The sequence below is a fragment of the Amblyraja radiata genome, chromosome 8 (genome assembly GCF_010909765.2).
Source record: "Amblyraja radiata isolate CabotCenter1 chromosome 8, sAmbRad1.1.pri, whole genome shotgun sequence".
Taxonomy (NCBI): Eukaryota; Metazoa; Chordata; class Chondrichthyes; order Rajiformes; family Rajidae; genus Amblyraja; species Amblyraja radiata.
The window spans coordinates 24927186-24999274 of record NC_045963.1 but is presented as its reverse complement, the minus strand read 5'-3'; the positions used below and the strand labels follow the sequence as shown (position 1 = coordinate 24999274).

The 72089-nt window shown below is 46.9% G+C and overlaps 2 protein-coding genes across 3 annotated transcripts in view; one reads left to right on the top strand and one right to left on the bottom strand.

Moving 5' to 3' along the window:
* sytl3 (synaptotagmin like 3) overlaps window positions 1-9375 on the top strand; it is a 22442-nt gene extending 13067 nt beyond the window's left edge. The window contains exons 9-11 of the mRNA XM_033026369.1: window positions 2588-2760; window positions 7172-7274; window positions 9069-9375. Of these exons, the coding sequence (XP_032882260.1) occupies window positions 2588-2760; window positions 7172-7274; window positions 9069-9272 (480 nt within the window). The 3' untranslated portion in view covers window positions 9273-9375. The remainder of the gene's footprint in view (window positions 1-2587; window positions 2761-7171; window positions 7275-9068) is intronic.
* Window positions 9376-13973: 4598 nt separating this feature from the next.
* On the bottom strand, window positions 13974-66299 carry ezr (ezrin). Of its 2 annotated transcripts, XM_033025396.1 has the most exons (13): window positions 66141-66299; window positions 37805-37888; window positions 35954-36049; window positions 34651-34925; window positions 29138-29221; window positions 27513-27659; window positions 23935-24031; window positions 20441-20604; window positions 19486-19616; window positions 18569-18729; window positions 16408-16500; window positions 15753-16004; window positions 13974-15289 (listed from the first exon to the last, which is right to left on the bottom strand). In XM_033025396.1, exons 1-13 carry the CDS (start codon window positions 66150-66152, stop codon window positions 15125-15127), a joined length of 1761 nt encoding a protein of 586 aa, XP_032881287.1. In that variant the 5' UTR covers window positions 66153-66299; the 3' UTR covers window positions 13974-15124. The 2 variants fall into 2 exon arrangements, with proteins under 2 accessions (XP_032881287.1, XP_032881288.1); XM_033025397.1 differs by lacking the exons at window positions 34651-34925; window positions 35954-36049; window positions 66141-66299 and having other exon boundaries at window positions 37805-37863.
* Window positions 66300-72089: the final 5790 nt, after the last annotated feature.

Sequence of the window (72089 nt, the reverse complement as noted above, 5' to 3'; positions counted from 1 at the left end):
ATTCCTTGATTCCGTTAGCCCTAAGAGCTAAATGTAACTCTCACTTGAAAACATCTAGCGAATTGGCCTCCACTGCCTTCAGTGGCAGAGAATTCCACAGATTCACAACTCTATGGATGAAAAGGTTTTTCCTCATCTCAGTCCTAAATGGCCTACCCCTTATTCTTACACTGTGACCTATGGTTCTGGACTCCCCCAACATCGGGAACTTTTTTCCTGCATCTAGCCTGTCCAATCCCTTCAGAATTTAATATGTTTCTAAAGATCTTCTCTCATCCTTCTAAATTCCAGTGAATATAAGCCCAGTCACTCCATTCTTTCATCATATGTCAGTCCCGCCATCCCAGGAATTAACCTGGTGAACCTACGTTGCACTCCTTCAATAGCAAGAATGTCCTTCCTCAAATTGCGTCTTCTTTTTTTAATGTAAATACTGGATCTGTTCTGTTCTGTTGTTTTGCACAATCCCGCGAGCATTGCCACTTTCATTTCACTGTACATCTTGTATGTGTATGTGACAAATAAAGTTGACTTGACTTGACAAAACTGCACACAATACACCAGGTATGGTCTCACCTGTACAACTGCAGCAGGACCTCCTTGCTCCTAAACTCAAATACTCGCTATGAAAGCCAACATGCCATTTGCTTTCTTCACTGCCTGCTGTACCTGCATGTTAACTTCCAGTGACTGATGTACAAGGACACCCAAGTCTCGTTGCATTTCCTCTTTTCCTAATCTGACACCATTCAGATAATAATCTGCCTTCTTGTTCTTGCCACCAAAGTGGATAACCTCACATTTATCCACATTATACTGCATCAGCCATGCATCTGCCCACTCATCCAAACTATCCAGGTCACCCTGCAACCTCATAGTATCTTTATCGCAGCTCACACTGACACCCAACTTTGTGTCATCCGCAAACTTGGAGATGTTACATTTAATTTCTTCGTCTAAATCGTTAATATATATTGTAAATAACTGGGGTCCCAGCACCGAGCCTTGTGGCACCCCACTAGTCACTGCCTGCCATTCTGAAAAGGACCCGTTCATTCCTACTCTTTGTTTCCTGTCTGCCAACCAGCTCGCTGTCCATGTCAATACCCTACCCCCAATGCCATGTGCTCTAATTTTGCACACTAATCTCTTTTAATGTAGATGTGCGGGGCAGGTTTTTTATACAGAGGGTGATGGGTGCCTGGAACGTGCTGCCGGGGGAAGTGGTTAAGGCAGATAGAATTGTGGATTTAAGAGACTTTTGGATAGACGTGGATATATGCAGGGAATGGAGGGATATGGATGATGTGCAGGTAGATAGAGTTGGTCTTGGCATCATGTTCAGCACAAACAATGTGGGCTGAAGAACCTGTTCTATGTAGTACCTGGACCAAGCCCCCCTTTCACGAATAATGAAGCAACTCTTAACCAGAGTATGAGATCCTCAAGTATTTCTCTACACATTTGGACAGATGCACAATGTGCAGAGAAGCACGTGAGGTTCTCACCCTCTGGTGAAGGGTTGCTTCATTATAGAAAAGGTTCTGAGGGATTTAGAAACTAGGAACTGTAGATGCTGATTTACAAAAAGATACACAAATTGCTGAAGTAACTCAGCGGGTCAGGGCACCATCTTTGAAGAAAAGGTATAGATGACTTTCGAGTCAGAAATCTTCAGACTGAAAGATAGAGGAAGATAGGGCCAGCCACAGATGACCTCAGGAAGGGTGGAGTCCATCATGGCCCATTGTTGGCTGGGGAAGTGCTACAGGGATACAAGGATGTGTACAGTGGAACTAGGAGGATGACTGGGGGGGGGGGGGGGTAAGAAAAGGGTAAAATAGTGAGGCCACACGCAAATTGGAGGAACAGCACCTCATATTTTGCTTCGACAGCTAACAACCCAGCGGTACGAATGTTGATTTCTCTAATTTCAAGTAACTCCTGCATTCCTTTCCCCCTCACCCCCTCTCCTCCCTTCCCCTATCCTAGTCATCCTACTAGTTCCACCGTTCACATCCTTGTATCCCTGTCGTTCGCATATCTTTACCAGCCAACAATGTTTATTGTCACAATGAAAAGCTTTTGTTGTGTGCTAACCAGTCAGCCGAAAAACAATATATGATTACAATCGAGCCATCCACAGTGTGCAGATACACGATAAAGGAACGTTTAGTCCTGGATAAAGTCCAGTAAAGTCTGGACAAAGATAGTCTGGGGGTCTCCAATGAGGTAGATCGTAGTTCAGGACCGCTCCCTAGTTGTTGATAGGATGGTTCAGTTGCCTGATAACAGTTGGGAAGAAACTGTCCCTGAGGGAGTGGCCGGGGTGCGCCTTGTATGTGATTATGCTGCTGGCCTTGCCGAGGATGCTTGAGGTATAAATGGAGTCAATGGAAGGAAGGTTGATTTGTGTAATGCTCTGGGCTGCGTCCACAATTCTGCGAACTTCCAATGGGCTTGGGCTGAAGCGATCAGGCAGCTCGCTGGCCCCTCGGGTTGGGATCAAAGCCACATTAAGGCAAGGGTGGCCACCGAGTTGTAAGGCACCAGTCGTGATGTCCTGTCTCCCATCATGTCTCCGTAGGAAAGTAGCGGCAACATCAGCAGCATCTGCACAGTGTCAGAGACGGTGGACAAGGCTAATGTTACTGGTGAAATCGAGTTGTCCATCCGGTACAACTTTAAGGCCCTGGCGCTGGAGATATTCATCAAAGCATGCAAAAACCTAGCCCCCGGAGACGGGAAGAAGAGAAACCCGTAGGTGTTTTCTAGAGCAAGCTCTGTTAAAAAGGGAAGTCGTGTTTGTACAGCATGTGTAGGAAGGAACTGTAGATGCTGGTTTACACTGAAGATAGACACAAAATGCTGGAGTAACTCAGCGGGTCAGGCAGCATCTCTGGAGAAAAGGAATACAGTAGGTGATGTTTCTGGTTGATGCCCTTCTTCAGACAAGGGATTCTTCTAAGAGGCCAAAGGGCACAGGTGATGAAGGGCTTTTGATATTTGGGTATTGTTCGAGTGGTGGCACCATCGAGTGTGGCTGCCTCGCCTGCAGCTGTCTGTCCTTTCATTCTTTTGGTTATTTTTAGTTTGTTTTAAAGTTTGTTTTCGTGGGTCTTTCAGTCTTTTTATGTGGGGGGAGGGGGGGAGGGGGAAACAGTTTTCTTAGTCACTTCCTGGTCGAGGATGCGACTATTCTCCGAGCCGCATCTTCGCCCCCTCCTCGCGGTGTACCATCTGGATTGGGGCGGCCTTTCTTGCCGGAGACCGGCCAGAGCTTCAGCTTCAGCAGCGGTGGCGCAGCACTGGATTCCACCGCGGAGCGAGCGATGCCTTACCAGGGTCGCCGTGTGTTAGAGCTGCGGAGTGCTGGGACTGCCGACTTTGAACACCGTGGAGCTGTGGTCTGTGGAGCTTCCAGCCGCTGGCGGCGCTGACTTTGACATCGCGGAGCCTGGGATCTCTTCCCGAGGTCGCCAGCATTGTATTTCCGCCCAGCTCGGCCTGTGGACTTCGGAAGCCGCGGTCTCCGGTAGGAAACGGCCGATTCGGAGGCTCTGGGCCGCTGAGAGTGTTCTTTCGTTCCGAGGGCCTGAAACATTGGGCCCGTAACAGCGACTGCGGAGGCCTCAATAGGCCCCGACCACTGGTGAACAGAGGAAGAGGACTGAACTTTGGTGTCTTCCCTCACAGTGGGAAACGTTGATTCCACTTTGGGGGGAAGTGTTTATATGTTTTATGTTAAATTCTAAAGTGTTATGTTTATCTTATTTGTGTGCTGCATGATAACTCAAATTTCACTGCGCCAATTAGTGTATGTGACAATAAATGTCCTTTGTCCTTGGGGATGTGCAAAGATTGGGGAGAGGGGGAGGGGTGTCAGTCTACCCCACGACAGTCTGTGGAATTCTCTGCCTCAGAGGCCGGTGGAGGCTGGTTCTCTGGATGCTTCCAAGAGAGAGCTAGATAGGGCTCTTAAAAATAGCGGAGTCAGGGGATATGGGGAGAAGGCAGGAACGGGGTACTGATTGGGGATGATCAGCCATGATCACATTGAATGGCGGTGCTGGCTCGGAGGGCCGAATTGCCTACTCCTGCACCTATTATCTATTGTCTATTGTCCTATTATGTAGGGAACGTAAAACTATGACTTAACAGCAGAATTAGGCCATTCAGCCCATCGTCTGCTCCGCCATTCAATCATGGCTGCTCTATTTTTCCCTCTCACCCGCAATTCTCCTGCCTTCTCCTTGTAACCTTTGACACCTTTCCTAATCAAGAAGCTATCAATCTCTGCCTTAAACCTACCCAATGTCTTTATAGGTTCATAAGTTATAGGAGCAGAATTAGGCCATCCGGCCCATTAAGTCTAGTCAGCCATTTAATAATCGCTGAACTATTTTTCCCTCTCACCCTTATTCTGCTGCCTTCACCCCATTGCCTTTGACGCCCTTCCTAAACAGGAGCCTATCAATTCCTTTCTTAGCGGTGCTGGCTCGAAGGGCCGAATGGCCTCCTCCTGCACCTATTTTCTATGTTAAATATACCCAATGACAGCCTCCACCGTCATCTGTGGCAATGAATTCCACAGTTTCACCAGCCTCTGGCTAAAGAAATTCCTCCTCACCTCCATTTTGAAGGTATGTTCTTTTATTCTGAGGCTGTGCCCTCTGGTCCTACACTCTCCCACTAGTGGAAACATCCATCCCACATCCACCCTATCCAGGCCTTTTGTTGATCCAATTCAGAGCAAAGAGCAAGGAGAGGCTCAGAATCAGTAAAATCTCTGCTCATACATTTCAGGATCTGCTCTATAAAAGATAAACCATTGTTCGATCCACACCTTTAGGGGCGGCACGATGCCACAATGGTGGAGTTGCTGCCTTACAGCACCGGAGACCCCGGATTCGATCCTGACCACGGGTGCTGTCTGTATAGAGTTTATACGTTTTCCTTGTAACCGCGTGTGTTTTCTCTGGGTGCTCCGGCTTCCTCCCACATTCGAAAGATGTACAGGTTTGCAGATTAATTGACCCCAGCAAAAATTGTAAATTCTCCCTAGTGTATAGGATAATGTTAGTGTATGCTCAAGATTCCAGCATCTGCAGTTTTGTTTGTGTTATAGAAACATAGAAACATGGAAACATAGAAAATAAGTGCAGGAGGAGGCCATTCGGCCCTTCGAGCCAGCACCGCCATTCATTGGGATCATGGCTGATCATCCCCTATCAATAACCCGTGCCTGCCTTCTCTCCATATCCCTTGACTCCACCAGCCCCTAGAGCTCTATCTAACTCTCTCTTAAACCCATCCAGTGACTTGGCCTCCACTGCCCTCTGTGGCAGGGAATTCCATAAATTCACAACTCTCTGGGTGAAAAAGTTTTTTCTCACCTCAGTCTTAAATGACCTCCCCTTTATTCCAAGACTGTGGCCCCTGGTTTTGGACTCGCCCAACATTGGGAACATTTTTCCTGCATCTAGCTTGTCCAGTCCTTTTATAATTTTATATGTTTCTATAAGATAGCCCCTCATCCTTCTAAACTCCAGTGAATACAAGCCTTTTCAATCTTTCCTCATATGACAGTCCCGCCATCCCAGGGATCAATCTCGTGAACCTACGCTGCACTGCCTCAATCACAAGGATGTCTTGCTCATTTCTACAGCACTCCTGATCAACAGGTTTGCTGATTTCTGCTGATAGTATTGTTAACTTTGCTGCAGCTGGATATGGCAGTATCACTTTGTCCCTGTAATTATACTCCTCAAAGGAATGTGTTTGTTGAGATTTATGAATCGTTGCTTTAAACGTTGGTTAAGGCAGCACACTGGTAGAGCTGTAGGTTGGAGTAACTCAGCAGATCAGGCAGCATCTCTGGAAAAAAGCTATAGGTGACGTTTCGGCTTGGAACCCTTCTTCAGACTGGAAGGTAGAGGTGGGGGGGGGGGGGGGTGGACTGACTGCATGACTGGATACTACGCTACAAAAGGCTTTTCACTGTACCTTGGTACACATGACAATAAACAAAACTAAATTAAACTGAACTAAACCAAACTTCATGGGCTTCCTCTGGACACTCCAATTAGAACAGAGAACAGTAGAACACAGGAGCAGGCCCTTTGGCCCTTGACCTTGCTGAATATGATGCCATTAAACTCATTCCCTCCATATGGTCAGTTAGTGTATGCACATGACCCGTATAAAAAATGGGCTTAATGTTTGATTAGTGTAAATGGGTGGTTGATAGTCGGCATGGACTTAGTGAGCCGAAGGGCCGGTTTCTGTGCCGTATGTCTCCATGACTCGGTGACGTGGTTTTAATCCAATTTGTCAATCTGCCTCAGCAAACCTGCCTTCCAAGCCCATAGCATTGTATTGCTTTGAACATAAGTCGGCTTGTCAGTAAGATTGTGCCACTAAATGTTGGTTTGCAGTGCTATATGGTCATACAGCACGGAAACTGGCCATTCGGCCCAACTCATCCATGCCAACCAAGCTAGTTCCATTTACCCACATGTGGCCCGTATCTCTAAACTTTTCTTAAATGTGCACCTGACCAAATGTCTTTGAGATTCATTTATTGGAGCGTAAGTCCAAGTTACACAACAGAGAGATAAGAACATTGTCAATTGCTGAATAAAAACACACCCTGTTGTCATTTATTTCCAATCTTGGCCATCTACAGATTCCTGGCAGAGGCTTGTGTGATGCCAGTGGGCACCTGCATTGTTTCTCTCCACAGACCTGCTGTTCAGCATTCTTTCAATGCCAGCAAAACTATGCTCAGACACAATTCCTAAGATTTAATCAGATGTGATGAAACAAGACAATGATCTTATATACACAACATTTTATATCATACACTCTGTGTAGATTAGTTTGGTTTAGAGATGCGGTGGAGGAAACCCACGCAGTCACAGGAAGAACAATCAAACTCCACACAGACAGCATCAAACCCGGGTCATGATTGAACCCGAATCACTGGTGCTGTGAGGCAGCAGCTCCACCTGCTGCACCACTCTACTAATCAGTTAGGGCAGAATGTGAGGTGTGCTACAGAGATGATGTTTCATTTTCATATTTCTACCACTGTAAATTAAACATCCAGTATTTTCACTGGATATTCTCCTGAAACTGAAAGTTTTTTGATTTTTAAAATCTTTTTCAGGTATGTGAAGACCTACTTGCTTCCTGACAAATCTTCTCACAGTAAGTTGAAGAGCTCGGTGAAGAGGAACACAGTGGATCCAGTTTTTAATGAAACATTACAGGTAATTTATTGCTTTTTGTCTGACTGCTTCTACAAAATTGTACACATTCAGGCTTCTCCCAGCACTTGAATTACTTGCATTGCTTGACAATACCACACATTGAAGCACATCCAACTATGAGTTTTAAAATACATTTGGACAGATATGTGGATAAGAAGGGCTTAGTGGGCTGTGGGAAGAATGCAGGCAAATGGGACCATCCCTAATGCTAACTCGGTCAGCAAAGGCACGGTGGCCTGTTTCTGTGCTGTACATCTCTGACTCTTCCCATTGGGGGCTTTCTGTTTCACTAAGGCCCAACCAGCTGTGTGAATGGAGATCACAGTGTCATCCCAGGCCTCTAGGGCTGCAGGAATGGTGCAGGAATCAACCACCACCTCCTACAGAAGATAAATGCCCTGACCCAGTCCTGCCGGGGTTTCCGTACCTAACCCCCGGTCAAGACAGGCAACGTGCATCCGACATTGGAAAGGCCCTGTTCTTGGCCAATGTCCAAAAGCACCCTCTGCCTCTTCTGCCCCAGGGCAAGCAGTCACACCCATTACAAGAAGGATGTGCAGGCTTTGGAGTGGGAGCAGAAGAGGTTTACCAGAATGATGCCTGGATTAGAGCATATTAGCTTTAACTAGAGGTTGGACAAACTTGGTTTGTTTTCTCTGTAGTGTTGGCGGCTGAGGGGTGTTTATAAAATGATGAGAAGCATAGATAGGTTAGACAGTCAGAATCTTTCTCCTTTAGGGTGGAACTAGAAGCCACAGCTTTAAGGTGTGAGGGGAAAAGTTTAAAGGAGATGCACAGAGCTTTTTGTTTACAGAGAGTGATGGGTGCCTGGAATGTCCTGCACAGGGTGATGGTGAAGGCAGATACGACAGTGGCGTTTAAGAGACCTTTAGATACACACATAGATATGTGGGGAATGGAGGGATATGGATCACGTGCAGGCAGAGGAGATTAGTTTAGTTTAGTTTATTGTTACATGTTACACTGAGGCACAGTGTTGCATGCTAACCAGTCAGCAGAAAGATTAGACATGATTACAATCGAGCCGTCCACAGTGTATAGATACAGTTTATCATGGTATCAATGTTCAGCAAAGACATTGTTGGAAGGTTGGCCTGCTCCTGTCCTGTACTTAGTTTAATTTAGTTTATTGTCACATGTACTGAGGTATGGTGAAAAGCTTGGAAACAGGCCCTTTGGCCCACCGAGTCCACACCGACCAACGATCACTCGTACTCTAGTTCTATCCTATACACTGGGGACAATTTACAGAACCCAAGTAACCTACAAACCTGCACCCGTCTTTGGAATGTGGGAGGAAACTAGAACACCCAGGGAAAACCTACGTGGTCACAGAGAGAACGTACAAACTCCATACAGACAGCACCCGTAGTCAGAATCGAACCCAGTTGTCTGGCGCTATAAAGCAGCAACTCTACCACTGCGCCACCGTGCCGCTCCAAACAAGGCTGTGGATGTCAAGTCAATGGACATTTTTAAAGTGGAGTTTGATAGATTCTTGATTAGTACGGGTGTCAGGGGTTATGGGGAGAAGACGGGAGAATGGGCTTGAGAGGAATAGATAGATCAGCCATGATTGAATGGCAGAGTAGACTTGATGGGCCGAATGGCCTAATTCTGCTCCTGTAACTTATGAACAAACTTGTTGCACATTCGATGGGCTGTCAAGGTGAATCAGTGCTGAACGCACACACTCAGGCCATCGTGAGACGCGGATTCCAGATGGGGCCTGATGGCTCTGTATATTTACCCGTTGTACTTTGCATTCCCCAGTACACCATTGGCCGTCGGCAGGTAGAGACGAGGACACTCCACGTCTCCGTGTGGTACAGCACGACATTCAAACGGCAGCTGTGTGTGGGCCAGGTGCACGTCCCCTTCGACAGCTGGAGGTTCGAAGACAGTTCCACGCAGTCGTTCCAGTGGTACCAGCTCCAAGGGAAGGTGACGACAGCCCCCGGCCCTGGGTCCATCTGAGAGGCCGGCAATGCTTCATGCACCAAACAACCTACACATCACAATGGTGTTGGTAATGTTTGATAATGGAACATCATAGAGTGAAACAGCATGGAAACAGCCCCTTCAGCCCAACTTGCCCACACCGACCAATGTGTCCCATCTACACTCGTCCTACATACCTGCGTTTGGTCCATATTCCTCTAAACCTGTCCTATCCATGTACCTGTCTAAATGTTTCTTAAACATTGTGATAGTCCCTGCCTCAACTACCTCCTCTGGCAGCTTGTTCCATACACCCAAACACCCTTTGTGTGAAAAAGTTACTCCTATTAAATCTTTTTCCCTTCATCTTAAACCTATGTCCTCTGGTTCTCGATTCCCCTACTCTGGGCAAGAGACTCTGTGCATCTACCCATTCTATTCCTCTCATGATTTGAAACACCTCTATAAGATCACCCCTCATCCTCCTGCGCTCCAAGGAACACAGACCCAGCCTGCTGAACCTCTCTCTGCACTTCAGACCCCCGAGTCCTGGCAGCATCCTCATAAATCTTCTCTGTACCCTTTCCAACTTGACAACATTGATGATGAATGGCTTCAGGTTCAAGGACTGGAAATCAAAACCTCTCTACTAATCAATGCCCTTCACTTCAAAGCTCAGAAACTCGGAAGAAAACTCCACCGAGAATAAATGGGTTGGGGGCCTGTGACTAGTGGGGTGCCCAAGTTTAGAGGGACAAAATTTAAAGGAGATGTGCGGGGTGTTTTTATTTACTCAGAGAGTGGTGGGTGCCTGGAAAGGGCCAATGGGAATGGTGGTGGAGGCTGGCACGATAGCAGCGTTTAAGAGACTTTTAGATGGGTACGTGAATATGCAAGGAATGGAGGGATATGGATCACGAGGAGATTAGTTTCTCTTCGTATCATGTTTAGCTTGTGCGCTGTACAGTAAAGTGACTCACTCCACCCCTCACCCCCGGGCCTGGATCCCACTGAAGGACAGACAATGCTCGTCCCCCCTGCGGCCGAACGCCAGACCCGGCGGGCCATGGCCTGTGGGGGGAGCCACTGAGCCGCCCCTGCTCGTCTCCCGGAGACCAGATAGGGTGGAGCCGGCGACGACGATGGACCCGAGAGTAGAGGAGAGGAGAGGACTTGAAATTAGCGCCAAAATCTGACTGGACTTTGAAATTGACGCCAAAACCTGACTGGACTTTGAAATTGGCGCCAAAACCTGGTGCCTTTTGCATGCGGGATCAGTGGACTATTTCTATACATGTGGCTAAACAGTGATTGTGCTTAGGTTTGGCAATACTGGACTGGACTGAATGTGAGAACAGAATCTCACTGTGCATTTACACGTGCAATAAAATCATCATTGCATGAAGACCCCATCGACCTGCAGTTCGCAATGGTGCTGGTAACAATTGATGATGTATGACTTCGGATTCCAGGACTGGAAATCAAAACCTCTCTGCTAATACGTTCATTTGGGGTTAAGTTTTACCAAACCAAATTGCGCAATAGATTTTGTCAAAACCTTATGCTGCTGATTTTCATCCACTTTCTAAAATCATGGAGAGATTATCAACTCCTCCCCCAAAGAATCCAAAGCTCAGTGCGTATATACTGGATTTTGGTTATTACGGACGGGTCTACCGACCTTCACCACCAGGCCAGGCTGCCGACGCCACCCCTAGCCTGCACCGCCACCCTGGCTGCTGCCAGCCCACACCCGCCACCGCCGACCCTCACCCGCGGGTTGGGCTGTGACCAATGACTCCGCCGATCCTCGTCAACTCACCTGGATTCCAAGCCTGATTCCCGACCGATAGTCTGAAGAAGGGCCTTGATGCGAAACGTCACCTATCCATGTTCTCCAGAGATGCTGCCTGATCCGCTGAGTTACTCCAGCACTTTGTGTCCTTTTGTATATTAACCAGCATCTGCAGTTCTTTGTTTAAACTAACAATACAATGAAACTGTAATGCCGTACTTGGTTATAGCGGACAATCGGCAACAACAAACACCATTTCCTCCCCTATGGTCAATTACAAAGAGGGTTTACAGTATGTATGAATCAACGTGAAGAAGGGTCCCAACCCAAAATGTCGCCTGTGCAGAGTGTATTGGTGCACTGTCATCTCTGATAATATCTAATGCAGCACTGACTATTATTCAGTTCAGGGTGCGTTGTATACGTTTTCTTTTCACGGCTTTTGTTGATTACTCTTACTACTTAATAAATTTTACACTTGTGCCATTTTGTAAACCTTGCCTCCAGGTCTCATAATTTTGTTATAGTTGCAGAATTAGGCCATTCAGCTCATCATGTCCACCCCGCCATTCAATCACGGCTGATCTATCTTTCCCTCTCAACCCCATTCTCCTGCCTTCTCCCCATAACCCCTGATACCCTTACTAATCAATAATTTGTCAATCTCCATCTTAAAAATATCCATTGACTTGGTTAAGATGCCTAGTTGAGGAAGACTTGTCAATTGCAAAAAAAAAGTAAAATGCACAAAAACATAATATGGTGACAGACACGGTTGTGAGTTATTGACTATAACATGTGGGAGTCTGGACCAGCACAGTAAACATCTCCTCATGAAATCTCTGGCTCAGTCATTGAGGCGAGGTGGCACAGTGGTGCAGTTGGTAGAATCACGGCCTCATAACACCACACACTCGGATTCAATCCAGATTTCGGGTGCTGTCTGTGTGGGGAGTTTGCATGTTCTTCCTGTGACCAAGTGGGTTTTCACCGAGTGCTCCGGTTTCCTCCCAAAGACGTGCGGGTTTGTAAGTGAATTGGCCTCTGTAAATTGCCACTAGTTTGTCGGGAGTGGATGAGAAGGTGGGATAAGATCTGAATAGCGTGAACAGGGGATTGATGGTCAACGTGGACTTTGTAGACTGAAGGACCTATTTCCATGCTGTATCTTTCAATCAACCTTTAAGTTGGAGACACTTAACACACAGAACATGGAAGAGTACAGCACAGAAAAATGAAGAGCAAGGGTTAGAGGGCCAATGGAATATTCTGTATTGTTGAAAATTCTTCATGGTTGTCTGTACGCCAACATTACTTGGCTAACAAATTCTAGATGGAATAATAAGCACGGAAACAGACCCTTCGGCCCACACAGTCTGTGCCGACCAGCAAACACCCCATACAATAGCACTATCCTACATACTAGGGACAACTTATAATATTACAGAAGCCAATTAACCTACAAAATGTACGTCTTTGGAGAGTGCGCCACTGTGCTGCCTTGCACTGTACTTGTTGATAACATGCAAAATGCAGCCTTCTGGGGCATGAAGAGGTACACTGTGACCTTTACATTTCCAGAACATACTGATTGATTTAAGATGTATTTTTGACACAATAATCTGCAGATGCTGATGTCCTGAGCAAAAACAAAACCTGCCGGAGGAACTCAATGGTCAGGCAGCATCTGTGGAGGGAATGAACAGACACCGTTTGTGGTCAGGACTCTTTGACACGGATCTCACGGGCTGAAGGGCCTGTTCCTGTGGTGTACTGTTCTAGATATTTGGTTGAAGGAGGTTCTGCTATTCACTGTGGAGTTTTAACATTACATTGAGACATTATAGTGTAATACAGATCAGAAACTGTCTCTTTGGCCCACTAGGACCATCTTTAATGGGACTTTACCTTGCATTACACATTTATCCTTTATCCTATATCTGTACACTGTGGGTAGCTCAATTGTAATCATGTAGTATTCCAATAACAAGCTTTCTGCAACAAAGCGCTTTTCACTGTCCCTCAGTACATGTGTTAATAAACTAAACTCATCCATGCCGACCAAGGACCTGAGCTAGTGACACATTCCTGCATCTGGCCCATACCACCAAACCTTTCCCATTCATGTACCTGTCTAAAGTTCCTCTACCACATCTTCTGGCAGTTCATCCCATGTACCCATTACCCTTTGTGTGAAAACATTGCAATGAAATACAGTCCAGTGCAGGCTGGGGCAAGGGAGCTCTCATCAAGGCCATCAGGACCATTCGGTGTGGTGCAGTGACAATGTGGGTCAGCTCACACAATCAGGAATCAATGTCCTTCTCTTCCATCTCAGACACTCGGGAGAAAGCTCCAGCGAGAATAAATGGGTTGGGGGCCTGTGACCAATGGGTACAGCTAGTTTTTGCCAAGGTTTAGTAGAGAGGCAAAGTTTAAAAGAGATGAGCAAGGCTATTGTTTTTTACACACAGAAAGTGGTGAGGGCCTGGGACTCGCCACTGGGATTGGATGGTGGTGGAAGCACAATATGATAGTGGCATTGAAGAGACTTGGATAGACATGTAGATATGCAGGGGATGGAGGGATATGGATTATGTGCAGGCAGATAAGAATTAGTCTTGGCATCATGTTCGGTACAGACACTGTGGGCCAAAGGGCCTGTTCTTGTGTTGCACTGTTCAGTAGGAGATTTAGCTCAGCTCGAGATAGACACAAAGTGCTGGTATAACTCAGCGGGTCAGGCAGCATTCTGGAGAAAATGGATAGGTGATGCTTAGAGTCAGGACCCTTCTTCAGACTTTGAAGTTGAGCACTACTTGATTTCAATGCACAATGAAGTGCAATGTGCCAAAGGTGCAACTTTTATGATACATATACCTCTCCAGGGAAAACAATAAGCAGGTACAAGCTGAAGTGTGGAAAGAAACCAAAGACCAAAAATCTTGCCAACATTTTTATTAGAGGCAATTCAATGTTTCAAAGACCATATCAGTACAAGACTTGCAAGTACAAAGTGCAGAGCAACAAAGGTACACGATTCGAGGAGCAAAGCTGGCCAGAAATGAGCACATTAAAGGAGTGTAGACACAAATAATGCTCAAATTACAAACCTACACATGTATAAGTGTTTACATCTAAATCTAAGCCTGGCATACTTAGCTGTAATAGTTGTCTTTTTAGTTGATTAGATTAAATAGAATGTGACACTTTACTCTTGCCACTGGATTTCTTTTTTTTTTACTTTACAAATAAGCTTTACTATTTCTTTGATCTGAAGTAAAAAACTTTACAAATAGATTCTGTGCTACAAAATTGCCAGGTTATGTAAAGTACCACACAGAACTAGCCTTTTATTTCGAAGATAATATTGCGTTGACATCCTAAGTGATGGAGTGGAAATCTTGTAATAGCAAAAATATACAAAATAGGAACCATTCCCCGTTATTTTTTTTTACTGACTGTAGCAAGCAATCATTGCTGAATTCTGATCTCCCGTTAAATCTATGGCAATGAATGACTGGAGGTAACAAGGAAAAGTAAGTGTCTTAATCTTTCAGAAGTGCATTGATCACGTGTATGTGTATCTGCAGCAGCACAGGAGTGATTGATACAAAATACATCAGTGTAGTGGCAAGTAGTATTCATGTTTTAAACACGGGTAACTATGACTTGTGGCACAAAGCGGGTACAAAAGGACAAGTTCTGTTTCCCACGAGAATCCAATACATTAGGCCGGAGACTAAATTTCCCTCTTTTACCAAAAACACTTTTCACTAATCTATTTTTGGCACTGATTAATCAATTGTGCACCTCAGCACATTGTTTCAGATTTAAAGGAGGCTTTGTGTTTCTCTGTTGAAGCACTGAAAAAGCTATAAAACAATTACATGACTAAAAATCTGGTTCATTGCTCAAGAATGCAGAGGATCAAAGAGATTTTTCCAAAATTTGGACATTCATATAAAATTTAGTTGAGAAAGAGATATGCAGGCTGTGGACTAGTTGCTCCAGAGATCACCAAGAGAAAGGTACTTCCAATGGTTTGTAATCCTGCCCAGAGCAGCGGACTTGGACTGTTGTCAGTGAATCCTTACATTGACTCAAACTCATCCACCCTCTGCTTGGTGTTCCCCCGCCGGATCTGCCGCAGTGTCTTGTACTTGTCCTGGCCTTTCCGAACGTTTTCCAGGTGGATGATATCGTTGGAGGTCTTCTTGCTATCGTCCCGGGCCTGGGCAAGCTCCGAGCTCAGCAACTGAGAGGAGAAAACAAATCAACTCAGGACAACCAAGATCAACACTCCCAGGGCAAGTTTTTAACCTTGACTAATTTCTGTCCATTTTCATGCTACTCGACTTCTTGCAGTGGTTATTATTCTCTTCCATCAATATTCCATCTTCAATAGATCATTAACTTACATTGTTTACAACCCAAAGGTATGAACATTGAATCAGACTCAGGGCCAGTTTCTTCCAAGGTGTAATCCTGACTAACCATCTACCTCACTGGAGAACCTCGGACAATCTTTAATTGGACTTCACTGCACTTTACTTTGCACTAAACGTTAGTACCTTTATCCTGTGTCTGCCACTGTGGACGTCTCAATTGTGATCATGTATAATCTTTCCACTAGTAAGCACCGAACCTATGGGCCGAAGGGCCTGATTCCACCCTGTATCTCTAAAGTCTAACTTCTACAGTGGTAGACTCTCTCTCACCATCAGCTGCTGCTGCACCCTCTCGTTCTTCTCCACCTCGGTCACTCGGTCCTCCTCTATCCTGTGGTCCAGGAAGCTATCGTACGCCAGCTCCGCGCTGTCGGAGTTGTGATTCTCCTCAACGTCATGCTCGTTCTCTTCCAGCACCTCGTAGACGATGGGTGGGGGAGGGGGAGGGGGTGGGGGAGGGGTGGACAGCACCATGTGCAGCTCCTCCTTGGTCTTCTCCAGGTCATCCTGCACCACCTGGGCCTGAGGAGAGGGCAGAGATCAGAGGTCACTCGTGGGTGGGGGTCAAGCACATGCTCCAACACCCTCCCACCAACTGCAGAGACCCACTCTGTGGTCCACACAGGATAGGTCAGGGACTGGGGGGTGGAAAACGAGAGAGAGGGTGGGGAATGGGGATGGGCGAGAGAAAGAGGGCGCCAGGGTGGGGGGAGGGGAGATGGGTGCTGAGGGAGGGCAAAGAGCCTGGGTGAGAGGTCGTGGATGGGCAGCAAAGTGTAGGGTGGGGGGTGGAGGGAGAAATGGTGGTGTAAAGAGGGAGAAAACGGACGCCATCTTGGAGTACAAGTGGGAGTGAGTGTACGCGTGTGCGGGCGTCGCTCAGAATGCATGCGTGTCTGTATACGACCTCCCCCTGCGGCCTCACCCGGTGCTGCCATTCGAAGGCCTCCTCCTCCTTCATCCTCCGAGCGTCCTCCAGCTCCTCGATCTTGGCCGTGTACTCGGACAGCTCCGCCGCCTGCCACAGGGGGGCATCGTGAGACCAGCATTGTCCCTGACCCCACCTAGACACTAACCCCGGATCTCCTCACCCACCCTCCCTACTGGGACCCTCCTCCCACACCCTTCTCTGGCCCACTCCACCCACCACCCTGCTTGCCACAGGGTTGGGGGGAAGAGGACTGTCTGATACCAGCAATGCCCCTCTCCCATACCCCAACAGGACCCCACTCCCAAATCTCCTCCCCACTGCCCCAGGGACCCCTCCCCCCAATGGGGCCCACCCACCCACTCAGCTTCGCCAAGCCCCTTCCCTGCAACCTGCCTCCTCCAACCTCCCCAGGTCTCCTTCCCCCCCCACCCCCCCCCACCACTCCCATCATCTCGAGACCTTGCCCAATATCCCCTCCCCACCTTCCACAATGCCTGGGTATGAACCGCGCGGGTATTCACCGGGTGCTCCAGTTTCCTCCCACACTGCAAAGATGTACAGGTTTGTAATCCACCTCGATAAAAAATTGTAAATTGTCTCTAGTGTGTAGGATAGAACTAATGTATGGGTGATCGCTGGTCAGTCCGGACTCGATGGGGTGGAGGGGGCGCTGCACTGCAGCAGCCTCTACCTACAGCCAGTCTGTATTTCAATCTTTTTTTTATTTTTAGTTAGTCTAAAGTTTTGTGTTGGGGGAAACTTTAACTTTTCTATGTGGGGGAGGGGGGCAGGGTAAGGGGGAAACCGTTTCCCAGTCTCTTCCTGGCGGGGACGCGACTATTTCTCCGAGTCGCGTCCTCGCCCCCCACCTCGCGGCCTACCAGCTGGATCGGAGCGGCCTTTCCTGCCGGGGACCGGGAACCGGACCAGGGCTGGAGTCACCGCGGAGCGGGCGATGCCTACCTGGGTCGCCGTTTTGAGCTCCGGAGCGTTGGGCCGCTGCTCCAACATCGTGGAGCTCTGGTGCAGAGAGCTTCCAACGCGGGCGGCGCTGAACAACATCGTGGAGTCCTGGGGTGCCTTGCAGAGGGCCTACAGCAGCGGATCTCCACCCGGCGCGGCCTGCGGACTTTGGAAGCCGCCGACTCCGGTAGGAGGGGGCCGACTCTGGAGTCCACGCCGCTGAGGACGTCCCGCAGCCCCGACGTCGGACTTGTATCACCCCGGCGAACGGTCCTGGACATCAGGCCGCCCGTAGTTGCAACTGTGGAGGGCTTGGGGAGGCCCTGACCACGGGGAACAGTGGAGGAAGAGACTGACTTTGGTGCCTTCCCACACAGTGGGAAACTTTAATTCTGCTGTGTGGGGATGTTTTATGTTAAATTCTATAGTGTGTGTTCTTTATACCCTTTCTGGCTTAATCCCTCCCTTCACCACCTCCAGTTTAGATTCCAGTTGGAATATTTTGGAGGACCCAAGAACCAAGAACCAAGAACCAAGATGGGCCAAAGGGCCCGTTTTCCGCACTGTATCTCTAAAGTCTAAAAGTTCAGGTAGATGGACAGGAATGGTTCAGAGGGAAAAGGAAACAAAGTGCTGGAGTATCTCAGCAGGTCAGGCAGCATGTCTGGAGGACATGGATAGCTGATGTTTTGTGTCGGAACCATTAGAGGGAATATGGGCCAAACGTGGGCAAATGGGACTAGCATAGATAGGGAATCTTGGTCGGCATGGACGTGTTGGGTTGAAGTTCCTGCCTACACTGTATGCCGCAAAGAACAGTATAGATTAGTTTTAGTTATGAGATACAGCATGGAAACAGACCCTTCGGCCCACCCAGTCCGCTCCAACCAGCGATCCCTGCACCCTAACACTACCCTACACACTAGGGACAATTTACAATTTTACCAAAACCAATTAACCTACAAACCTGCACATCTTTGGAATGTGAAAGGAAACTGGAGCACCCGGGGAAAATCCACACGGTTACAGGGAGAAAATACAAACTCTGTACAGACAGCACCCGTAATCAGGATTGAACCCAGGTCTCTGGCGCTGTAAAGCAGCAACTCTACTGCTGTCCACCGGCAGTGTGGGCCGATGGAGGCGAGGACAAGCCGGTGCAGGGTCACTGCCCCTCCAGCGCCCCATTTACCAGCTGTTCCTGGTTCTTCATCTGGTCCATAGCCTGTCTCTGCAGCTCATCCTTGGCTTGCAAGGCCTCCAGGCGTTCGATCTCCAGCCTCTCAGCCTCCTCCTGGGCCCTCCGCCGCTCCTCATCCAGCTGTGTGGCTCTCTGCGTCTGTTCAGCCAGGTCTAGGATACAAAACCCAGACACCGTGAATAACCATCAGCTGCCACCAGCAGACGAGAGACAGTGGGGAAACAGGTCCTCTGGCCCACCGAGCCCACGCTGACCATCGATTTGTAGGAAGTCACTGCAGATGCTGGTTTATACTGTAGACACAGTGCTGGAGTAACTCAGCAGGTATGGCAGCATCGATGGAGGAAAAGGATGGGTGACGTTTCGGGTCGGGACCCTTCTTCAGACTGGAAGTAGGTGGGGGGAGGGGGGGTGAACACTAGAGGAAGGAAAAGGCCAGAACCCTTTCACACTAGTTTTATGTTATCCCACTTTCCCATCCACTCCCTGCACTCAAGGGGCAATTTACAGAAGCCAATTAACCCACAAAGACACACGTCTTTGGGAAGTGGGAGGAAACTCTCGCGATCACAGGGAGAATGTGAACTCTGCACAGACAGCAACCGGTCAGGTTCAAACCCATGTCTCTGGCGCCATAAGGCAGCAACTCTACCAGCTGCGCCACTCTAAACTCTCCTCCCTCCAGAGATAGACACAAAATGCTGGAGTAACTCAGCGAGTCAAGCAGCATCTCTGGAGAACATGGATAGGTGACGTTTAGGGTCGAGACCCTTCTTCAGACATTTGGAGATGTACATGGACAAGAAAGGTTTAGAGGGATGTGGGCCAAACGCAGGCAGGTGGGACTAGTGCAGAGGTCAGGATGGGCGAGTCGGGCCGAAGGGCCTATTTCCGTGATGTAGACCTACCCTGCTCGGCCTTCTTCGTCTGGACCTCGTAATGTTTCAGCTTCAGCATCAGGTCCCGGGTTTCCCACTCTATCTGTTCCTTCTCCTTCTCCACCGTCTCCCTCTTCTGCTTCTCCTGCTCCAACTGGGCCCTGCACCAGAAGCTTGCCGTTACTAATGCTTCACGGGTGGTGGTTGAAGCAGATGCAGTGGCGTTTTAGAGATTTTCAGATAGGCACACGGATATGCAGGGAATGGAGGGATATGGGTTATATGCAGGCAGATACGAGTTGGTCTTGGCATCATGTTCAGCACAGACATTGTGGGCTGTACTGCATTCTATCGCACCATGTCTGCACCCTGCCACAGACAGAATGACTGCTGGATTTGGTGCCAGTGTGGAGGATGATACTGATGGGTGGGTGAAATGAGCCGAGAAATGGCCGATTTAGTTTAATCCTCGACATGCAAGTTAATGTATGTCAGGAGAATTGATGACACTAGAACACGCACCATGAACGGCAGGGAGAGCGGAACCTCGGATTACAGTTCAAATAGGTTTGAGGAGCGAGGGGAAAGATTTAAATAGGAATCTGAGGGGCAACATTTTCACTCAGAGGGTGGAGGGTTATATAGAACGAGGAGCCGGAGGTGTTGAGGCAGGTATTATAATGCAAGTTCATAAGTCATGGGAGCAGAAGGAGGCAATTCGGCCCATCAAGTCTACTCCGCCATTCAATCATGGCTGATCTATCTCTCCCTCTCAACCCCATTCTCCTGCCTTGTCCCCATAATCCTTTGCATAGTTGCTAATCAACAACATTTAAAAGACACTTGGAGCGGTACATGGATAGGACAGGTTTAGAGGGATATGGGCCAGATGTGGGCAGGGGGCGACGAGTGTAGATGGGAAATGTTGGTCGGCAAGGGCAAGATGGGCCGAAGGACCTGTATGACTCCGTGACTCGGTCCCTACCTCTCCAGCTGCCGCTTGTGCTTCTCCTCCCGAGCCTGTGCCTTCATCTGCTGCACCTCAATGGTGTCAGGCTTCCGTCTCCTCATGTACAGCTCATGGTTGCCCATGCACAGCTGCAAGATGCGCTTGTTTACCCGCAGTCGCGGTGCATAGAAGACAAAGTCCTGAGGGGGAGAGGGGGGGTGGAAAGAAATAAAGAAAAAAGAGAGAGAGAGAGAGAGAGAGAGAGAGAGAGAGAGAGAGAGAGAGACGTCAGGCTTGGGCTGTTCACGGCGCTCAGTGCAAGGACCAGCTTAGACATGGGGTCTCTTCACCCCAGAGCGGCAGATCACTCTCGACACGGACCCCAACCCCTCAAACTCCCACACAACATTCCAGCCCCTCCACAGAAAGGGTCCCTGTACCTGGAAGAGACCAGGGGGAGAGAAAGGTGGAAGAGAGAGGGCAGCGCTGGAAGAGAGAGGGCAGCGCTGGAAGAGAGATGGCGGTTGTTGAAGAGAAAGGGCGGTGGTGGGAGAGAAAGGGAAGGTGAAGTGGGAGGGAAGAGTTTGGGAAGGTGGACGAGGGAGAGAGAGAACGAGAGAGAGAGAGAGAGAGAGAGATAGAGATAGAGCGAGTATGGAAGAGGGCAGGAGAGAGGCATGAAGGAGAAGGTTTTCCATCACCAGTACCACTCGGAAGCAGTGGGAAGGGAGCTAAAATTTGGACATGGACGAGAAAGAAACGTGAGTGAACTTTGAAGTTTATTCACGCAGCCTTTGCGCTGTCTGGAAGGGACACTTCTGCGCTGATGCTGCATCAACTGCAGTGTGCTGACACACAGGCCCATAGTGAGTGCCCAGTGTAGCAGCCCTGGGGATGGTGGTTACTGCAGACTGGACACAGCGACAGGAAGCAACGTCACTGACTCACTTTAGCTGTCACAACCCGCCGCACACGGATGTGAAGTGGTTACCATCCCAGTTTTCAGCTGGAGCCACTGTAAAGGGAGCTGGCATTGTGCGGGGGGGGGGGGGGGGGGGGGGGGAAGAGAGATACATGTTCCAGAGCTGCTCCTTAATGTTCAACACTTACTTTAATATAAATAATTATTGAAAGTTGTCTACTTCCTGTCAACAGATTTAAAGGGAATCCTACTAATTTCATTTACATTTTCTGCAAATATAACTATATACTTTTTCGATTTTTTGCAAACTTGTTTTCAAAATTGAAGGTGTTTCCAGCACAGTTCCTCAGAGAGAGGTTGGAAAGGCTGCGACATTTTTCTTTGAGCGCAGGAGGCTGAAGGGTGACCTGATTGAGATGTCCAAAATCTGGAGCAGCATGGATAAAGTGAACCCGTTATCCCCAGGGTGGAGGCTTTCAGGACGTAGGGCCGGTAAGCAGACCAGCAGCGGGAGGGAGCGCACTGCCTCGATGGTGGAGTGGGCCGCTGGAGGCCTTGAAACAGCGCAGGGCCCGGTTCACCTGGGGCACAAAGACGTGGACCGGATGCAGCCTACAGCGGTGGAGCAGTGATGGAGGACACCATGGCTACGTTTGGCCAGGCCGAACCTGCAACGTTGCCAGGACAACAAGCTTTCATGGTCAGGTGAAGTACAAACTGGGACATGAAAATGGCACCAAAACTGGCGACTCTAAATACTTTCTCAGTGTACTACTGCTATACACTCGTACTGTATCTGAGACACTTAACTAAGATGTATCCAAGTGCTCATGTATAGTGATACTTGTTCTGATCTATATACAGAATGGATCTCACTGTACCTCAGTACATGTGACAAAGTATCACTGGCATAGGCTCAAGGCAGGGAGGGAGAGATTTAAGATGGACCTCACAGGCAACACATTCACTCAGAGGGGAGTCCGTACCTGGAATGAGCTGCCAGAGGAAGCTGTAGAAGTGGATGCGATCAAGACTTTCAAGACAGAAAATACATAAAATGCTGGAGTAACTCAGCAGGTCAGGCAGCATCTCTAGAGAAAAGGAATGGCTGACATTTTGGGTCAAGACCCTTCTTCAGACTGAGAGCCAGGGGAGAGGGAAACTGGAGGTATGTAAAGGTTCCGAACCAGCACCGATGATCAAGAAGAGGGTGGAACCAACATATCACCCATCTGTTTTCTCCAGAGATGCTGCCCGACCCACGGGATTACGCCAGCATTTTGTGGCTATCTTTGGTGTAAACCAGCATCTGCAGTTCCTTCCTACACAATTTCAAGACAAGATATGTGGATTTGAAGGAATTAGAGGGTTACAGACCAAATGCAGGCAAAAGGGACTAGCCTAGTTGGCTAGCTTGGTCGGCATGGACAAGGTGGGCCAGAAGGCCTGTTTCTGTGCCTTACGACACTGGGATGAGGAGAGGAAGAGAGACTGAACACACTTTAGTTATAAACTGACCTGTTAAAAGTGAAAGGAAATGAACAGAAGAAGAGAAGGTTTAGTGGGGAAGGGAGTGTGAGGCTCTGCCCTACAATATGAAAACAAGGAACTGCAGATGCCGGATTGCACAAAAGGAGCGGCACGGTTGTGCAGCGGTAGAGTTGCTGCCTACAGTGCCAGAGATCCAGGTTCGATTCCGACTACAGATGCTGTCTGTATGGAGTTTACACGTTCTCCCTATGGCCAGAGGAGGGAGCTGAGGCAGGTACTATCACAGTATTTAAAAAACACTAAGAGTCATAGAGTGTGGAAATAGGCTCTTCAGCCCAACTTGCCCACGCCAACCACCCTGCCCCATCTACACTAGTCCCACCTGCCTGCGTTTGGCCCATATCCTTCTAAACCTTTACTATCCATGTAACTGTCTAAATGTTTCTTAATCGTTGCAATAGTGCCTGCCTCAACCACCTCCTCTGGCAGCTCGTTCCATACATCCACCACTATGTGTAACAAAGTTACCCCTCATGTTCTTATTAAATCTTCTCCCCCCCCGCCTCCCCCCCCCACCCCACAAATCTATGTCCTCTGGTTCTCGATTCCCTACAGTGGGCAACTTGGCCAGGTACATTGATAGGAAGGGTTTAGAGCGATTCGCGTCCAACGCAGGCAAATGGAACTTGCTTAGACGGGTCATCTTGGTCGGCAGGGACGGGTTGGGCTGAAGGGCCTGTTTCCGTGTTGTATGACTATGACACTATGAGAGGCATCAACAAGGGTTGCAATACCGAGCTAGTCATAGTCCCACAGCACGGAACCCCCCCCTTAGGCCCAACTCGTCCAAGCCGACCAAGATGTCCCATCTAGGCGAGAACCATTCGGCCATATTTGGCCCACATCCCACTAAACCTTTCCTACCATTGTCATGCCCAAGGGCAAAGAGAAAACAAAAGAACAACGCTCAGTTAACACTAAAATGCCAATACTATTAAATGATACTTTTTGAAATGTAAATTAAATAATCGATTTGAGGATCCATGTAAACATGTTTTTTTATTCTCTCTGAAATGTAACACTCTCCGTAAGCCAACCCCAGGGAGAACAGACTTACAGGAGCCTTCTTGTCGATGGGTTTGATGACAAACTTCTTGTCGTTGAAAGAAATGTTACGGATTTCGCTCCAAGGGAAACCAATCTTGGGAGTGAGTCTACGATTGAAAGAGAGAATACGGTAACTGTCACCAATGCAAAAAACCACAGTGCAGGTGTTGAAATTGGCAACAAAAAAAAGGCACAAGAATGCTGGAAACACTCAGTGTCAGACAGCACCTGTGGAGCGAGAATTAGTCAGCATTTCAGGACAAGAGTCAAGAGAGTTTAAGAGTCAACTGTACCAACAACGGAAGAATGAAATTCTTACGTGCAGCAGCATAACAGACCTGGAATCACAGTACAGGCATCTCGCATTTTACACAGGGGTTACGTACTGGAGAAACAGCCCGTAAATCTAAAAGCACGAAAAGTAAACATATGCCAGGGTGGCAAGTCTGTGGAACTCATTGCCACAGACGGCTGTGAAGGCCAGGACTGCCACAGATGCGCTGTGAAGGATGTTTGTGTAAATTGTGTTGGGTCTTGGGTCTTTTTTGTTTTGTATGTATGGCTGCAGAAACGGCATTTCGTTTGGACCTCAACGGGGTCCAAATGACAAATAAATGTATTGTATTGTATTGTATTGTAAGGCCAGGACTGAGTTTTTGTTTTTTTAAAGTGGAGATTGACAGGTTCTTGATTAGTTAAGGGCGTCAAAGGTTACGGGGAGAAGGCAGGAGAATGGGGGTGAGTGGGAAAGATAGATCAGCCATGACTGAATGGCGGAGTAGACTCGATGGGCCATATGGCCTAATGCTACTCCTATTTCTTATTATCTGCACACAACTACACTGCTACATGGTGCCAGGCATAAATTTGAGCACTTTATTCCGAAAATAGGAGCGTGTAAATGGTACTTCGGTAGTAATTAAATGAGCGTGTTATTCTAAAAAAACGCATTAATCAAGCAAGGTGCCTATGCACACACAATATAAAATAATCAAATTCAGTAAATTCAAAACAATACTTGTGCAAAAAACAGCTTAGTACAACCAAAGACAGTCCATAGAAGTTTATAGTTGATGTTAGTGATGTGCAGTTGTCAAGAGCCCAATGGTTGATGGGAAGAAGCTGTTCTCGAACAATTACTTTTTCATCGGAAATGGCCGAATGAGTTGTGGTGCAAGTAGATATGGTGAAGGCAGCATTCGGGTTGCCAGCTTTCATCAGCAAGAGCAGAAAGAAGAAGAGAGGGGAGGTCAGGGTACAAATTTATAAAATGTGTGTTATACCGATCCCAAACACTGGATTTCCCAATTTTGCATTGCCTTTGTAATCCATTATTGTTTGTTATTGTTTAGTTTATTATTTTAAGAAACATTAAGGATAGGTACATGGATAAGACAGGTTTAGAGGGGTATGGGCCAAACACTGGGAAGTGGGACTAGCGTTAATGGGGCATGTTGGTCGGTGTTAGCAAGTTGGGTCGATTGGCCTGTTTCCACACCGCATATAACTCTAAAGCTTTCATCGTGACTCGATCCAGCAGCAGCAACAAAGTAAAAGGGTTAAACCACTCAGCTTGCAGCTTGAAAAACCAGTCCATAAGGCTATGGTTACTTCAGGAGATACTTATTCAGTCAAAGTACAATCTCTGCATTCATTCACAGCTGCCACACCCTTCGCCAGAAGCCTAAAATGTTACGAAAACCAGCTATAGCTGCTCCATGTATAATGTTATCCGGTCAATACCATTTCGGCAACTCAAACGCCCAGGAACAAAGGAAGCTACAGAGAGTGTTGGACATTGCCCGGTCCATCATAAGTACTGACCTCCCCAACCATCAAAGGAATCCTGCTATAGGAAAGGCTATAAACTGGAAGGACTGCAGAGAAGGTTTACCAGGATGTTGCCAGAACTTGAGGGCCTGAGCAATAGAGAGAGATTTGGCAGGCTCGGACTTTATCCCTTGGAGAACAGGAAGCTGAGAGATAATTTAGTGGTATATAAGATCATGAGGAGAATAGATAGGATAGATGCACAGTCTTTTACCCAGAGTAGGAAAATCAAGACCCAGAGGACATAGGATTAAGGTGAGAGGGGAAAGATTTAATAGGACCTGAGGGGCAACGTTTTCCACACAGAGGATGGTGTGTATATATAACGAGCTGCTATAGGAGGCGGGTACTGTAGCAACATTTAAAAGACATTTGGACAGATACATGGATAGTTTAGTTTATTGTCACGTGTACAGAGGTACAGTGGAAAGCTTTTGTTGCGTGCTAACCAGTCAGCGAAAAGACAATACATGATTACATTTGAGCAATTCACGGTGTACAGTTGTTACATCGGGAAGGTTTAGAGGGATATGGGCCAAACACAAGCAGGTGGGACAAGTGTAGATGGAGCATCTTGGTCAGCATGGGCAGGTTGGGTCAAAGGGCCTGTTTCTGTGCCGTATGACTCTATCTACAGGAGGTACAGCCTGAAAAAGGCAGCTAATATCAAAGACACATCACCTTGGCTACACTCTCACCACACCACTATCATCGGGAAGGTGGTACAGGAGACTGAGAACCCCGACCTCCATGTTCAAGAACAGCTTCTTCCCACCAATTATCACACTCCTGAACAACGGCAACCACAACCTCAGCAACTATGATATTCTATGGACCTGGTTGCACCACACTTGGATTTTGCACGGTTGTGGTTTGGTTACCTTGCATTACTGATTATTAATCCAATGTATTACTGATTATGTTTAGTTTATTGTCACATGTACCAAGGTACAATGGAATTTTTTTTTGCTGCATGCTAACCAGTCAGCGGAAAGACTGTACATGAATGTAGTTTCAGTTTCGTTTATCACGCATTCCAAAGTAGTGAAAAGCTTTTTTGTTGCGTGCTATCCAGTTGCGGAAAGACTATACATAATTACAAGCAAGCCACCCAGACTGTACAGATACAGAATAAAGGGAATAACGTTCAGTGTAAGATAAAGTCAGATTAAAGATAGTCCGAGGGTCTCCAATGAGGTAGATGGGAGGTCAGGACCGCTCTCTAATTAGTGATAGGATGGTTCCGTTGCCTGATAACAGCTGGGAAGAAAGGGTCATGCATCTGGAGCTACTGTATGTGTTGTATATCTGTTTGTGTATTATCGTGTTAATGGGCCGGCAGGCTGCAATGAATAATTTTGTCGATCCGTTAACAGAACGGTGGCGCAGCGGTAGATTTGCTGCCTTGGACCCCGGTTTGATCCTGACCACATGTGCTATCAGAGTTTGTACAGTATGTTCTCCCCTTGACCTGCATGGGTTTTCTCCGAGTGCTTTGGTTTCCTTCCACACTCCAAAGGCGTAGTTTTGTTATGGTTCATTGTCTTGGTAAAATTATAAATTGTCCCTAGTGTGTGGGACAGTGTTAGTATGTGGGGATCGCTGGTTGGCGCGGAATCGGTGTCCCAAAGGACGTGTTTTTGCATTGTATCTCTAAACTACACCAAACTGAACCCATGATACAGTAATTGAACGCTCTTGACGTTACATCGTTCCAAATGGACAAACGGTGCAGTGAAGGGAAATTAGATCACTTACTTGTCATTTTGTTCATAGATATTGAGGCCCAAGGCATCGACTCCCAGCCAAAGGTCTGTCCCCTTCTTATTTTTAATTTCAAAATAATTGACGCCATACATCTCCAGATCCTGGGCGATCTTCAGGTACTCAATCATTGCATCCTCTCTGGGAAAGAGACAACGGGTTTAAAAGCAAACTCAGACACACAATACAGGAGAAGTGCCCAGGAATCTGGCACAGAGGGGGTGTTACAGGGGAATAAGATTAAGGGGGGGGGGGGGGGTGAAGGGAAATTGGTGGGATTCTCTGGGAGCAGTATAGTCTCAATGCGCCCAATAGACTCTCATGTGGTACGGAGATATGGAAATGAGACATGGAATTGATCCCGACGTCCCACATCCCAAAGTCATGAGCAGTTGGCAGATGTATTGGCCGCAGGTGATCCTGATGTGTGGGTGATACAAAGAATCTGTGGAGAATAGGTTACTGAAAACCAGAGGAAAAAATTGCAATCGGCATTAATGGCCAGTTGTGGTGTAGGGAAACAGAGAGGGGTGAGAGAGGGAAATGTGAGAGGGGGAGGGAATAGGGGGAGTGGTGGGGCCTTGGTGGCGGTGGGGCCTCGCGATCGACCCGCGATCAGCGGTCAATGAGCATGAGGGGCGGAGGAGGGGACGACAATGGGGACTTTGTTGTGTTGCAGACCCATTTCCCTCCGGTAATGAATAAAGTTCTATTGTATCATTAAAAGAGGGAGGGCGAGAGAGAGGGGGGGAGAGGGGAGAGAAACAAGGGAGGAGGGGGAGGGGAATGAGAGAAAGGGGGAGGGAAACAAGGGAGGGAAAAATAAAAAAAGAGACAGTGCGAGTAGCCTAATGTTAGAGAATTCAGTATTGAGCCTAACAAGCTGCAACATGCCCTGCAGAGGGTGCATTGTTGCTCCTTACATTTGTGTGGGACCTTGTTGTAACAGGGTGGAGCAAAGCAGCTCAGAGAGAGCACAGTTGTGCAGCTGGTAGTGCCGCTGCCTCACAATGCCAGTCACTCACGTGACACGTGACGTTAAGTGGCCTCTGTAACTGCCCCAGTGTGTCGGGTGTGAGCTAGAATGTGGTGCGGGCGGTTGGAGGGGGAATAGGTAACAAGGAAATGTGGTTGTGCTGAGGGCTGCCATGGACTCGATGGGCTGAATAGTCTCCTAAGCCAATCGAGAATATAAGATAGATACAAAAAGCTGGAGTAACGCAGCGGGTCAGGCAGCATCCCTGGAGAAAAGGAATAGGTAATGTTTTGGGCCGAGACCCTTCAGACTGAGTCAGGGGAAAGGGAAATGAGAGATACAGAGGGTAATATAGAGATATAGAACAAATGCATGAAAGATATGCAAAAAATAACGATGAACAACGAAAGGTGGAGCCCACAATGGTCCATTGCTGGCTGTGGGCCTGGTGATAACGAGTTATACAGACAGGAGGACAGTGAATCTAGTACGACAACTAGAGTGGGGGAGGAACGGAGAGACAGGGGATGCAAGGGATCTGGATGTAATTTTTCTCCAGAGGGCCAGAATGTGCACGCCTCCCGCCTTAGGGATACACGATGCCGATTGATCAAACCGATGCGCGCAGTCCGTGCAAACTCACTTCAACATCCCGCGGTGTTCCTCGTGCCAGATTTGGATCCTCTCCTCCCACTGCTCCTGGCTGAATTTGTGCTGCCCAACCACACTGCAGGGATAGAGGACACATCTCACAATCAGCATCAGCCAGAAGCGGCATCAGGCAACTCAACCACAAGTGCACTAGAAGTGTGAAAATGCAGAGTTTCTTCCCAGCTGTTATCAGAGGGTCTCTCACCAGCTAGAGTGGTCCTGACCTCCCATCTACCTCATTGGAGACCCTTGGACTATCTTTAATCGGACTTTACTGGATTTTGGCTTGCACTAAACATTATTTCCTTTATCCTTTAACTGCACACCGTGGGCGGCTTGATTGTAATCAAGTAGTCTTTTCGCTACTTTTACACCCCAGCGGTATGCACGTTGGCTTCTCTAACTTCAGATAGCCCTTGCTTTCTCTCTCCATCCCCTCCCCCTTCCCAGTTCTCCCGCTAGTCTTACGGTCACTGCCTACTTTCTATCTTTGTCCCGCCCCCCCCTCCCCCGACATCAGTCTGGAGAAGGGTCTCGACCTGAAACGTCACTCATTCCTTCTCTCCATAGATGCTGCCTCATCCGCTGAGTTAATCCAGCATTTTGTGTCTACCTACAGTCTTTTCGCCGACTGGATAGCACGTTAAAAAAAAGCTTTTTATTCTACCTCGGTGCACGTGACAATAAACTGAAACTAAATCTACTCTAAAACTAAATCTAAACTTCCACTAACTAACACTACCCGGGTAAGCCCCATTTGTTCTCAGGGGGAGGGGGGTAAACCAGAGCTGGTAAATCCAGGAGTAACGTGTAACGATGTCTCCTTCAGCATCCCGCAGCTCGACTGATAAGGAACGCTGCAAGGCTCGTGTGAGCAAAGAGATGGTGGCATTCACCCCCCCCCTGCACACCCACACTGTGTCAATGGGGAACCTGATGAGCGACCTCTGCCCTCCCCCCCTCCCGCCCTCTCCCCGCCCCCCCGCATCGCATTAACAGTCGGAGTGGAGTGAGAGGGAGCAGCTCAGATGCAGCTCGAGTGCCCAGTTGCGCCAAACAGCCTGTCTTTGTCCTGCAGAGTTCAAGCAGAATACCACAGCTCTACGCCAGCCCTGGAGGAAAGTTAAACCCTAAAAAAACACATAGGAAATCCACCCGCACATTCACAACACTCGTAGACTCAGTCACAAAGCACAGAAACAGACCCTTCAGCCCAGCTTATCCATGCTGACCAAGATACCCCATCTACACTAGCCCCACCATCCTGCATATGGCCCATATCCCTCTAGGATCCGAACCCGAAATGTCTCTTATCCATGATCTCCAGAGATGAAGCCCAACCTGCTAAGTTACTCCAGCACTTTATATCTATCTTCATGTTCTCCAGAGATGCTGCCTGATCTGCTGTTACTCCAGCAATTTATGTTCCTTTCTAGCAACTGCCCTTCCATCTCCCTGAAGAAATGTATTTTAAATGTTGTTACAGCACTACCGCAACTGCCTCCTCTGGCAGCTTGTTCCATACACCCACCACCCTCAATGTGAAGAGGTTGCCCCTCAGGTTCCCAGTAAATCTTTCCCCACTCACCTCAAATGTATGTCCTCTGGTTCCTGATTCCCCCACTCTGGGTGCATTCACCCTATCTATTTCCCCTCATTATTTTATACACCTCTATGAGATCACCCCTCAGCCTCCTGCACTTCAAGGAATAAAGTCTTAGCCTGCTCAACCTTTCCCTGCAGTTCAGTCCATCGGGACCATGCAACATTCTTACAAATCTTCTCTGTTCTCTTTCCAGCTTAAAGACTCCCGAAATATGAGTTTTGGTAAAACGCTGCAGGACTAGTGAGGCCAGGAGTACTAGTGAGGCCTGGAGTACTAATGACAGGGCTGCCAACATTGGGTGAGAGTTGAGAGAGAAATTGCGAGGGAGTGCAGCGACCAAGCCCGAGGGAGGGAGGTTGTGTGTCCCCTCCTATGGTTGGGAGCTTTTGCATTTTTCAGCTTGAAATTGTGCAATCTGGTGCATACTGTAGCGAGTCGTTTAACTTGCACTTGAATGCAACATTTATGCTTCAAATTGGGATTAGGTATAAGGTTAGGCTAAATTACATTCCTAATTACATTCCACAGTAGAGCCAGGCTCTGATCAACAGGTGCAGCACATGAATGACCTTAGTAACTTTCTTGTATGGAAATCAGATTATAATTCATGCTAATATATATATATAAATATATATATTATAGTCCACACTGACCAGCAATCTACCATACACCAGTTCTATCCTAGACGCCAGGGACAATTTACAGAAGCCAATTAACCTACAAACCTGCACTTCTTTCGGATGTGGGAGAAACCGGAATATCTGGAGAAAACCCATGTTGTCATAGGGAGAATGTACAAATTCTGTACAGACAGCAACCATAGTCAGGATCAAATCTGGGTCTGTGGTGCTGTAAGACAGCCACCCCATTAAATTATTTTTTCTGTAATATATTTATTATGGTGTCACATCAATAAAGATGAACTCATGATTCTGATTTCTGCCCTTAGTTGGATAACACATATCTCCAATCATTGTGTTTTACATCCATATGGCTGGTTTTCAACCTCTTCAGTCTGAAGATTTCAACCCAAAACATCACCCATTTTTCTCTCCAGAGATGCTGCCTGTTCCGCTGAGTTATTCCAGCTTATTGTGTCTATCTTCAGTTTAAACCAGCATCTGCAGTTCCTTCATACACTTTTTGTTAAGCGAAACAGGCCCTATTCTCATAATATTATTCACCTCAACTAAGTCTTTTCTTCATCTCCGTTGCTGCAGAGAATACAATCCCAGTTATCAAATATTTCTTCAAAGTGAAAACAAAATTCCAGCCCTGCCAACATCTTCATAAATCGCCTCTGGATCCTCTCCAGAGCAATTGCACCCTTTCTACAATATGTCATGGACACAGGCCCTTCATCCCAACTTGTACATGTAGATCAAGGTGCCCCATCTAAACTAGTCCCATTTATCTGCATTAGGTCCATATCCCTTTAAACATTTCCTGTCCACGTACCTGTGCAAATTTCTTTTAAATGCTGTAATTTTAGCTGCCTACTGAGGGTGTGTGTGAGAGAGTGCGCGAGAGAGTGTGCGAGAGAGAGTGTGCGAGAGAGAGTGCGAGAGAGAGTGTGCGAGACAGAGTGTGCGAGACAGAGTGTGCGAGGATGTGCTTGTGAGAGTGTGTATCAGTGTGTGTGAGGGTGTGAGAGTGTATATGTGAGGGTTTGTCAGTGTGTGAGGGTGTGTTAGTGTATGTGAGAGTGTGAGATTGTGTGAGGGTGCGTGTGTGTGAGGGTGCGTGTGTGTGTGAGGGTGCGTGTGTGTGTGAGGGTGCGTGTGTGTGTGAGGGTGCGTGTGTGTGTGAGGGTGCGTGTGTGTGAGGGTGCGTGTGTGTGCGCGCGCGGGTAAGGGGGCGCGCGCGGGTAAGGGTGCGCGTGTGTAAGGGTGCGCGTGTGTAAGGGGGCGCGCATGTGTAAGGGGGCGCGCGGGTAAGGGGGCGCGCTTGTAAGGGGGCGCGCTTGTAAGGGGGCGCGCTTGTAAGGGGGCGCGCGGGTAAGGGGGCGCGCGCGTGTAAGGGGGCGCGCGGGTAAGGGGGCGCGCGCGTGTAAGGGGGCGCGCGCGTGTAAGGGGGCGCGCGCGTGTAAGGGGGCGCGTGTGTAAGGGTGCGCGTATGTAAGGGTGCGCGTGTGTGCGTGTAAGGGTGTGCGTGTGTGTTTCAGTGTGTGTTAGGTTGTGTAAGAGAGCGTGTCAGGGAAGCAGCGACAACACCCGGAGTGGGCAGAAATTCGGAGACTTGGTGACGTCCATGAAAGCGTTCCCCTCCCCCCCCCCGGGATTGCGGGCCGGCCCAGCCCAGGTGGCCTAAACTAATCTCTAAACTAAACTACTTTTTTCCCCCCAAAATCACCCTGCCGGGTTGGGCCCCTTCGCCGGCAGGTAGTTTGACACGCCTGCTTAAAACTGATGCCCTCTAGTTCTTGAATCACATATCCCGGGAACAAGACTATGCATTCACCTTATATTTTCCCCTCATGGTTTTTACTCACCTCTAAAAACAATTTTTGCTTTATTTTGAATTTCCAGCACCTGCATATTTTTGTTCCATGAATGTCATTAGTACTGCAGTTACATTGCCATTTTAAATAGTGTGCGATGGGCTTAAGCCAATCACATTTTTTATTCTTTACGGGAAACCCACCAACAGAAAGCTATTCTTATTGGTGAGTGTGGAGGAGATCTGGAAGCCTTGGGCGAATTGAATTGTTTGCGACTTTCTTTCTTTATTTTAAAAACTTTTTTTTTGAGCGTGAGAAATTCTGTGATCAGCGTGAGAGCGTTAAAATGTCGTGAAATGCATGAGTCTCACGCTCAATGCGTGAGAGTTGGCAGCCCTGTAGTGAGGCCTGCATTGCAAGAGGCCTGCAGTGCCAGTGAGGCCTGCAGTGCCAGTGAGGCCTGCAGTGCCAGTGAGGCCTGCAGTGCCAGTGAGGCCTGCAGTGCCAGTGAGGCCTGCAGTGCCAGTGAGGCCTGCAGTGCCAGTGAGGCCTGCAGTGCCAGTGAGGCCTGCAGTGCCAGTGAGGCCTGCAGTGCCAGTGAGGCCTGGAGCAGAGTAAAGGAGTGTTATTCTTTCATTACATAACCGAGCGGTATGAGCAATGTGCAGCTCTGTGTTGAAAAACCGCACCTTACCAGCTACAAGCCGGACACCAACCCTTGTGTAGAAACAAAGAACTGCAGATGCTGGTTTATACCAAATATAGACACAAAGTGCTGGAGTAACTCAGCGGGTCAGGCAGTATCTCTGGAGAAAAAAGATGGGTGATGTTACGGGTCGGGACCCTTCAGACTGTCGATACGGCACCCATCCTTTTTCTGCAGAGATGCTGCCTGACCCGCTGAGTTGCTCCAGCACTTTGTGTCCATCTTGGGCACAAACCCTTCCCTGCTTTCCACAAAACAGGAGAATCTATAAATAGAAGGGGGCAGGAAAAAATGGGTTGTTAATATAAGCCACAAAGCCAGATGTCTGGCCCTGGGATGTAAAGGAGCTACCAGCCTCACAAAAGATCGGCTGCAAAGTTGGTCACTGGGTGGACATCCTCAGGAATAGATTGGGTAGATACAATATCTTCCCAGATTCCCCAGAGTAAGGGAATCGAGAACCAGAGGGCATAAGTTTAAGGTAAGGATGGAAAGATTTAATTGGATTTTATAATTGCCTGAAAGGCAGCTTTTTTTTTAACACAAAGGGTGGGTGTATGGAATGAGCTGCCAGGAGATAGTTGAGGCAGGTACTATCATAACGTTTAAGAAACATTTGGACAGGTACACGGATAGGATAGGTTTAGGGGGGTATAAAGGCAAGCAGGTGGGACATGTGGTTGGTGTGGGCAAATTGGGCTGACGGGCCTGTTTCAAGACTTGACCTTAAGATCCTAAGGCCTTCCCACCTACCGCTGCGGGAGCAAACGATCAGAGGTGAGGTAGCCGGCCTTGTGCGCGTCCATGTTGAAGTCACCAAACTTAGCCTGCACGGCGTAGGAGGCCAGGAGCACGGCAGTTTCTGGGGGACAGTAGATCTCGTCAGACAGGATGTTCTCCTTGACCTGGAGGAAGAAGAGCTTCTGGGTGATCTCCTGGATCAGCTCCTCCGACACATCCTCGGGGAAGAACTTGGCACGGAACTTGAACTGGACCGGGTTTTCCTTCTTCAAGTCCTGCTGGGAGACCTGACAGAAAAACACCTCTGGTCAGTCCACAACTAAACAGCAGCCCTTCAAACACATGTTCAACAAGGGGGCAAACCTCAGCATCGAGTACAAGAGTCAGGATATCATGTTGCAGCTTTATAGGTGGAGTTTGTTTTATGATGTATGTTCAGCCCTTGGTCAGAGCTTCCTGCAGACTAACACCCTTGTTTAGTTTAAAGGCAGAGGAATCGATGCAGAAACTCCAGGGCAGTCGGAAGTGGGGCCTTCACCCAGGCAACTGGCGATTAAAGCATGGAACTATAAATAAAAGTCAGTGTTTGTTAAAGGTGCAGTGTGTTTAACTACTTACGTAGTTAAACACACTACTTGGCAGTTTGTGAAACTAATGTGTTCTCTCAAAAGGGTGGCACAGTTGTAGAGTTGCTGCCTTGAAGTGCCAGAGACCTGGGTTCAATCATGACAACGGGTGCTGTCTGTACAGAGTTTGTACGTTTTCCCTGTGACCCGCTGGGCTTTCTACAGGTGCTCCGATTTCCTCCCACACTCCAATGATGTACTGCTTTATAGGTTAATTGGCTTTTGGACAGGTACATGGATAGGGAAGGTTTAGAGGAATATGGGACAAATGCGGTCAGGTGGGACCAATGCAGATGGGACATCTTGGTCGGCCTGGGCAATGTTGAGCTGAAGCCCCTATTTCCGTGCTGTATGACTCTACGACAATCTGCAATTCCTTAATTTTAAGTTGAATTGCAGATCGTCATAAAAACAAGGAACTACAGATGTTGGTTTACAAAAAAAAATCACAAAGTTCTGGAGTAACTCAATGGGTCAGTCTAAAGAACGGCCTCGACCCAAAACATCATCTATCCATGTTCTCCAGAGATGCTGCTAACCCCACTGAGTTACTCCAGCACTTTGTGTCCTTTATTTCTGCAGATACTAATGCTTCCATTGCCAACTTTTGTTGATAAAATTCTGAAGTGTCGGAGGAAAACACAGGGTTACTTGGAGCGATTTGTCAACTCGAGTGCAAGTACACACACCTTTTTATCCAGCTTCAGCCAGTTTGGATATCCCTTGCTGTCGACGTACTGGAGCCCAAAATACCAGACCTCTCGCAGTCCCACAGTCTTCACCACCTGTGGAAGAAACGGATAGATCATCTCTCCATTTTTAAACCATTTGGGGAATGAACAGAATTATTCTGGGAGACCACAAAGCAGTCTGTTCATCTCTGGCCTTTGTCCAACCATCTGCCTACCCCAAGCCCCCGCTCGCCTCTATCCACCTATCACTCATCGCACTTTGTCCTGCCCCCTCCTCTTTTCCTGCTTTCTTTCTACCCCCTCCCCTCCCCCAACCCCACTGACCACAATCAGTCTGAAGAAAGGTTCCAACCCAAAATGTCACCTCTCTATGTGAAAAAAAGGAACTGCAGATGCTGGTTTATGCTAAAGATAGAGACAAAGTGCTGGAACAACTCAGCGGGTCAGGCAGCATCTCTGGAGAACATGAATAGAGGACGTTTCAGGTCAGGACCCTTCATCAAACTCTGAAAGCGTGTGAAGATGGGTTCCAACCTGAAACATCACCTGTCCTTTTTCTCCAGCAATGCTGCCTGACCAGCTGTGGTACTCCAACACTGTGTCTTTTTTTGGCATGTTTAGGGGTGCAGCTGGGACTGGTAATGTCCCGCAATGTCCCTGATGTCTTTGCGAAGCTGTGCACAGATTTCTTGTACAGGTCAGGTCTGAATGTTATTTAATTTATCCTGCATCAGTACACTGTGGTCAACTTGATTGCAATCATGTATAGTCTTTCCACTGACTGGATAGCACACAACATAAAAGCTTTTTGCTGTACCTTGGCACACGTGACAATGATAAACTAAACAAAAAAAACAGAAGCAAAACACTGTGATGCCTTTCATAAATATCAGGTCCAATTAATTTTTCAATTAAACAGAGAAAATAAGCCAAGCATTTGGAAATAATTCAGGATAACGATCGTCTCTTAGACAACAACACGTAGGATAAATTAGAACATGCAGCGTTTCACGAAGCAACATCAAATGCGTCTGTGGTTGTGCCAGAAACTAGTAGCTGAAGAGTTTAATTTAATTTTCAAATGTACCAAAAATTGGACAAATAAATTCTTACTTCAAGCAGCATACCAGTTTTGTAAATTGAGTACAAGGGTCAGGAAGACACGTTGCACCTCTATAGGACTTTAGTTAGGCCGCATTTGGAGTATTGTGTGCAGTTCTGGTTGTCCCATTACAGGAAAGATGTGCAGATTTGAGAGGGTGCAGAGGAGGTTTACCAGGATGCTGCCTGGATTAAAGGGTATTAGCTAGGACAGGTTGGCCAGACTTGGATTATTTTCTCTGGCATGCTGGAGGTTTTGAGGGAAGACTTGATGGAAGTATATAAAATCATGAGGGGCAGAGATAGGTTAGACAGTCAGAATCTTTTACCCAGGATGGAAACATCAAATACTAGAAGGCATAGCTTTAAGGTGAGTGGGGCAAAGTCTAAAGGAGATGAGCGGGGCAAGTTATTTTACACAGAGGGTGTTGAATGCCTTGAAAGTGCTAGCACGGGTGGTGGTAGAGACAGATACAATATTGACTTTTGGGAAGGCACAAGGATATGCCGGTAATGGAGGGGTATGGATTATGTTCAGGCAGATAAGTGCCGGTCTTGGCGTCATGTTCGGCACAGGCATTATGGGCAGGAGGGCCTGTTCAACGCTGTATCTCTGAAGTCTAAAGTCTATAAGGTGCTGCCTCCATCCTAGCCCTGGAACCGTCTAACAGAAGGCATCATGACAAAAGTACATGGCATTTCTATCAGCGGGTCGGTGGTACAGAGAACTACAGAGAGCAGACCCACCTGGTCGAAGAGCTGCTTGCCCGTGGTGTTGGGCTGAATGGCAAACTCCAGCTCAGCATCCATGGTGGTAACACGAATATTAATCTGGAAAAGAGGAAGAGAAAAGTTCGTAAATCATAGGACCAGAATTAGGACATTCGGCCCATCGAGTCTACTCCACCAGTCAATCATGGCTGATGCATCTTTCCCTCTCAACCCCATTGGCCTGCCTTCTCCCCATAACCTTTGACATCCGTACAAATCAAGAACCTGTCAAAAGTTATTTTATTTTTGTTTATTATTGTCACGTGAACAGAGGTACAAGGAAAAGCTTTTGTTGCTTACTATCCAGTCAGCAGAAAGACTATGCATGATTAGATGGGGAAAGAAGAGGGTGAGACTGGTCCTTGATTACACTGGTCCTTGAAAATGGTCCAATGGTTTCTTTATTATCACGTGTACCAAGATACAGCAAAATACTTTTTTTTTTGACATACAGTTCAGCAAGACTATGATCATACGCAAGCACAATCCCCTAGAACAGAATACTAGAAATACTCAGCAGGTCACCCAGCTTCCGTGGAGAGAGAATCGGTCAATGTTTCAGGTCAAACTTTTTTTGTCAGAACTGGGAAAGAGTGTTTTGAGATACAGCATGGAAACAGGCAGAGTCCCCGCTGACCATCGATCACCCGTTCACACTCATTCAATGTTATCCCACCCACTTCATTCAAACGCTGAAAAAATCTGCACATTTTTGGGATGTGGACAGAACCCAGAAGAAACCCATGCGGTCACAGGGAGAATGTACAAACTCCACGCACAGAGAGCACTCGAGGTTAGTTTCGAACCCAGGTTTCTGGGGCTGTGAGGCAGCAGCTCTACCAGCTGCGCTACCGTTCCACCCATTGTAGCGGGAGGGGATGGATAGGTTAAAGGGAATATTCTTGATAGGGCGAGGTCAGGGTTGTCGTGGTGATAAGTGTCGTTGAAATCTGCTGGTTGAGGATTACTGACGACGATTAGGGATGAACGGACAGGGGTTGGTAAACGCTGTGAGGTGCAGCTCGTGACTGTCAGGATCGAACTGTGACTCAGCATGTTAAAGGGGAGAAACAGTCAGTTCAGATACCGAGAAAGCTGAGAGGCATAGACTGGGTAGACAGTCAGAGTATTGCATGCAGTTCTGCCCAGGAAGGATGTGGAGTCTTCAGTGCAGAAGGGGTTTACTAGAATGCTGCCTGAATTAGTGGGTATTAAGACCATGGAGAGACATAAACTACTGGAGTAATTCAGTGAGCCAGGCAACATCTGTGGAAAGCATGTATAGGTGACATTTCGGGTCAGGATCTTTCTTCGGACCCGAATCGTCACCTATCCACATTCTCTAGAGAAACTGTTTGACCCCGCTGAATTACTCCACCATTTTGCGTCTTTTGTAAGTTGATTGGCCTGTCCCACTGTACGAGGTAATTCAAGAGCTTTCCCGAGTTTAAAAAAAATCAAACTCGCGGTAAGTAAGTAGAATGTACGTAGCGGCCACATCGGAGCTCGTGGATGTCTCGTAACGCTAACGGCAGGTACTCGGGAAACGCGGTAACTCGTGAAGTTTTTTCAGCACTGTGAAAAATGTCCACGAGAGCCCCCGGGTGCCTACGAACGGCTATTACCGTAATTCTCCGAGTTTGAATCAGGGGAAACTCGGGAGAACTCTTAAATTACCTCGTACAGTGGGACAGGCCCTTAAGTGTAAATTATCCCTAGTGTGTGTAGGATAGAGTTAATGTGCGGGGATCGCTGGTCGGTGCAGACTCGGTGGGCCGAGGGGCCTACATCAGCACTGTATCTCTAAACTAAATTAAACTAAAATCTTATAGAAGCGTATAAAATTATGAGAGGCATAGATAGGGTAGACTGTTAGAACCTTTTGTTCCTCCAAGATGGAAATGTCAAAGACTAGAGGGCATAGCTTTAAGGTGAGAGGGGTAAAGTTGAACAATGTTTTTTTTCTTACACACACACACAGACGAGTTCCTGGAACCCGCTGCCAGGCGAGGTGGTTAAGGCAGATACAACAGTGGAGTTTAAGTGCCGTTTAGATAGGCACATGGACGTGCAGAGAATAGAGTATGGATCACGTGCAGGCAGAGAAGATTGGTTTAACCTGGAAAATCGTGTTCAGCACAAACATTGTGGGCTGAAGGGCCTGTCCTTGTGCTGTATTTTAGTTTAGTTTGGTTTTAGTTTAGTTTGGAGATACAGTATGGAAACAGGCCCTTTGCCCACTCAGTCCACACCCACCAACGATCACCTCCACACTAGTTCTCTCCTACACACGAAAGAGAATTAACCTACAAAACCGTATATCTTTGGAGCGTGGGAGGAAACCGGAACACCCGGAGAAAACCCAGGGAGAACCTGCAAACTCCGTACAGACAGCACCCGAGGTCAGGATGGAACCTGGGTTTCCGGCGCTGTGAGGCAGTAACTCTACCGCTGCGCCACTGTTCCCGCCCTATGTGATGCTGGTATCTTGGATGGAGTAACGGCAAATGAAACTAAATCTGTCTCTGTGTTAACTGCTGAGGAATTTCTGGCAAAACCCGTTCTCCGGTGTGCTCTGGGTGTAACCAGCTCACCACGCTATCAGCTTCCTACCTCACTGATCTGGGGACAACAGCCCGTGAGTTTTATGCTGCAAACTTAAAATGCAGCACCGAACCAGATTTCAGCCAACTCATCTGCCCAAAGTAACTCTTCTACAATCCCCACTTGTCCTGTTGACTGCCCTCCAGTGAAACAGGAATGATCACAGAACATAGAACAGTAGTACAGCACAGCACAGGAGTACAGCACAGGAACAGGCCCTCAAGCCCATCTAAACTCCTCTGCATGCACGTGATCAACATCCCTGCATTCCTTATGTGTCATATGCCTTTTTAAAAGCCTCTTAAACGCCGCTATCATATCTTCCTCCACCACCAGCTCTGGCAGCACTGTTCACCCACCACCCTCCTTGTTAAAAAATGTCCATCACATCTCCTTTAAACTTTGGCCCTCACACCTTAAAACTATGTCTTCTGGTCTTTGCCATTTCCATCGTGGGGAAAAAAAGGTTCTAACTGTTTACCCTATTTATGCCTCTCATAATGTTATATAATGTATATATAATGTTATGCACCGCCATGATCATATTGAATGGTGGTGCAGGCTTGAAGGGCCGAATGGCCTACTCCTGCATCTATTTTCTATGTTTCTGTCAGGTCTCCCCTCAGCCTCTGGGGCAGCATGGTGACACAGCGGTAGAGTTGCTGCCTTACAGCGCCAGGGACCCGGGTTCGATCCTGACTACGGGTGCTGTCTGTATGTAGTTTGTGTGTCTCCCCCTGTGACCGCGGGAGCTTTGTTCGGGTGCTCCGGTTTCCTCCCACACTCCAAAGACATGTGGATTACAAAACAATATGGTTTGTCACATTGCACATAAAGTGCAAGTGAAATGAATGTGTCAGCAGCGGTACAATGATAAAGGACACACACAAAAACACAATAAAAATTTAACATAAACATCCACCACAGCATTCATCACTGTGGTGGAAGGCACACAATTTAGCCAGTCCTCCTCCATTTTCCCCCGTGGTCGGGACCTCAACCCTCCGCAGCCGTTGCTGTGGGCATTAATTAGTTGACTTTGGCAAGTTATAAAATTGTCCCGAGCGTGCGCAGGTTAATGTATGGGATGATTGATGGTTGCATGGACTCAGTGGGCTGAAGGGCCTGTTCAAAGGGAATCTTACAGTGATTTCATCAAACTCGGTCAGCAGACTAGTCAATGCAGATGTTGCTGCAGATATTTCACTTCGAGCCAGAAAGAAAAGTTGACACACGCTGCAGCTGATTTTAAATTAAAGTTCTGTGTAAAACAGTGAAGGGAATTGTTTATCTGGAGCTGACTCCTATCTCTGTAGTTCAGTTAGAGGCAGAGAACCAAAAATTTGCAACCAATAAACCAATTCACACAGAGGCCTCAGTGCACGGTTCCAGGGTGAATAATTAACAGGGTTGACAGGGTACAGTGCTGAGCCAAGCGGAAAGTGACCAAAAGCTAACTAACGTAATCACTGCTAAATCACACAGCCAGAGACTGGGCCAAGGTCAAGTATTTTCGAGAGCGAGAGTTCATAAATCATAGGATTGGAATTAGGCCATTCGGCCCATCTAGTCTACTCCACCATTCAAGTAAATCATGACTGATCTATCTTCCCCTCTCAACCCCATTCTCCTGCCTTCTCCCTATAACCCTTGACACCCGTACTAATCAAAAATCTGTCAATCTCCAACTTAAAAAAGCCCACTGACTTGGTCTCCGCAGCCGTCTATGGTGATGAATTCCACAGAATTACCACTCTCTGCCGAAATAAATTCCTCCTCCTCTCCTTTCTAAAGATACGCCCTTGTATTCCGAGGCTATGCTCTCTGGTCCTGGACTCCCTCTCTAGACTCCTTCTCGCGAGAGCGAGCAAGATTAATTGGCATATGCACCAACATTGAAACAACAAAATTCTTGCTTGCAGCAGCTTAACAGGCCCATTAATACAATACACACGTTAAATATAATTGTAATATATTCAATTAATTAATAACCGCAATACTATTGTAAAAAAGCTGATGGCCGTAGTGCGACCAAAGATACATTCGATAGAAGTCCACAGTTGCTGATGTTAGTGTTGTGTTGTGTTCCAAACAGTTGTTGGGGATACAACTATTCCAACCCACTGTATTCCACTCGCTTTCTGATCAACTACATTCTACCACTCATCTACACACTAGGCACCATTGGCCAATTTTCTCTGAAACACCAGAGGTTAAGGGGAGACATGGTTGAACTATATAACATTATGAGAGGCATTGATAGGGTAGACAGTCAGAATCTTTTTCCACCAGGGTGGAAATGTCAAATACTAGAGAGCATAGCTATAGGATGAGAGCGGCCAAGTTTAAAGGGGATGTGCGGGGCAAGTTTTACTTTTCACACTGAAGATAGGGGGGATGGGTGCCAGGAACACACTGCCGCAGGTGGTGGTGCAGATAGATTCAATAGTGGTGTTGAAGATGTTGAAGAAGGCTTTTAGATAGGCATATGGATATGCAGGGGATGGAGGGATACGGATTATGTGCAGGAAGATGAGATGAGTTTATTTTGGCATCATGTTCAACACAGACATTGTGGGCCGAAGGGCCTGCTCATGTGGTCTAATTAACCGATCAACCTATCAGGAAACTGGAGCATCTGTCGGAACCTTTCGCGGTCACAGGGAGAACATGCAAACTCCACACAAACAGCACCCGAGGTTAGGATCGAACCCAGGTGACCAGAGCATGAGGCAGCTGCTCGACCTTCTGCACTACCATCCATCCATGTAGAAACATATCAGAGTGCGGAATATAGTGTTACAGCGTTATGGCGTGCATAAAAAAAAGTGCAAGGTCCACAATGAGGTAGGTTGAGAGATCAGGACAACACCCTGGCTTACAAGGTAATCGGTAATAAACTGGATGGTGAATTCACGGAATGTTTATGAGATACTTTGATATGCCAATGATTGACAAACATCTTCTCAAAAAGATCAGAATGTGATTATATTTGATGGCGACACAAGATACTGCAAATGTCGGAATCTAGAGCAAAAAAAAAGTGAGTTTTGGGTTCTGACTATCATTTCCCAGTTGAAGAAGGGTCCTGACATGAAACGTCACCTGTCCACAGGTGCTGCCTGACCTACTGAATTCTTCCGGCACTTGTGTTTTGCTCAAGATTCCAACATCTGCACTTGCTTGTGTTCACACAGTACACCAGATGTGTTCTCATCAAAGCCGCATATCATTGAGGGAAGGCATCTTTGCTCCTGTGCTCAAAACCTCATACAATGAAAGCCAACAACACCATTTGCCTTCATTACTGCTCGCTGTAGTACATGTTTATTTCAGTGTGTGATGTACAAGGACATCCAGATCCCATTGTAACCAACATTTCCCAATCTCTGACCACTGCACAACACTGATGCTTACTGTTTGAAGGAGGAATATAGGTAAAAGTGGAAATGGGGTGTGGGGCAGGACTGTGGGAGAAATGGGTGTGCATCCAGGTGGGGCACAGGGAAAAGAGAGAGAAAAAAAAGAGTGGCGCGTCGGTAGAACTGCTGCCTTACAGCGCCAGAGATACGGGTTGAATCCTGCCTATGAGTGCCTTCGGTTTCCTCCCATACTCCACAGACGTACAGGTTTGTAGGTTAATGAGCTTCTGTAAAATTGTAATCTGTCCATAGTGTGTAGGACAGTGCTGGTGTACGGGGTGATGGCTAGTCGGCGTAGACTCGGTGGGCTGAAGGGCCTGTTTCCATGCTGTATCCCTAAAGTCTAAAGTCAAAAAGAGTTGTTGGTTAGTTACCTAAAATTAGAGAATTGAATGTTCGTACCGTGAGTTTGTAAGCTACCAAAGGTGTGGAGAGGGACATTGGTTCTCTGAACAATCCAGACTAAGGTAACAGCTGGAGGCCCTACAGTAGCCTGGGGTTCGCCTGGATCAAGGGCCGCTCCATCAGACCTAGAGCGAGGACTGGACTATGGATATGGCGTCTAATCTGGCAACTCGAAAAATAATTTCACTGTGTTTTGCACATGTGGGAATAAAGCATCATCGAACCATTAAACATAAATGGAAGAAATCTTGTCTCAGGGCGAGTCAAGAGATAGGATGGTGTTGAGACACAAGGTAGTGCATGATGAAAAACTGGTTTACTGCATTTAAAGGGACTTCAACCTTTCTCACTTGGGCACCTGTGGCTGTGATAGAGGAGCTTTGACTGAATGGGAGCTAGAACTTACAACAGCCAAATTTACAACACCAAATTAGACTGGAGATGCAGCGTGGAAACAGACCCTTCGGCCCACCGAATCCGTGCCGACCTCCCTGTATACTAGCACTATCCAACACACTAAGGACAATTTACAATCTTTCCGAAGCCAATGAACCATTGGAGTGTTGGAGGAAACTCACATGGTCACCGGGTGAAATTTGAGTCACCCAGGAGACCACAGGTGATCTGGGCACTGACCCAGAGGGTATGAGACAGGAACTCACTCAAGTTGATTGGAGTAGGTTGTTTGAAGGAAAAGGAACGTCATGAAAGTGGGATGGTTTTGAAACCGGTGGTTTCGTGTCAGGGTCTTTCTTCAGGCTTCAGATTACAAGTTCAACCTCAGTCAGAGATTCTTCCTGAATCTTGCTCTTTCAATCAATCAAAACATTCCATTCCCTCAACAATTCGAGAGCGGAGCAGTCAGACAGACACGTCGGGTGTAAAGGCAGCAGAATGAGGGTGGATTTTCCTTCCAGGTCCAGTTCTGGGGCTTTGGTGGGTGGCCGAGTTATTGTTGCAACTCCTTTATCAGACAGGAACCTCCCCTCTCTGCGGCCCAGCGTTAAACACAGACAGCCTCTCCACATTCAGCCTCGCAGGCAGGGAGTGCCAGTCACCCAGGCAGTGAGTGAGAAAATGTGCTGCTCACCGGATTGGACAGCTCTGCGCTGCCTGAAGCTAGGGAACTTTCTAGAGTGTTCTGGCAGCTACTACTGTCTCTTCACGTATGCATCAATGGATCACACACCACACTTACGCAAAATCTCTCAGCTCTGAACTAGACCCAAAATGATGCTGGAAAACGTAACCTTTTCATTCCTCCACATCAGTCTTTCTATGAGGTACAAAGGGGTTGGATTGAATACAGTCACCCATTTCGAGGAACCTTTAAATGTGCAAAGTGCAGGTATTTAAACAGGTTCTGGGGACATGTCAAATATGACCGTCTTTTCGCCAGTAAGCTAGGAATGCTGATCAACAACTCAGCCCCTTGTTATATTGAGAAATTCCAGAATTCCCGAAGAGAACACGGAAATCTCTAAAGTAAATGATCCCACGACGCAGGGTGGGTGGGGGGTATCAGTCGATTTGCTGCCTTACAACACCAGAGACTCAGGTTTGATCCTGACTACAGGTGCTGTCTGTACTGAGTTTGTATGTTCTCCCTGTGACCACATGGGTTTTCTCCGGGTGCTCCGGTTTCCTCCCACACTCCAAAGAAGTGCAGGTTTGGAAGTTAATTGGCTTTGGTAAAATTGGTGACTTGTACTCTCCTGTTCTGAGCAGGCGGTAGAAAAAGATTTGGGGGGGGGGGGGGGGGGGGGGGCAGAAAACAGGGAACAAAAAAGACAAGGCTGGAGTAACCCAGCGGGTCAGGCAGCATCGCTGGGCAACATGGATAGGTGACATTTCGGGCCGGGCTGGTCATTAGTGTGCGAGGGCAAATCACCAGCATGCAGGAGCGGTCATATGACCAGTCCTTTCTTGCATCCTCCCTGCCGGCCAATAGTCATAGAGCCATGCAGCGTGGAGCAGGTCCTTGGGCCAAACATGTTCATACTAGCCTACAAATGGCCCACCCAGCCTAACAGTGTTCCAACGTTAGCCAGCGGCCCATGCTGTGACTCAGATTCACCTCTAACCCACTGCAGACATTGGACTTTATCTATGGAACTGATGCACTACATTGCTGAGAACTATATTCTGACCTCTGTATCTTCCCCGTTTGCTCTACCTATTGTACTTGACCTATTGTACTTGAGTTTGAACTGATTGTGTTTATGCATGGTATATCTAGTCGGTAGGTTAATTGGCCTCTAAATAGCATGGGCTCGATCCTGACCTCGGGTGCAGTGTGTCTGGAGTTTGTACATTCTACGTGACCACGTGGGTTTCCTCCGAGTCCTCCGGTTTCCTCCCACATCCCAAAGACATAGAAACATAGAAAACAGGTGCAGGAGTAGGCCGTTCGGCCCTTCAAGTGGGTTTTTGTAGGTTAATTGGTCTCTGTAAACTGTCGCTAATGTGTAGGGAGCAGATGAGAGAGTGGGATAACATAGAACTGCTGTGAACGGATGATCGATGGTCAGCCTGGACCCGAAGGGCCTGTTTCTGGGCTGCATCTTTTCAATACATCAATTTGCTATCTCTAGGCTGGACCCCTTTGTGGCAATGCAAAACATTTCACTGTACCTCGGTGCACGTGCCAATAATAAACCAAAACCCAAGCGTAAATATAACTGAACTAAACAGCCGCACCTTTGTCAGTTACCAGCTGTGCCAATAACCCACAACAGTATGCAAACAGGTGCTTCAACGTTAATTCCTACCTAACGTCGTCTGTTTATATATCAGAGCAGGAAGCACATACAAGTTCGCTCCTATTGTACAAGGGCCCACGATAGCTCTATTTAAATCAGAAGCTCACAAAACAGTGAAGCCTAGATACAGCAAAAAGATCGATTGAAAGATACAGCCTGGAAAAAAGCCCTTCAGCCCACTGAGTCCACGCCGACTATCAATCACCCCTTCACACTAGTTCCTTGTTATCCCACTTTCTCATCCACGGCTGTTGAGGCCAGGTCAATTGATATTTTTAAGGCGCAGATTGACAGGTTCTTGATTAATAATGGGCCTGTCCCACTTAGGCGATTATCCCGAGTAGGCAAAGTTCCCCCATCTACACTAATCTCACCTGCCCACGTTTGACCCAGATCCCTGAAAAACCAGCGACTGGAACGGCGACTGTCAGAGTGGAACACACACACATCGCTTCCTTCACCAGCCTGTTATACAGGCGGGGGACAGGGCAAACGGGGGGAGCGCTGTCAGAGTGAAATTCACACGGTGCAAAGCCAATGTGATACAGACACACACCGCGATGAACAGGAAGGTTGGCGCTGTAATTAAGACAGTGAAAGCACAGTGTACGGGAAGGGTCACTTAAGTCCTTTAAAAGAGGGGGGTGAAGGAGTGGAGACAACATTTAAGAAGCCAGAGATACACGGCTGTGAAGCTCGGCAGACATAACATTACCGGTCAGGTTATCCTTGGTTCTGAAAACTACTGCTTACTTTTTCCCCCCCCAATGAGCCAATGAAATTCACCAGTCAACACCGGCTACAACCTACGAGATCCTTCGACCTCCTGGCGACCCACCTACGGCACGAGAATTCTCGCTAATCTCCATGGCGGCTTCATTCTGGTCACTGCTAATTTGTCAACATGTTGAAAGATTTGCGGCAACCATAATGAGGCCGCGACTAGTTCCCAGAATGCCAGAATTCCTCACGACCACGAAGGTGACTCCCCGGGAACCACCCGCGAACATGTGGCGACCGCAGAGTCTCCTGAAGTCACCTAAAAAGTTGCCTAAGTGGGACAGGCCCATAAGGGTGTCAGGGGTTGTGGGGAGATGGCAGGAGAATGCAGTGGAGAGGGAGAAATAGATCAGCCATGAGTGAATGGTGGAATAGACATGATGGGAAGAATGGCCTAATACTTCTCCTAGAACGTATGAACTATACACACCAAGGGCTTTTTTTTTTTAAACAAAGGACAATTAACCTATAAACCCACTCGTCTTTGAGATATTGGAGGAAACCGGAGCACCCAGTAGAAAACCCACGCGGTCACAGGGAGAACATGCTTCTGTTTCTGCAGTCATACACACATGAAAAAAAAGACCCAAGACACAACACAATTTACACAGACATCCATCACAGGCGCATCTCCTCCTCGCTGTGATGGAAGGCAAAAAAACTTATCTCTCCCCTGCACTCCCCATTCCCCTCAAGAAGCGCCACTGCCGCATATGATAATCAAATCTGCAGATGGTGGAAATCTAAAATAAAAACAGAAAATGTTCAACGGGTCAGGTAGCACCTGCAGAGTTAATGTTTGTGGTCACTAAACTGATCCCGTCTCTCACCCTCTCACATATTAACCTGTTTTCTCTGTCCCCAAGGCCTGATGAAAGTTTGTTGCCTTGAAACATTAACTCTGCTGCTTCTCCTTCCACAGATTCTGCTGAGTGCTTTTCTTTTGATTGTGAGCCTTTAGATAAGCAAGTGTAGTAAACCAAACTGCAAGCAAAAGAAAACAACCTGGATAGACTCGGCTTGTACACGCTAGAATTTAGAAGATTGAGGGGGGATCTTATAGAAACTTACAAAATTCTTAAGGGGCTGGACAGGCTAGATGCAGGAAGATTATTCCCGATGTTGGGGAAGTCCAGAACTAGGGGTCACAGTTTAAGGATAAGAGGGAAGTCTTTTAGGACCGAGATAAGAAAATCATTTTTTACACAGAGAGTGGTGAATCTGTGGAATTCTCTGCCACAGAAGGTAGTTGAAGCCAGTTCATTGGCTATATTTTAGAGGGAGTTAGATGTGGCCCTAGTGGCTAAAGGGATCAGGGGGTATGGAGAGAAGGCAGGGATGGGATGAGTTGGATGATCAGCCATGATCATATTGAATGGCGGTGCAGGCTCGAAGGGCCGAATGGCCTACTCCTGCACCTATTTTCTATGTTTCTATGTAACCTCCAACAGTATTCACTCCACAAACTCTCATAGAACAGAGAAATATGCAGCACAGGAGCAGGCCCTTTGGCCCAACTCGACCAAGATGCCCCATCTAAGCTAATTCAATCTCCATTGAACAGTCCAACACAGGAACTGGCCCTTCAGCCCACAATATCTGTGCCAAACACGATGTCAAGATAAATGATTCTCCTCTGCCTGAACATGATCCATATCCTTCTATTTGCTGCATATTAATGCGTCCATCTTTTAGATGCCTCTTAAACGACACTGTCGTATCTGACGCCACCACCACCCCTGGCACCCACCACTCAGTCACATCTTCTTTAAATAGACATAAAGTGCTGGAGTAACTCACCGGGGTCAGAGTATGGCTGGAGAAAAAGCATTGGAGAATTAAGTAACTTAACTAAAATTAGAGAACTAAGTAATTTATCTAACACTGCCCTTCCCTCTACCTTCACCTTAATCATTTAACCAGTTCCATAATTCACCACATGGTATCCCTTTTGAATCACACCTTCCCCAGCCAACAAATGACCAGCCTGCCTGAGGTAATTTGTTACCGAACCCGATTTCTCAGCTCCAGCTCATTCCCTCCCTCCCCTCGTTCCTTACATCCACCTCTCTTTGGGCAAAAAAGTTACTCTTCAGGTTCCTATTAAATCTTTCCCCCCTCGCCTTAAACCTATGTCCACTGGTTCTCTATTTCCCTACTCTGGGCAAGAGACTCTGTGCGTCTACCCGATCTATTCCTCTCATGATTTTGTACACCTCCACCTGATCACCCCTCATCCTCCTATGCGCCAAGGAAAAGTTAGTTTAATTTATTGTCACATGTACAAAGGTACAGTGAAAAGTTTTTTGTTGCATGCTATCCAGTCAACGGAAACACAATACATGATTAAGAAATCTGGCCTGATCAAAACTATAATTAAAATTTAAATTAGATCGGAGGAGCTTTTACACCAGGAAGTGCTTTGTGTCTGGAAGTCACTGGCAGGGGTGGTGGCGAAATCAGATACCATTGGATAGGAGAGGTTTAGAGAGGTCTGGGTCAAATGTGGGCATATGGAACTAGCTTAGACAGGGCATCTTGGTCGCCTTAGAATAAGTGGGCCAAAAGGCTCATTGCCGTGCCGTATGACTCCTTGTCTCTATGCCTTGCCTACTTCAAAGTCTGTCTAAATACATCCTATAGGCAGTGGGGAGATACAGCCCCAATGCAGTTAAATGTGATTGATGGAGGCGGACAAGGCGGCTGCGTGGATATGGTGGGATGAGCGGCCTGTTTCTGTGTTACTCCGACTACGAGATGCTGCCTGACCCAGCTGACTATCCCCAGCATTCCCTCATACTGTCGGGACGCATCAGGGCTTGGTTTGGGAACAGCTCTGCTCAAGACCACACAAAATTACAGAGAGTTGTAGATGTAGCCCAGTCCATCACACAGACCAGACTCCCCACCATTGGCCACTATTCACACTGCCTCAAAAAAGCAGCCAACATAATCAGAGACTTGTCCCATCCCGGTCATTCCTTCTTCTGCCTGTTCCCATCCGCCAGAGATACAGAAGCTTGAACGTACAATCTGTCAGACTCGGGAACAGCTTCCTCCCCTCCGTTATTAGGTTTTTGGAATGGTCTTTTCCTAAGCTAGGGCACAGTCCGATTCACCTCTACCCCATTGTGGGCAGTGGGCATTGGACTTTGTCTCTGAAAATGATGCATTACAATGCTGAAAACTATATTCTGCACTCTGTATCTACCACTTTGCTCTATCTATTGTACTTGAGTTTGAATTGATTGTATGGTATATCTGTTCTGTTTGGACGGCTTGCTTACAGCTCCAGACATTCGGATTCGAGCAGAACTACGGGTGCTGTCTGTACGGAGTTTGCACGTTCTCCCTGCGACCGCGTGGGTTTCCTTCGGTTACTTTGGTTTCTTCCAAAATTCCAAAGATTTGCGGGTTTATAGTCTTTTGTGTAGATTGGAACTAGATCGCTGGTCGGCACGGGCTCATTAGTCCAAAGGGCCTGTTTCCACGTTATATCTCCAAAACTAAAAAACAAATCTCTTCACTGTACACAATTCACAATAATAAACCTAACCGTTTAATGTTGACTGGCAACGTGCAGGATTCCAATGCCAGTAACAACACCAGGGATCTCACTGACTTTAGAGATAGAGTGTGGAAACTGCCCCTTTGGCCCACAGAGACCGTGCCGACCAGCGATCACCCCGTACAACCTGTACGTCTTTGGAGTGTGGGAGGAAACCGAAGCACCTGGAAAAAAAAAAACCCCCACCGGCACAGGGAGAATGGGCAAACTCCGTAAAGACAGCACCCGTAGTCAGGATCGAGCCTGGGTCTCTAGCGATGTAAGGAGGCAACTCCACCGCTGCGCTGCTATATTGCCGTGTTGCACCGTTTGGTCATCAAAGAGTTAAAGAGCTTCCGTGTTGGGCTCCATTCTACACCAACCTCTCAACCCTCAGGAGTAATGAAATAAGAGAAGCTTTTTAAAGAAACTGAAAGGCAGTGATTAACTTGCTGTGCCCGCCCTCTGTATGAATCATGCACTCAGATCAAACGAGCGGTGCTGCACTTTATAAACAAGCACTCCTTGTGAAACCAGTACCATTGTAGACCAGCACTAGAGCTGCCTTTGCAACTCACCATAAATTAAACTGCCCTATCAAAAAACATTCTTGGATGCACTCGAAGCTGAAACTCAAACAACTTAAGAGATACTATATTCATAATTATTCACGCAATTAACTAATCGCCCTTCACCAGGAAGTCTCACCCTGGTCACTCCCTCTTCTCCTCTCTCCCATCAGGCAAAAGGTACTGGTGTGAAAACGCACGCCTCTCAGATTCAGGGAAACAAAATGCTGGCAGATACGATGGCGTTTTATCAGGATGCCTCACAGCACGGTTTGGAAACAGCTCCATCCAAGACCGCAAGAAATTGCAGAGAATTGTGGACGCAGCCCAGGGCATCACACAAACCAACCTCCCTTTCATTGACTTCATCTACACTTCACGCTGCCTCAGCAAGGCCACCAGAGTAATCAGGCACCAGTCACACCTGGCTCACACTCTCTTCTCCCCTCTCCCATTAGACAAGAGGTGCAGAGTGTAAAAATGCACGTCTCTAGATTCAGGGACAGTTTCTTCCCAGGTGTTATCAGACAACTGAACCATCCTATCCACAACAGGAGAGCGGTCCTGAGCTACGATCCACAGTACCTCACTGTTCCTCAGACTATCTTTAATCGGACTTTAACTTGCACTAAATGTTTATCCTGTATCTGTAATTATGTATTTCCACTGACTGGTTAGCATGCGACATAAGCTTTTCACTGCACCTCGGTACACGTGGCAATAAACTAAACTAGGCAATTTGAGGGGTCTTCCAGGTTTGCAGGTTAATTGGCTTCTGTAAATTGTCTCTGGTGTCTGGGATAGAACTAGTGCAAGGGTGACCGGCGGTCGGCATGATCTCAGTGGGCCGAAGAGCCTATTGCCACACTGTATCTCTAAACAAAAACCTGCCACCCTAGGGGTCAGCATGTGGACCTTCAGCAAGGTCCGTCCACAGCAAGAACCTCTACGCTCAGATGAGCAGTTCAAGACCGCACAAAAGGTCGAGACATGGTCCCTGTACATCTACAGCAAGTCATCCTCATCCCTGCACTCAAATCACAACACCACATGGGCCACTAACAGGGTGTTAGTGGGACTTTTTTTCTCCCAATTACAAAGACTTACAAAACCAGAGGATATAGGTTTACAATGACGGGGACTGCAAGAATTTATAGAACATAGATCAGTACAGCACAGTAACAAGTCCTTTGGCCCATGATGTTTGTGCCGAACATGATGCCAATTTAACTGATCTCATCTGGCTGTACATGATCCATATCCCTTATTCCCTGCACTTCCAGGCGCCTATCAGAAAGTCTCTTAAACGCCACTATCGCATCTGCTTCCTCCACCACCCCGACAGTGTGTTCCAGCCCCCATTACTCTGTAATAAAATTTACCCTGCACATCTCCACTCCCCCCCCCCCATACCTTATAGCTGTGCCCTCTAGTGTTGGTCATTTCCACTCAGCAAAAAAGGTTCCATGCCTCCCATAATTTCATTCACTTCAAGTCACTCTTCAACCTCAGATGTTCCAGAGAAAACAATCCAAGTTTATCCAACCTCTCCCTGGAGCTGAGACCCTGTAATCCAGGCAGTGTTCTGGTAAACCTCCACAGCACCATCTCCAAAGCCTCTGTATCCTTCCTGCAATGGTTCTCCAGAATTACACGCAACACTCCAAATGTATTTATTTGTCATCTGGAGGGTGGTTGCAATCTTGAACACACTGCTGAGGATATGGTGGAGGCAAAGGCTCCCTCAACACTTAAGAATTTTTGACAAGGACTTAAATCACCAAGGCATAGAAGGCTACGCATTACCATAGGATTGGCAGGTCCTATCTGGGGTATTTGGTTATCAGTGTGACATGGTGGACAAAGGGTCAGTATCTGTGGAGAATGACTATGAAGGCAAGACTGAGGGCGACACGGTGGCACAGCGGTAGTTTCTGCTTTAAACCACCGGAGATACGGGTTTAATCCTGACTGCGGGTGCTGTCTGTACGGAGTTTGTTTATCCTTCCCCGTGGACGCGTAGGTTTTCTAAGGGTGCTCCGGTTTCCTCCCACACCTCAAAGATGTGCGGGTTTGTAGGCTAATTGGCTTCGGTAAGAATTGTAAATTGTCCCCAGGGTGTAGGATAATGTTAGTGTATGAGGAATACGAGTGGGTGCAGACCCAGTGGGCTGGAGGGCCTGTTTCTGCGCTGTATCTCTAAACTAAACTACTGTCTTGACATCCAGCTTGCTTACAACAACATAAGAAAATAGCAGATGTACACCACTCGGCCCTTCCCACCTGCCCTACTGTCCCACATGACCAAGACTGATCTACTCTGGCCTCTACTCTTTCTGTGCCAGTTCCCTGTGGCCCTCAGTTCCTTAATCTTTAAAATAGGTAACCTTCACTCCCTTAAACACATCTAATGATCCAGAATCAATCACCCTACAGTAGGGTGGGACAGTAGGGCAGGCAGTTTTAAATGACCAGCCCAGTTATCTTACATTCAACATTAAAGACCCACAGCACCCACCTACACTCTCATCTCACCGCTACAAATCAGGAAGAAGGAACAGGAGCCAAAAACAGTGATCACCGAGTTCAGAAACAGATTCTAAAGGGTCTATCCCACTTTCCCGAGCTGCTCACGAATTCTCCCGAGTTTTCCCCTTGATTCAAACGCGGAGAATATTTGTAACGGGTCCGTAGGCATATCGTAGCGGCTCGTTATGTCAGTCGTAGGTACTCTTGGCATTAGGTAAGTCGGAACGTTTTTTCCAGCATGTCAAAAAATGTCCACGAGTCAAAAAGAGAGTCGGGAGGAGAAAAATTGCAACATTTAATGCCCCGAGTACCTACGGCTGACATAACGAGCCGCTACGATATATCTACGGACCCGTTACGAACATTCTCCGAGTTTGAACCAAGGGGAAAACTTGGGAGAATTCGTGAGCAGCTTGGGAAAGTGGGACAGGCCCTTTACTCAGCAACCATCAGGCTCTTGAACACTGCACAACACTAACCTCAACTATGAATTTGTACGGACTGTTTTTAGTCGCACTATGGATTTTGTTTTTTGCACCAGTATTACGGTTACTAATTTATTGCATTTTTTAATTATTATGTTTATCTGCGAGTATTGTGTTTACAGGCCTGTCAAGCTGCAGCAAGTAAGAATTTCACTGTTCCTTTGTCGGTACATATCACCCTTGCTCGCTTAGGTTGATTAAGTGTACCGTGGTAAAATGTAAAGCTTTGCTTTGCATGCTACCCAAACAGACCAGATATACCATACACAGATACAATCAAGCCAAACTCGTTCACAAGATAGAGCAAAGGGGAAGTTACAAAGTGCAGAATACAGTTCTCAGCATTCTAGTGCATTAGTTCCATAGACAAAGTCCAATGTCCGCAATGAGATAGAGGCGAATCAGTCAGTACACTAGATTAAGAAAGGACTGCTCAGAAGCCTGATGACAGAGGGGAAGAAGCTAATCCTGGGTCTGGTGGTGCACACTTTCAAGCTTCTGTACCTTCTGCCTGACAGGATCTGGGAGAAGGAGCAATTACTGGAATGGGACAAGTAGAATGGGAATCTGTCCAAATCTAAGCTATAAAATGTTAGTCTGAAGAAGGGTCCCGGCCTGAAACATCACCCATCCTTTTCTCCAGAGATGCTGTCTGACCCGCTGAGTTACTCCAACATTTTGCATCTATCTTCTGAATGGGACAAGTCTTTGATTTATGTTGGCTGCTTTTCTGAGGCAGCGTGACTCTCCCACTCATGAAAACATTCCTGCTAAACCCCTTCCAGAGTCTGAAGAAAGGTTTCGGCCCGAAACGTCGCCCATTTCCTTCGCTCCATAGATGCTGCTGCACCCGCTGAGTTTCCCCAGCAATTTTGTGTACCTTCGATATTCCAGCATCTGCAGTTCCCTTTTGAACCCTTCCAGATATTGTTTGTTTGAATAAAATCACCATTCATTCTTCTAAAGGATATGGACTCAAAGTGTCTAGCTTGTCTTGATAGGCCAACCCTCTCTGCCCAGGGATTAGTCTGCCAAATCTCCTTTGGACTATATCCAATGATCCTATATGCTCTTTAGATAACGGGGCCAAAACTGCGTGCAGTATCCCAGGTGTGGCCTCGCTATAACTATAACAAAACCTCCCCATTCTTAGACTCCAATCCCTTTGCAATAACGGCAAACATGCCATTTGTCTTCTTAGCTACTTGTTGGACCTGCCAGCTAACCTTTAGTGATTCACGGACTAAAACATCCAGATCCTGCTGTGCTTCACTGTGTTTTGATAGTTTAGTTTATTGTCACGTGTACCAAGGTTCAGTGAAACGCTTTTGTCGCATGCTAATTAGTCAGCAGAAAGACTACACATAATTACAATCGAGCCATCCACAGTGCACAGATACATGATAAAGGGAATGATAAATTACAGTAAAGTCCGATTAAAGATAGTATGTAGACAGGTTCTCAGGGCCGCTCTCTAGTTGTTGATAGGATGATTCAGTTGCCTGCTAATTATCAGCCTTTCGATTCCTCTTCCGTGCTTGGCCTCACACTTGCCTACACTAAACTCCATTTGCCACGTTTTTGCCCACTCACTCAATCTATCTCTGTCCCGATTAATAATCTCAACGTCCCAGTCACGGTGTGCCATTCCACATTGTTGTATCAGGAGCAAACCCGAATACCTTACATTTTATTTCTTCCTCTAGGTCATTCTTTGCAGGGAATAGAGGGATATGGATCAAGTACAGGCAGATGAGATCAGTTTAAATTTAGACTTTAGAAATACAGCATGGAATCAGGCCCTTCGGCCCATCTAGCTCACGCCAATCAGCGAACCGCATACACTAGCACTATACTACACACCAGGGATAATCACAATTTTACCGATGTCAACAAACCTGTACGTCTTTGGAGTGTGGGAGGAAACAGGAGAAAACTCATGCAGTCATGTACAAACTCCATAAAGACAGCACCCGTAGTCAGGATCGAACCTGGGTCTCTAGTGCTGTAAAGCTGCTTGCATTATGTCCGGCATAACCATTGTGGGTTGAAGGGCCTGTTCCTGTGCTCTGATGTTCTATGTTATCAATATACTGTAAATGGGTAATAATTGGGGGCCAAGAACTGATTCTCAAGATACTTTTCTAGTTACCTCCCTCCAGCCTGAAAAAGATCTATTTATACAATTCGTTTTCTATGCAGACACAAGGAACTGCAGATGCAGATGATGGATGTGCTGGATAACCTCAGCTGGTCGGACAACATCTCTGGAGGACATGGATAGGTGACGTTTCGGGCTGGAATATTCAGAGAGCGGTCCCAACCTAAAATGTTGCCTATCCACATCCTCCAGAGATGCTGCCCGACCCACTGAGTTACTCCAGCACTTTGTGTTTTCAATGTGACGGACAATTTTTTATCCATCCAAATGCACTTCCTTCAATACCTTGGGCCATCAATTTGTGCATTAGCCTCTTATTTAGCACTTATTTAGCAAAAATGCTTTTGAAAATCTAAATACATTGTATTTACAAGTTAAGGGCCTGTCCCACAGGCTATGTTTTAGGTGATTACGGGTTACTAGGCTGTCGCCACATGGTCTCCGGGGTGTCGCCTGTATGGCCATGAGTAGTCTCCTCAGTCGCCCAGAGTCGTAGCGTCTTTCTGGTCGCCGCTGGATTTTCAACATGTTCAAAAACTTTCGGCGACAGTTGGTTGACTCCAATGAGCGTAGCTTGACTTCTCCTGACGTAGGTGCTGTCGTAGGTTGTCGCCAGGTGACATAGGTTGTCGCCGATGCTGACTTCGGTGAATTCCATTGGCGACTACTTACGTCAACCGGCGTCAGGTTGCGGCGACTAAATTGTCTTCAGTTAACCATATAATATAACCATATAACAATTACAGCATGGAAACAGGCCATCTCGACCCTTCCAGTCCGTGCCGAACACGTATTCTCCCCTAGTCCCATATACCTGCGCTCAGACCATAACCCTCCATTCCTTTCCCGTCCATATAACTATCCAATTTATTTTTAAATGATAAAAACGAACCTGCCTCCACCACCTTCACTGGAAGCTCATTCCACACAGCCACCACTCTCTGAGTAAAGAGGTTCCCCCTCATGTTACCCCTAAACTTCTGTCCCTTAATTCTCAAGTCATGTCCCCTTGTTTGAATCTTCCCTACTCTCAGTGGGAAAAGCTTATCCATGTCAACTCTGTCTATCCCTCTCATCATTTTAAAGACCTCTATCAAGTCCCCCCTTAACCTTCTGCGCTCCAAAGAATAAAGCCCTAACTTGTTCAACCTTTCTCTGTAACTTAGTTGCTGAAACCCAGGCAACATTCTAGTAAATCTCCTCTGTACTCTCTCTATTTCGTTGACATCCTTCCTATAATTAGGCGACCAAAATTGTACCCCATACTCCAGAATTGGCCTCACCAATGCCTTGTACAATTTTAACATTACATCCCAACTTCTATACTCAATGCTCTGATTTATAAAGGCCAGCACACCAAAAGCTTTCTTTACCACCCTATCTACATGAGATTCCACTTTCAGGGAACTGTGCACAGTTATTCCCAGATCCCTCTGTTCACCTGCATTCTTCAATTCCCTACCATTTACCATGTACGTCCTATTTTGATTTGTCCTGCCAAGATGTAGCACCTCACACTTATCAGCATTAAACTCCATCTGCCATCTTTCAGCCCACTCTTCCAACTGGCATAAATCTCTCTGTAGACTTTGAAAATCTACTTCATTATCCACAACCCCACCTATCTTAGTATCATCTGCATACTTACTAATCCAATTTACCACACCATCATCCAGATCATTGATGTACATGACAAACAACAGTGGACCCAACACAGATCCCTGTGGCACCCCACTAGTCACTGGCCTCCAACCTGACAAACAACCATCCACCATTACTCTCTGGCACCTCCCATTCAGCCACTGTTGAATCCATCTTGCTACTCCACCATTAATACCCAACCATTGAACCTTCTTAACCAACCTTCCATGAGGAACCTTGTCAAAGGCCTTACTGAAGTCCATATATACAACATCCACTGCTTTACCCTCATCAATTTCCCGAGTAACCTCTTCAAAAATTCAAGAAGATTAGTCAAACATGACCTTCCAGGCACAAATCCATGTTGACTGTTCCCAATCAGACCCTGTTTATCCAGATGCTTATATATATCATCTCTAAGCATCCCCTCCATCAATTTGCCCACCACTGACGTCAAACCAACAGGTCTATAATTGCTAGGTCCACTCTTAGACCCCTTTTTAAATAATGGAACAACATGCGCAGTACGCCAATCCTCCGGCACTATTCCCGTTTCTAATGACATTTGAAATATTTCTGTCATAGCCCCTGCTATTTCTACACTAACTTCCCTCAATGTCCTAGGGAATATCCTGTCCGGACCTGGAGACTTATCCACTTTTATATTTCTCAAAAGTGTCAGTACTTCCTCTTCTTTTAATCTCATAGTTTCCATAGCTACTCTACTTGTTTCCCTTACCTCACATAATTCAATATCCTTCTCCTTGGTGAATACCGAAGAAAATAAATTGTTCAATACTCCCCCATCTCTTTTGGCTATGCAGATAGCTGTCCACTCTGACTCTCTAATGGACCAATTTTATCCCTCGTTATCCTTTTGCTATTAATATAGCTGTAGAAACCCTTTGGGTTTACTTTCACCTTACTTGCCAAAGCAACCTCATATCTTCTTTTAGCTTTTCTAATTTCTTTCTTAAGATTCTTTTTACATTCTTTATACTCCTCAAGCACCTCATTTACTCCATGCTGCCTATAATTATTGTAGATCTCCCTCTTTGTCCGAACCAAGTGTCCAATTTCCCTTGAAAACCATGGCTCTTTCCGATTTTTACTATTTCCTTTCAACCGAACAGGGACATAAAGATTCTGTACTCTTAAAATTTCACCTTTAAATGTACTCCATTTCTCTTCCACATCTTTCCCATAAAACAAAATGTCCCAATTTACTCCTTTTAAATCCTTTCGCATCTCCTCAAAGTTAGCCTTTCTCCAATCAAAAATCTCAACCCTAGGTCCAGTTCTGACCCTCTCCATAATTATATTGAAACTAATGGTATTGTGATCACTGGTCCCGAACTGTTCCCCAACGCATACCTCTGCCACCTGACCCGTCTCATTTCCTAACAGGAGGTCCAGCACCGCCCCTTCTCTAGTAGGTACTTCTATGTATTGCTGCAAAAAACTATCCTGCACACATTTTACAAACTCCAACCCATCCAGCCCATTTACAGAATGTGTTTCCCAGTCTATGTGTGGAAAATTGAAATCTCCCACAATCACTACCTTGTGCTTACTACTAATATCTGCAATCTCCTTACATATTTGCTCTTCCAATTCTCGCTCCCCATTTGGCGGTCTATAATACACCCCTATCAGTGTTGCTACCCCTTTCCCATTTCTCAGTTCCACCCAAATAGCCTCCCTAGACGAGCCCTCTAATCTATCCTGCCAAAGCACTGCTGTAATATCTTCCCTGATAAGCAATGCAACACCTCCACCTCTTGCCCCTCCAATCCTATCACACCTGAAGCAACGAAATCCTGGAATATTTAGTTTCCAATCACAGCCCTCCAGTTGTCGCCGACAGGGTCGTAGCTTGTCGCAGGTGGACGTGGGTTGACTTCAGTTGTCGCCTGTGTGGTCGCAGGTGAACATCCTAATGGGTCACTGGTTGTCGGTAGCTTGACTAGGTGGTAGGCTGTTGTAGCTTGTCGTAGACATTGTCGTAGGGGGGTCCAGTCGCCGGTTTTTCGCGCCTTCTCCCGTCACGCAGCGACCCTCTGTGGCTCCGGTTTCAACACACTAGGAACATGGAGAACCAGCTGGGAGCAGACTTCACGACCTCCACAATTCACTGTTGCACCGAACACCACAGCCTCACCCAGCTCAGACCTGCCCCGTAAAGAGTTGGTCGCCCTGAACCGGCTCCGTACAGGGGTCGGCCGGTTCAACGCCAACATGCATCGCTGAGGGGCTGCGTTCATCAGCAGCCTGCGTGTGCGGAGCAGCGTAATTTTTTACTGCGCTGTCCCCCGCCCCCCTGGTGGAGGGGTAGACCTCACGGCCCTCGACAACAGCACCTTGAACTGGCTACAGCGTCTGGAGAGCGTTACATAACCTCTGCTGCCTCAAATGCAAGAGAAGTGGACTTGCTATCTCACTGCATCAGAAACCCCAGTTCGATCCCGACTGCGGGTGCTGGCTGTACGGAGTTTGCAAGTTCTCCCTGTGATTGCGTGGGTTTTCTCCGGTTTCCCCCCACATTCTAAAGGCGTGCAAGTTCGTAGGTTAATTGTCTTCTATAATAGTCCCTTTTGTGCAGGGTAGAATTATTGTCAATGGGTCGGCGCAGACTCGTTGGGATCAAAGGCCAGTTTCCGTGCTGTATCTCTAATTTAACCTATTTAAATTGTCAGCATAATGTACATAGATAGATGATTCTTTTGCAAGTCAAAGTAGTTTAGGTTTAAACTCAGGGATTTGTATTCCAAGAATCCAACCTTATCACCAAACTAATCAAGAACCAGCACAATAAATGTGAGTTGCATTGAGAATGTGGCACAGTTTGCTCGCCTCCACAGTCCACATTTGGGGACAGCATTTACAACTGACATCATATACCAATTATTGTAACCCTTTTGGGTCCAACTACATGCTTTTGGGGCCCAGAAACAGTTAATTTGCCTCGCACATCTAATTTTACATTTCCTTCTTCGTAACACATTTGTCCAACAACTCCTTGCTGACTTTGCTGCTGTAACATACACTTTCCAAATATTTTAAAAACTCTTCATTCTAGACCCTTTTTCTCCTGAGATGCTGCCTGACCTGCTGAGTTACTCCAGCACTTTTTTTAGTGCTCCGCATGCTGCAAGTTCTTTCTTGTTTCTGTGTGTTCAAGTCTCACCTTCCCGAAAATCCTTCATAAGTTCAAGGAGCAGAATTAGATGATTTGGCCCACATAGTCTACTCCACCATGGTTGATCTATCTTTCCCTCTCAACCCCATTCTCCTGCCTTCACCCCTAACCCCTATAGTAATCAAGAATCTGTCAATCCCTGCCTTAAAAACATCCATAGACTTGGCCTCCACAGTCGTCTGTGGCAAAGAATTTCACAGATTCACCACCCTCTGATGAAATAAATGTCTCCTCATCTCCATTCTAAAGGTACACCCTTTCATTCTGAGTTTATAGCCTCTGGTCCTAGCCTCTCCCACTAGTGGAAACATCCTTTGCCCATTCACTCTATCCAGATCTTTTGCTATTCAGTGGAACAGTTTCAGTGTGATCAACTAAATCTCAATGTTGCGCTTCTTCGAAAAACCTTCCTGCCACAGGGATCCACAAAATGAATTAATATTCAAACTCTGACCTGCTTAAATTCCTCTACCGTCACACACAAGATCATAAGAGATAGGACATTTAGGCCATTCGGCCCATCGAGTCAGACATTCAGTCAAGGCTGACCTATTTTTCCCCTCAACCCCATTCTCCTGCCTTCTCCCAATGATCTTTGGTGCCCTTGCATCTTAACTGCACATTTATAAGTAGATATCAAGATTAGAAATTAAAACAAAACTGCAGATGCTGACAATCTGAAATTATAAACAGGAAGCTGGCTACACCCATTGGATGAGGCAATGTCTGTGGAGTTGTGGAACAGGCTTAACGTTTCAGGTGGAAGAGTGTCAGAGTACGTTTAGGAGTTCTGAGATTTCAGCAACAAAAACAATTTAGAAACTACTGTGCAAAGTATATTGTATGCCACCATCTTAGACATAGATTAGCCAACCTTGAGCAAAGCACACAGTGCTGGAGGAAGTCAGCGGGTCCGGCAGCATCTGACGAGGGAGTGGACAGGCAATTTTCAGGATGGGACCCTCTTCAGATTGCTCAAGATTCCAGTTTCTCTGATCTTGATGAGATGTCCTTTTTAACTTATTGAGTCCAAAAGGTTGTCCTTTTTAACTTATTGAGCATTCTTAGGAGGGTTTTATTTGTAGATTTCTCACATTCAATAAATTTAGGAGGTTTACAAGAATGATCCTGGGAATGATTGGGTTAACATATGATGAGCCTTTGACGACAATGGGCCTGTATTCACTGGGGTTTAGAAGGATGAGGGGCAACCTCATTGAAACTTACCGAATAGTGAAAGGTCTGGACAGAGTGGACATGGAAAGGATGTTTCCACTAGTTGGAGGGTCTAGGACCAGTGGCCATAGCCTCAGAATAAAATGGCATAGCTTTAGAATGGAGTTGAGGAGGAATTTCTTCAGACACAGATTGGTGGTGAATTTGTGGAATTCATTCCTACAGACGGCAGTGGAGGCCAAGTCATTGCATATTTTTAAGGCCGAGATTGACTGATTCGAGGGTTATTGGGAGAAGGCAGGGGAATGGGCTTGAGAGGGAAAGATAGATCAGCCACGATTGAATGGCGGGGGTGGATTAGGCCGAATGGCCTAATTCTGCCTCTATGACGTGAACAGAAAATGTAAAGCTTCCGATGTGGATCAATTGCAGACGATTGAAGCAAACTCGCCAACTGAGAGTGCACACAATGCAAATGTTAACGGCATGTTAATCATTACCTTGTGAACATTTTTTTTGGTCTGATTAACAACTCAAAGGTCCATGTCCCGTGAAAGGGATCATGTGCCACAGAATTATTACTGTAAAAAAAAAACACAAGGTGCTGGAAGAACTCTGTGGGTCAGGGAGCATTAGTAGTGTAGTGGAGGGGAGGGGGGTGTGGGGGAGAATGTTTATTCAAAACTAGGCAAACGGTTTGTCCATTGACTTCTCCTTTCCTACTGCTTTATGTACTGAACGACCGATATGGTCCTGTTGGAGATTCTATTGGCTAAAAGTAACCAGCATAGCGGTGCAGCTGGTAGAGCCACTGCCTCATGCCGCCAGAGACCCAGGTTCGATCCTGACCTCGGGTAATGTCTGTGCGGAGTTTGCATGTTCTCCCTGTGACCGTGTGAGTTTCCTCCGGATGCTCCAGTTTTCTCCCACGTCCCAAAGACATGCCCGTATGGTTTTCTAGGTTAATTGTCCCTCTGTAAATTGCCCCATAGTGTGTAGGGAGTGGATGCGAAAGTGTGATAACATGGAACTAATGTGAATGGGCGATCGATGGTCGGCATGGGCTCGGTGGGCCAAAGGGCCTTTTTCCATGTTGTATCTTTCAAACAATCAAAATAGCAACCAGCACAATTTACCTCTGTCAAATCACACAGATAGTAAGTTACCGTTATTCAAGTTACTCCCTTTATCGTGTATCTGCACATTGTGGATGGCTTGAATGTAATTATGTATTGTCTTTCCACTGACATGACCGAACGCAACAAAAACTTTTCGCTGTACCTTGGCACACGTGACAGTAAACAAAACTTTACAAGAATGAACCCAGGAATGATTGGGTTAACGTGATGAACATTTGAAGGCACTGGGCCTGTACTCACTGGAGTTTAAAAGGATGAGGGGGCACCTCATTGAAACTTCCCGAATAATGAAAGGCATGGATAGAGTAAATGTGGAGAGGATGTTTCCACTAGTGGGAGAGTCTAGGACCAGAGGCCATAGCCTCAGAATAAAAGGACATATCTTTGGAAAGGAGATGAGGAGGAATTTCTTTAGTCAGAGGGTGGTGAATCTGTGGAATTCATTGCCACAGAAGGCTGTGGAGGCCAAGTCAATGGATATTTTATACAGTGGAGATTGTAAAGGTGGCAGGGGTGATGGAGAGAAGGCAGAAGAATGGGATTGAAGGGGAAAGATATCTGCCACGATTGAATGGCCGGAGTAGACTTGATGGGCCGAATGGCCTAATTCTGCACCTATAACCTAAACTAAACTTATGGCGCTGACCGGAATGGCCCAAAACAACAAGGTTGACAATAAGAAATGAAAGTACTTCTGGTGTGTAATAAAAACGTGATATTGATCAGCAATAGGAATGTGTACTTCAATATAGCGTTATGGAGAACGTGTCCTGATTTTCTGTGCTGAATCCCCACTGTGGAGCGGCTGGGACCAGGGCTGAACGCTGGCACATTCCTGTACAGACGCAACGCCCTGCGTTTTATGGAAAGTACACTGTGCATCCAGCAGTGTCCTCGAGGTTTCCAGGGCAACTGCTCCACAACTTCGGAGGAACTTCAGTCGGTCACAAGTGGAGTCTTTGTCCCGGGGAGAGAGCTGCCCTAGTGGAGGGTGGGAGTCGGCGCTCGCTGGGAGCAACAGGCGAACCGCGGCCCCGGGGGCGGAGAGAAAATACAGCGGCGTCGCGGGCAGATCCGCACCGCAACCCCCGCACCCCGGGCTGTCCCGCACAGTAATCCCGCATCTCATCCGCAGCGCAATCCTCCACCTGCCCACAGCCCAGGGCTGTCCCGCACCACAACCCCGCAGTCCCGGGCTGTCCTACACCCCGCCCGCAATCCCGGGCTAATCTCCGCACTCCTTGACCTCCCCCCCCCCCCCCCTCACCGCAAGCGGGAACTCGGCCAGCTGACCCGGGCTATCCCGAGTCGCACCGGGCGTGGGCTGTTCCGCACCGTGATCGGGGACTTGATTCACACGACTCCCGCACCGCAATCCCGCGAACCTCCGTCATAACCAGACACACACACCGCCCGCAGTCCCGGGCTGGTCCGCAAAGAAACCCCGGATCGCAACCAGACTCCGCCGCAGTCTTCACCGACCCGCTAAACACCTGCGGACCGCGACCAGGCGCATCTCCCGCACCGCAAACCGTGGCATTCACAGAGACCGCCCGAAATCCCAAACTAATCCGTCCCTCCCCTGGCGCAACCAAGAGAGTCGGCCTGCAGACCCGCGTTATCCCGCAACGCAACTCCGGCCCGCAAACCAGAGAGCGGAGAGCCCGCAATCTCGGGCTGTCCCGCAGAAACCAGGGACACCGCCCGCCCGGCCCGGCTGTACCCGCACCGCAACCGGGAACTTGGCCTGCAGTCCTGGCCTTTCCCGCACCGCAGCCGGGGTGACTGCCCGCACCGCTCCCCGCAATAACCACAAACTCGTCCCGCAATCCCGGGCTGTCCCGCACCGCGCTGCAGGTGCCGCTCCCGCTGTCCGCGCACATGAGCACTCACTGGTTTCGGCATGATGTCGGCTGTGGGGAGGGGCGGCCAGGCCGCAGCAGAGATTCAGCGGGGAGCAGCCGGCAGCCGCAAACGAAGTCCAGTCACCTGTCGGCACCAGCTCTTACTCAACGCTCCGCAACCCTGCTCCGTCTCGGCACTGCCCCGGGGAGGGGCCCGGACTAGGAGGCGGAGCTGCGGCTCGTCCCATCCCCGCCCGGCCCTGGCAGCCAAACCACACGGGAGGGAAAGGTAGGGAGGGTGGAAATGGGGGAGGAGAAATGGGGTATTGGGATGAACGATGGGAGGTTGGAAATAGTGCGGTGGGCGTAGGGTGGAAAGATGATGGAGAGGGCATGGTTTGCATGATTGACTGGGTTGCATGCTCAACTGTGCAACTTCTTACGATCTTGGGCAGAGCAGTTGCTGTGAAGCATCCCCCGATAGAATGCTTTCTACAATGCATCTGTACAAATTAGAAAGATCGGTGGAGACAAGCTGAAATTCCTTAGCGTGCTGAGGGATTGGTGTGCTATCTGGGTGGTATTGACTCCAGTTACACTTCACGCTGTTTGGGCAAGGTAGGCCACCAGCATAATCAAGGATGAATCTCACACCCAGCCATTGTCGCTTCCCCCCTCTCCCAACAGGCAAGAGGTATGGAAGTGTGAAAACGCACACCTCCAGATTTAGGGACAGTTTCTTCCCAGGCTGTTATCAGGCAACTGAACCATCCTATCAACAACTAAAGAGCGGTCCTGAGCTACTATCTACCTCATCGGTGACCCTCGAACTATCTTTGATCGGACTTTACTGGACTTTATCTTGCACCAAATATCATTCCCTTGAACATGTATCTGTACACTGTGGATGGCTCGATTGTAATTATGTATAGTATTTCCGCTGACCGGATAGCATGCAACAAAAGCTTTTCACTGTACCTCACTACATGTGACAATAAACTAAACTAAACTAGTGTCAGTGTGGTTGGTCCAAGAAAAATTGTTGGTGATATTTAAATGTAGGACTTTAAAGCTCTCCCCCCTCCCCCCCTCCCCTCCCCCCCCCCCATCTCCACTTCAGAACCGTTGATACAGTCTGGGCATACATTTTTCAGTAAATAGATGAGTTTCAAGAGAGCATGAGAAATGGAGTTCCAGTGAGTTTATAAAAAGGGACACAGATACAAGGAGCTGCAGTTGATGGGATCTGCGTAGAAGACATAGTGCTGTCGTAACTCAACGGGTCAGGCAGCATCTCTGGAGGACATGGGTAGGTGACATTTAAGTCAAGTCAAGTTTATTTGTCACATACACATACGAGATGTGCAGTGAAATGAAAGTGGCAATGCTCGCGGACTTTTGTGCAAAAAGACAAACAACCAAACAACCAAACAAACTATAAACACAATCATAACACACATATTATTTTACATAATAAATAATGGAAGGAAAAACGTTCAGTAGAGTTAGTCCCTGGTGAGATAGGCGTTTACAGTCCGAATGGCCTCTGGGAAGAAACTCCTTCTCAACCTCTCCGTTCTCACCGCATGGCAACGGAGGCGTTTGCCTGACCGTAGCAGCTGGAACAGTCCGTTGCAGGGGTGGAAGGGGTCTCTCATGATATTGTTGGCTCTGGAGTTGCATCTCCTGATGTATAGTTCCTGCAGGGGGAAAGTGAAGTTCCCATAGTGCGTTCGGCCGAACACACTACTCTCTGCAGAGCCTTCTTGTCCTTGGCAGAGCAATTCCCAAACCAGATGGTAATGTTCCCGGACAAGATGCTTTCCACCGCCGCTGCGTAGAAGCACTGGAGGATCCTCGGAGACACTCTGAATTTCCTCAATTGCCTGAGGTGGTAAAGGCGCTGCCTTGCCTTACTCACGAGTGCTGAGGCGTGTGATGCCCATGTCATATCCTCGGAGATGTGGACTACCAGATATTTAAAACAGTTCACCCTATCCACAGGATCCCCATTTATCCTCAATGGAGTGTACGTCCTCGGATGATGTGCCCTCCTAAAGTCCATGATCAGCTCCTTCGTTTTTTTGATGTTCAAGAGGAGGCTGTTATCCAGGCACCAGAGTGCTAGATCAGCCACCTCCTCCCGGTAGGCCTTCTCGTCGTTGTCTGAGATCAGGCCCACCACCACAGTGTCATCAGTAAACTTAATTATTGAGTTGGAGCTGAACCTAGCCACACAGTCACGTGTGTACAGGGAGTACAATAGGGGGCTGAGGACGCAACCCTGGGGCGATCCTGTGCTCAGGGTGAGGGACTTCGATGTATTCCCTCCCATCTTGAAAATTTAAAGTCTCCAACCTGACCCGCTGAGTTACTCCAGCACTTTGAGTTAATAAGGAATGTGGGAATGGGGCCATGGTGAGTTTACTGGGAGGGTGGGATACACCAGTGATTCCTAACCTGGGGCCATATGGCCCCAAAGGGGCCATGGCAAATTTCAGGGGTGCCACAGAAACATTTGGGGGTTTAGGGGGCCACAGGTTCGATGAAGGGGGCCACAGAGCTACCACCCTGTTGCCTCCTAAATTTCAGTTCTAATAAATTTAAATCTATGTAGTTGAAATATTTTTGATGTTTGTGGAATAGAATAAAAGAGAATATATGTGCAATTAATAGACACTGATATTTTTATGGAAGGTATTATAATATTGAAGTACTTTTTTTCCGCTAATAATGTCAGGGGGGGCCACAGAAAAATTAAAATATCCCAAGGGGGCCATGAGCTAAAAAAGGCTGGGATACACCATCACTATACACCATCTTCTTAGCCAGATGCATTTCCAACAATCTGGCGTTTTGTAAATCTGTAGTTCCTTGTGTCTGAGTTTAACTGTACTTAACATTGAGTACTGCAGCTGAAAATAAATGTATCACAAAAAGCATTTTAAATCACAGTTTCATCTACTACCTTCAAATTAAATTGCTGAAAATGGCCTTTGAAAAATATAGAGCCTTTTTCTAAATTATATTGTTGCACAACATTTGTTCCCTTTATAAAATGAAAAATTACTTCAACCTTTGAATTAAACATATTAATGTCCAGTGATTTTCAGACTCCCCTGAAAGACCTCTAATCGCAGGCGATTAACAGGCACTCCTCCTGATAATTATTGTAATGCATTCTACACGCTGACAGTTTTTGTGCTTGGGTCCTGTTTCATGTTTCAAAAACCAGCATTAAAAGAATGCGGAAACTCGAGTTGCTGTAAATGCAATCTGAGCTGAAAATTCAGTGACCTTGTGTAACACACACTGATACTGGAGGAATTGCAACAGAAAGTCAGCGCGACTGAGTCGGGGTTCCAGGCTGTTACTGTGAGAACTGCCTTGTTCCTGCACACATACGCAAAATGCGGGCTAATTTTAGTTTGCAATTAATCAGTCATTGTGCAATGCTGATTTGATGCTTGTTCTGGTAGATCATGTGTAGGCGTAACTACAGCAATGTTTGAGCTTACACACAGGCAACTCGCTCTCCTATATAAAGGGATTCTAAAATTAGTGCCAGTGTTTTTTGTCAATCGACGGGGTGGTGTTTTACCGAGCAGAACTGTTTCAAATATATTTTTGAGGTGAAATAAAAGGGTAGAGGAGCCTGAAAACTAACATCCAGGTTCAGGAGCAGCTTCTTCCCTACAGCCATTAGGTTATTAAACACTACAACCAAATAGGCTCTGAACTATATAGACTTGGGGACATTATTTTTAACTTTGCACTATTATTACCTATTTATTTGCCTGTTTATAACATATTGCTTTGTAAAACCCATAATAAACAACAAAAACGTTCAGTATATATATATTTACACACACACACACACGCACATATATATGTCTTCAGATCTGAAGAAGGGTCTAGACCCGAAATGTCACCCTTTCCTTCTCTCCAGAGATGCTGTCAAGTCAAGTTTATTCATCACAGTTACATCACATCACATACACATACGAGATATGCAGTGAAATGAAAAGTGGCAATGCTCGCGGATTGTGCAAAAATACAAACAAACAACAAACAGAATGGAACAGAATCACATATTCACATATTACATATTTGTGGGAGGGAAGAAAAAGGGAAAAAAACAGCAATTTAAAAAAGACACAACACAACAGTAAAATGGGGGACTAAAAATGGGCAGATGCTGCCACTCCCACTGAGTTACTCCAGCACCACAGATATGTAAACATATTACTCTGTAAAACCCATAATAAACTACAAAAAGGTTCAGTGTATATATATTGGAGCACCAGAGGAAACCAATGTGCAAATTCCACACATACTACACCTGAAGTCAGAATCTAATTCTGGCCCTGTGAGTCATCAGCTCTACCATCTGCCCCACCGTGCCAGCCTACTTGAAGGGCCGAATGGCCTCCTTCTATCATTGATTACCTGTCTCTATTTCTATAAATAGGACAGAGAGTGTAGGAAGGAACTGCAGATGCTGGCTTATACCCAAGATAGACACAAAATGCTGGATCAACTCAGCAAGTCAGGCAGCTTCTCTGAAGAAAAATAATATGTGATGTTTTGGGTTAGAACCCTTCTTCAGAACAGAGGCATTTCAGGACAGAGACTATGGTCATTGAACTTGTAGAATTAATTGATTTAGAGATTTAGAAAGACTTGCACCAAAAATTACAATGCAAGAATTATAGTTCCACACAGGTTGAGAGATTGGAAAGGGATGAATATTCTTGAGTAAACTTGTTTCCTGGAGTAATATGTACTGGAGCCAAAATAATAGGCTACGTTCGACATAGTAACAAGAATGAAACCATACTTCATAACTAATTCAGTAGGGTATATATATCTGACGTTAATCATAACATAACACTGGGATGTAGAAACAAGGATCTGCAGATGCTGGTTCACAAAAAAAGATACAAAGTCCTTGAGTAACTCAGTGGGTCAGGTAGCAACTCCGGAGGACATTTATAGGTGATGTTTCGGATCGAGACCCTTCTTCAGATGCTGAAGACTCCTTCTAGTACTGAAATGTTCGGTTTCAAAAGGAGGAACAATACAGTTAATACAATTCTAGACACAAACTGCAGATGCTCAGTAATCTCAGTGGGCTGAGGCAAATGATTACAAAATTGTTGGTGGGTTAAGCTGAGGTGGTCTACGGTGGTGTTCAAAAATAATCAACTGCAGAGCAGTTGAGGACCATTAACCTAAGTATTGTTGATGGTTACAGCACCTAGGATTAACAGTAGGGATGTTCTTAATTTAAATAAATGTTCTTAAAGGCAGCAGTGGGGAAATTACATGTGATACAAACATTCAAAAGACATTTGGACAGGTACATGGATAGGAAAGGGTTAGAGGGATATGGGGGGTTGGAGGGTTGGGATCATGACAGAACTAAATGCAACCTCAGCTCCAAAGGCGCATCAACCTCCCATAACCATCCACCCCTCGCGTTTCATGAATCCTTCTATCTGCCTTAGAAATATTCTGCTTGCTTTGAAGGGAGTTCCAAGGACTCGCGGTCCTCTGAGAGAAAAACATTGACCTCATCTCTGTCTTAAATGGACACCCATTTTTAAAAAGCTATCTCAGTTCTAGATCTTCCTACAAGCGGAATACCCTCTCCGCATCCGTGCTGTCAAATCTCACTGAACTCCAGCACATACCAGCTGAGCCTCCCTGTAAACTTATAGAGGTATATAAAATCATGAGGGGAATAGATAGGGGGAATGCACAGAGTCTTTTACCCAGAGTAGGAGAGTCAAGGAACAGGTTACATAGGTTCAAGGTGAGAAGGGAAAGATTTATAAGAATCTGAGGGGCAACTTTTTCAGACAGTGGGCTGTGGGTATATCGAATGAGCTGCCAGAGGAGGTAGTTGAGGCAGATACTATAACAGCATATAAAAGATATTTGGAGGGATATGGGCCAAATGCAGGCAGGTGGGACTAGATGGGGCATCTTCGTC

Coding starts and splice junctions, on each gene's coding strand:
- ezr (XM_033025396.1), bottom strand. Junction 36,050..37,804: donor GCAAGCAGCTCTTCGACCAG/GTGGGTCTGCTC, acceptor TTTCTTCCACAG/GTGGTGAAGACTGTGGGACT. Junction 15,290..15,752: donor GGGTGCAGCAGCAGCTGATG/GTGAGAGAGAGT, acceptor TTCTCCTCTCAG/TTGCTGAGCTCGGAGCTTGC.